Below are 72,089 nucleotides of genomic sequence, written 5' to 3' on the forward strand. Positions count from 1 at the left end.
GATATGACCAAGATTTTTTGGATTTATAATTTAATATCAATAGTGATTTGACTAGGGTTATTGCCACTATTCGCAAATGCCTCTATTTTAGGGGTCACGTTTAATTTTTTCCCTTCAACATTTTAAGCGAAAAATATCTCTAACATTGAAATATCAAATAATTTTTTGGGGACATAAATTTATATATTTTATAGTATAATTTCTATAAACTATGTCATACTGCATAACTTTAATCATTGTTTATGAGGAAGATTTTAGTGGCAGATTTTTGATATGATTAATGCATTTAGGTTGTCGAGTGTATCCTGAGGATTCTAAATAAGGACCGGTGATTTCATCATAATCTCCAAGGTAATAGATCGATATAGGCACGACAAGATTATGGGTAAAGAAATCCCCAACGAGTAAACTTATGTAAAGGAAATTGAAGATTTTAGTAAGAACGTGCGCATAAAATTGAGTTAGTCCTTTGAAATTGATGGTTATAGATGGATTTGAGGTGTCATGTCGATGGCAAGGTTGACTTGTGGTGATGGCAAGGGCTACTGAGCATGATGGTAACAAGAGTTCATGATAAATTGTACTTGTGATGCAACTATATGATAAGAATTTTTGGTTAAATAGAGATTTGGTATGGCAATAACAACTTGTGAGTATCTAAGATTGTGGTTTGCTACTATTTGGTGAGTAGCATGGTCGTATAGAAAGTTATAGAATGTGCTGAAACACCCCTCAAATAGAATTGAAAGGAGCTAGAGTCATAAATGGAAAGAATTAGTGGGATGTAGTTTAACCTTCGGAAGGAAGCGAGATCAAGGATAGTTACTCTGATTGCAAGGCAATAGATGTATCTTTAGAGAGAGTGGATAATTGAATTAAGGAACACATGGTTCCATCTGTTTTGCTCTGGTTATGATGATAGTGTTACGTGTCATTTACATAGGTTAAAAACGGGTGTATAAGATTTGAGAAAGAAGTCTACAGGCGTTCGACTTGAGTGTGGTGATAAGTTTTTTTTTGTGGTTTTGAGTTTGATAACTAGTACAGTTGGGTTTCTAACAAAGAATATAGTAAGGTTGATGGAGATGCGATCAATAATAAGATAAGATACGTGAATTCATAAAGATCTCCAAGATATGAGTTAATGTTGAAAGATAAGGAAATTAGGTGATACAGTTGGAATACGAACTCAAGTTTATTTTTTTCTCATTGTGAGTCTACGTTCGTGGTACTATATTTTGTCAAGGTATGGATTGAGGAGGTAAGAAATGATCAATTCTATCGGGTATTAAGCATTTAGAAGGATTGTGTGCATGGCTTGGATTGTAAATTTGATTACTTTTGATTGTTAAAGGACCTAAGGAAGGATTTCACTTAAAGTTTTGGCTTATAGGTTGAGATAAAATATCATGGGTTGTTGGTCAAAGGATAAGATTAGTAAACGAGTTAGTGAAAGGAACAAAAGTCTGATGTATTAAAGAGTTCAAGGTATTTGAAATTTGCGTCTTGGAAAGAATCTAAGAAAGTGAAGGAATAGGATATCTCGTATAGAGCGCTGGTTCGAAGTTGAAGGTTGTATAATTATCGCCTTTGAGTTCAAATATAACCATGTAATGTGAACTAGTTTAGCACAGATTTACTAGGAGTTTGTCAGTAACTTTTACAAAGTTTGGATTTTGATTCGAGTGACAAACAGTGATGTGTGGAAGATGCTATATTTTTATGTTGGTTTGGATTGTTTGAATTATGGTAGATGACTTATTGGGACGCTATGGTATGGACTTAAAGTTCTACATAGTTATTGAGAATTTTGAGGAGATTGAAACTACTCTATTGATGGGAATATACAGACTATTATGGTGCGTTACAGAGACACTTGATGGTAAATAAAGGTTTTGTGCTAATAGTATACAAAATTATTGGGATAACCAAGAATTTTTCTAAATTTTGGCACGAGGTATATGATGATTTGATTCAGATTATTCTTACAGAGGCTCACAATTAGAGGTACTCTATACATCCTGGTGCAACCAAGATGTATCATCATCTAAGATAACATTATTGATGGAGTAGAATGAAGCGCGACATTGCTGATTTTGTTGCTCATTGTCTAAATTATCAGCAGGTAAAATATGAGCACCAGAGGCCTAGAGGGACACTTCAGAGAACGTCCACTCCTGAATAGGAGTGGAAAAGGATTGCAATAGATTTTGTGGTTGGTCTTCTAAAGACATTGGGTAAGTTTGATTCGATATGGGTAATTGTTAACAGGTTAACTAAGTCTGCACATTTTATCACAGTTAAGGTGACTTATAATGCAGAAAAGTTAGGCCTATATTTGCGAGATTATTCAATTGAATGGAGTTTCGATTTCCATCATATCAGATAGAGGTATGCAATTTACTTCTAACTTTTGGAGGACCTTGCAGGCTGAGTTAGGTATTAGATTGGATATTAGTACCGTATTTCATCCTCAGACTGATAGACAATCTGAGCAGACAATTCAGGTGCTAGAGGATATGCTTCGTGCATGCGTGATAGATTTTGGTGGTTATTGGGATCAGTTCTTACATTTGGCAGAGTTTTTGTACAATAATAGCTATCACTCGAGTATTTATATGGCTTCATTTGAGGCATTGTATGGGAGGAGATGTAGGTCTCTCATTGGTTGATTTGATGCATTTGAGGTGAGACCTTAGGAAACTAATCTTTTGAGGGAATCATTAGAGAAGGTGAAATTCATTCATGAGAAGCTTCTAGCAGCTCAGAACAGGTAGAAGGAGTATGCAGACCGAAAGGTCAGGGACATAGAATTTATGGAGGGGAGCAAGTGTTGTTGAAATTTCCACTCATGAAGGGTGTGGTGAGGTTTGATAAGCGTGGTAAGCTCAGTCCGAGGTGTATTGGACCATTTGAAGTTCTTAAGCGTGTTGGAGAGGTGTCCTATGAATTGGATTTACCTCCAGGTTTGTTTGGAGTGCACCAGTGTTTTATGTGTCTATGCTAAACAAATATCATGGTGATGGAAATTATATTATTCGCTGAAATTTGGTCTTACTTAATGAGAATTTGGCCTATGAGGAGGATCCTGTAGCTATTCTAGACAAGAAGATTCACAAGTTGAGGTCAAGGGAGATTGCGTCTGTGAAGGTCCAGTGGAGGAATCGTCCTATTAAAGAGTCCACTTGGGAGATTGAAGCTACTATGTGTAAAAGATATCCATGTTTGTTTGTCGAGTTAGGTATCTTTTTTTCTACCCTCTCTCTTCTTTTGACCATTCGGGGATGAACGATAGGTAAATTGGTATCTGTTGTAATGACCTGTTAGGTCGTTTGAGTATTAGAGCTTTTTATTTCATAAAAAACTCATTCCGTATTTTTTTATGAATATTTTGGACTATTCGATAATTACGATTATTTAGTTGAGGGGTAACTTCAATAATTAATTTAATTGGTGGACTAAATGGTTAATTTATTTAATAACCTATACCACTTTATTTATTAAATAAGAGTTAGTAGGTTTTTATATTACTGGACATAACTTCCGTTTCAAGACAAAAAGAAAAACAAAATAAATTACAAAGGTGTTCGGCGACAACAAAAGCGCAGACTGAATTGCATCAGGTAAATCCTAATCATGTCTAGTATATATGTGATGAATTTGTACTATATATATATATATTTTTTTTTTGGTAGGGAAACATTAAGATTTGAGATTCCTAGCAATGTCTGCTTAGTAAATTGATGGGTATGTTATGGTTGTTGTTGAGAATTGTTTAAAAGGTTAGTGGTAAGTGGTGTATCATTGGATAATGATGAGAAACAATAAGTTATGAGATTTAGGACGGCTGATGATGAGTTAATAATTGTGGGGATTAGATTAAAATAAAGTTGCAAATAGTAGGCTTTAATTTGTGTTCGCAGTTACCAGTTTCATGAATTAGTGGATTTAAATTTTTTTAAGATTTATTTGATTGTCCCAACTATGATTCCAAATTTGATATATTGGTATAGGTAACTAAATATTTGGATATTGTATTATATGAATACCATTAGATTTATGATATTTAGAGGAATTAGAACTTAATCCTAGACTTGAAATTTAGAAAATAGACTTGATATATTAATGGGAGTCAAGATAGGAACTTGATTATAGTAATATGGGTGCCTATGAACTCGTTTCCTTACGAATATTATATATTTGATAGATTGAAAACGTTTTGAGGCATTGAAGAAAGAAAAACATTGGTCAATTAGCTTGCTTGACTTCGATTCTTCGGTGGAGGTAGGTTATGGTTTATTTTCTATCATAGATAGACTCTTAATAACAATTGATAGTCATTGAGTAATGTGTGAAATTTACTATGCATTTGATTGTTGTGGTTTGAATGATATATATATATATGTTGTTGTTATTGGTCTGTAATCCCGAGATCGTAAAATCCATAATCTTAAACTTGCCCTAACAAAAGTGATGCCTTGAATAAAGAAGGCTTGATGAAATATTATTAATGAAGTGGAATGTGATAATAAAGAATAATAAATTAATTCTATATTTGGATCGGGTGTCACGAGCCGACATGATATATTATTGGATCAGGTGTCACATTCCAATACGATATTATTGGATCGGGTGTCACGTTCCGATGTGATATTATTCGATCGGGTGCCACGTTACGATACGATAAATATATTTGGATCGGGTGTCATGAGTCGACACGATATATTTAGATCGGGTGTCACGAGCTGTTAAAATTATTGAATCGGGTGTCATATTTCGATACGATATTATTGGTTCGGGTGTCACGTTTTGACACGATAATATTAAAGAATAACATATTAAAATGAATTAATACTACCCAATCTCAAATAACTCGTTTCCCAAAAGACCGTGGTGTGGAGGCCTGAGCCCTCATGTATACTCTTAATATTGTTGACTGATTATGTAATTGTGCATTGTGTTGTCACCTGATCTTGATCTTGTTGGTTACCACCTGTTAAGTGCTATGGTTGATTTCCCACTATTACTTTATGCATATTAATTTTTATTTCGAGTCGGCCGATGATACCTACTCAGTACATGTTGTCCTGTACTGATCCTTATTTGTACTTTTCTTTGTTTTATTTTGTGGAATGCAGCGAGTGTTCCATCGACTTCGATTCGACCTCAGCTCTACCCTGTCTCCGGTATATCAGATTTTAGAGTGAGCTATCCTCCTAGCTCGTATTGGATTCTCTTAGTCATAGCAGATTTTGGAGAACGTTACGTAATAGACTTTAGTGACTTTTGTTATTTCTTACTTTAATAAGGTTTTAGCTTCCACATTATTGTCGTGTTTTATAAGTTGAATCGTTAGTGTAAGTTGAGGTTTGTATAATTGGTTCTCCCATCTAGAAGGTTAAGTGTTGGTGCCACTCATGACTTATTTTGGATCGTGACAAAGTCGCATTTCAATAAATGTGATGTAGGCAACTTATTCTTAAATAAATATTAATAGTTGATTCTAAGGTCCGAATCCATAGGTCACCTTTGAATGAATGTAAATATAAGTTGAAAATTTATTATATAGAAGAAGCATTTTTGTGATCCCGTTTTGGCAAGAAAAATATGTGACAATTGATTGCAGTTTTTTTTATTTTTTTATTTTAGTGAAAGATAATATACGTTATCTCCACTTGACCTATAAGTCAAGGTTTGAGTCATATTGAAATTAGATATGATGCTGATATCAAAACATTCTTTCTACGAGAGATGATACTATTTCCTAAATCCTGCACGAACGATCAGAAACTCTTCGCTGAATATGACTCATAACCGGTACCGATGGAATGAGGTATTCCAATTGAGATTCCCGCGAGATATTTCGACGAATTAGTGCACCAAGTGTCCAAGTCCTTTCATAGTGACAACACAAGCAATTTTTGTTACTCCATATTGTCATTGCTGTTCTGTAAGTAATTAGTTTATTTGATAACTTGTCTCATCAAATTGAACCATCTAATAATTGATGTAATTAATTGACAACAACTACATAAGAGTTCATTAAAAAAAATAAAAATACATCCAAATTAACTATGGATAATTTTACCATTGAAATCTCTAAATTTAGCACCATTTATTGGATGCATACCTAAATTATTTTTTGTTCTAATTACCATATACACTGATAAAGTTTATTTATTCTAATTATGTAATGTTTTTTCTTGCCTTAACATAATAAAAAAATTGCACTGGAGAAGGGTTCCACCCATTATCTAAATTCGAAGTCAAGGCCTTGTTTGCATCAGAGACACATAAATATCTATAATTTATTTTAAATTATAATTTTTCTTTTTTAAACTTTGTACACAATAAAATAACACTACATAAATTAGAAGTTTAGAACAAATGAAATACTAAAAAGGACGGCATTCCATAATCACAAAATTACTAGAGATTTTGTACAATATCCCCTGATTTTCTATTTGAAAGAGTAAATTGGACAGACAAGGAAAATCATTGAGAAGATACCTCAATTTGATTATTATTATTATTATCATTATTATTATTATTATTATTATTATTTATTTCACACTTAATATTTATATTTCGATATAATCAAATTTAAAATCACGCTAAAAAATCTCATATTGAATGGTGGAGGATAAAACATTTCCTAATAAAATCCCATATTTAAGCTCGAATATAAGATCTTTGATCAAGAATGAAAGATTATTTATAACTCACGACCTTCTTAATTTGAATCACCAATTATAGAAAACCAATAAAAAGCAAAATTCAACTATAATATATTTAAGAAAAAGGATCAACATTACCTCTCAATTATTAAAAATAGAGTAATTATCTTGTGTTTGATTTTGATATCAAAAATATCCTCACCGCTAGCATATTGACTCAAATATACCCCTAAAATTAACACATCCATGTGTGATTTTAAGATATTAAAAAAATACCTCTTTTGTCTTCAATATTAGTGCTATTCAAAATCGAATTGAAATAAATAATCCGAATCAAAAAAAGCTTATTGATTTATTGGTAATAGATTATTGATTTAGCGATTTCGATAATATTTTTGATTATTTTATTATGGGGTTATCGATTCTTAACTGTTTGAGATTTTTTCTTAACGGGTTAATCGATAACCCGATAGTAAATTAATAAATTATATTTATAACATTTGGTATATAAAGTCCTTGACTTAGGATTCAATTTTATACTTTTATTTTTGACTGTCTCAAACTTTCGGTTATTCTACAACATGTCATTATTTGCTTTTGAGTAAGATGCAATCTGTCAACTCATATGCATGGTCCATTTGGTTTCTCACCTTGTTTCTAAGTAATTTTTAATTATTTTTTGTATCAAATTTTAACGGTTAAATCAATAATCGAACCGATAACGATCAATAACCGATAAGACAACATCTTAATGGTTCTATAACGGTTCAGCATGTCTACAAATTAAAAACAGAGAAGTCAAACCGATAAACTTCAAAACCAAATCGAATCAACTGATAGACAACCCTACCCTATAATACTTTTTTCCTTTAGTTTGTCTTAAAAAGAATATCACCTTTTATAATTAAAAATAACTTAGCTTTATAATATATCTTTTACCTTGAAGGAAATAATATACAATCACACCAATATCAAAATGTTTAGACCACAAGTATCAAAGTCTCTTTTTATAAAAAATTTTGTAGCAAGTCAAATAATGTCACATAAATTATTTCCGTCCACGTGAAATTTTTCCCAAAGCAATGTAACAATCTAAATAAGGAAACTGTATATTACGACACCGTTTTGCTCTTTTCCAAAACCCTGTCCAAAACCCTTTCCAAATTCTTTGGAAGATCCATTAATACAGTAGAAAAAAAATCGAAACTTTGGCTGCACATATGGGTTGAAGAAGAAGAAAAACGCAGTGGGGTTTCTTCTTTGTTTATGGAGAAACCAAAAAAGATTGATTCTTTAAACATGAGTAAATTAATTGGAGGAAAAGTATGTGAGGAATTCACACCTGGATATTATGGTGTTTGTGCAATTGGAGGGATGATTAGTGCTGGAACTACTCATCTTGCTATTACCCCTCTTGATGTACTCAAAGTTAATATGCAGGTACATTTATCATCTTTTTTTTCTAAATCTAGTTAGTTAGAGATAAGAGTTCGAAAAGGTCAAATCTTTTAATGATTCTGTCATTTATGATTGAGTTGCGAAAACTTTTTGATAGGTATTCTGTATCTGAACCGAATTCTTTTTGGTTAAAGAATCACCTTTTAGTTGCTTTGGAACTATTAGGATATTCTCTAGAGGAAAAACTGAAGTGGGGTTTTTTCTAGAACCCAAAAAAGAGTGATTCTTTAAACATAAGTAGCATTAGCTTAATTGGGGGAGACCTGTGTATTTGCAATTGGAGGGATGCTTAGTGTTGGAACTACTCATCTTGCTATCACCCCTCTTGATGTTCTCAAAGGTAATATGCAGGTACATTTATCATCGTTTTTCTAACAACTAATACCCATTGATCCCAATAACAGATTGAGTTCGAAAAGGTCAAATCTTTGATGATTCTGTCATCTATGATTGAGTTGCGAAAACTTCTAGATAGGTATTCTGTATCTGAATCGATTTCTTTTTGGTTAAAGAATCACCTTTTAGTTGCTTTGGGACTATTAGGAGATTCTCTAGAAGAGTAATGAAGTGGGTGTTTTTGCAAAACCCAAAAAAGAGTGATTCTTTAAACATGAGCAGCAATAGTTTAATTGGGGGGGGGGGGGGGAGGGGGGAATGTGAAGAATTCACACCTGAGTATTATGGGGATTGTGCAATCGGAGGAATGCTTAGTGCTGGAACTACTCATCTTGCTATCACCCCTCTTGATGTACTCAAAGTTAATATGCAGGTACATTATCATCTTTTTCCTAACAACTAATACTCCTTGATCCCAATAACCGGTAGAATTTGAAAAGGGTCAAATCTTTGATGATTCCGTCATCTATGAATGAGTTGGAAAAACTTTTGGATAGGTATTCTATATCAAAACCAAATTCTTTTTGGTTAAAGAATCACCTTTTAGTTGCTTTAGGATATTCTCTAGAGGAAAAACTGAAGTGGGGTTTTTCTACAACCCAAAAAAGAGTGATTTTTTAAACACGAGTAGCAGTAGCTTAATTGAGGGAAAAGTATGTGAAGAATTCACGCCTGGGTATTATGAGGTTTGTGCAATTGGAGGGATGCTTAGTTGTGGAACTAATCAGCTTGTTATCACCACTATTGATGTACTCAAAGTCAATATGTAGGTACATTCTTCATCATTTTTCTAATAACAACTAATACCTCTTAATCCCAATTTAGTGGGTTCGAGATAGAGTTCGAAAAGGTCAAATCTTTGGTGATTCCTCACCTATGATTGAGTTGCGAAAATTTCTAGATAGGTATTTTATATCTGAACTGAATTATTTCTGGTTGAAGAATCTCTTTTTAGTTTCCCTAGAACAATTAGGAGATTCTCTATAGAAGAAATATGGGGTTCTGGTACTGGTGGCGACATGCTTGGTCCCACTTATGGTGATTTTCAATGTTTCATTTTCCCTTATTTGGATTAACCAATGCACACTCAGTATGGTGGGGATTTATCATATATAAACTAAGTTTACTGACTTGGGAACTAATAAGTAATGTGAGCAAACTCGTGTAGGCGCGGAGTTGATTACTTCTTTAACATTAGTTAACATTGCAATCATTTTGGGGCTAATGTTTTCCTGTCAATTTCATTCATTAAGATTATGCTTCATAGTTTTAAATACTTTTTGGCGTCTTTCCTGGTCATTTGTCGCTAAATTTGCATCTTTGTATAATGTTTCCTTTTCCCGGGATTTGGATGTATTACTTCTTAAGGCAGAGGAAAACAAATCTTGTTGTGCTTTTGCTAGAATTGGGTCAAAAGGAAATGTGGTGCTTCATTTCTGATTTCTTATACGCACAATACTAAGATGAAGAGTTGGCTAATGCTACTGAGTAAAGATTTTAAAAAACTGGCGTTATTTCTTTTTCTGTACTGCTTTGGATTTTCCCTTGAGTTGAGGGTCTATCGAAAACAACCTCTCTACCTTCAAGGTAGGGGTAAGGTCTGCGCACACTCTACCCTCCCCAAGCCCCACTTTGTGGGACTACATTGGGTATGTTGTTGTTGTTGTCATTTTGATGCAAAGTTGATTGATTGATTCCGTCAATCTCCTTTTGGTTGGTATAGTTTCATTATGAACTTTATTATGAATTATTATTTTAACTTGTAGGTGCACCCTATCAAGTACAGTAGCATTTCCACCTGCTTTACGACTTTGTTGAGAGAACAAGGTCCCTCAGCCTTTTGGCGAGGATGGGGTGGGAAGTTTTTCGGTTATGGTGTTCAGGGTGCTTGTAGATTTGGTCTATATGAATACTTTAAAAAAGTATACTCAAACGTACTGGTGGATCAGAACAAGAGTTTGATATTTTTCGCCAGCAGTGCATCAGCTGAAGTAATTGCTAATGTGGCTCTCTGTCCATTCGAGGCCATTAAAGTTCGTGTGCAAGCTCAGCCTCATTTTGCAAAAGGCCTTTCCGATGGTTTCCCAAGAATATATGCATCAGAAGGCCTCCATGGGTATGAATCCAACCGTGGGACTCCTTTTCTCATTTGGTGTAACATTTCTTCGTATTGACTTTCTCTACAACTCCTTTTTCTGATTTCAGGTTTTACAGGGGACTTATTCCGCTATTGGGTCGTAATATACCATGTATCTCTCAGTCTTTGACACTCTATTCAGTTTATGTAAATTTGTATATATCTTATGAAATTTTGTATATATTATATATACCCCCATGATGCAAAATGTGATACCAATGAAACAATTGTGGAGAAATAATTATATTTATAATTCAGAATTCTTCATATTAGTAATTGTAGTATTGCCCCTTTAGTTTCTTGTCCTTCAATTTCTGTTACAATCTGTTGTTCTTTGTACCTCGATTATCGTATCGCTTTGATGTAGTTTTTGTTATTATCTGTTGTTTCTTGTACTTCCGTTACTTCTTGTTCGGGACTGCTTTAAATTGTATTCTTTGAGCCAAGGGTCTATCGGAGATAACCTTTCTACTTCTGAGGTAGGGTTAACGTCTGCATAAACTCTACCCTCCCCAAATACCACTTTGTGGGATACGCTGGGTATATTGTGATTGTTGTTGTTATCAGAATTCTGTGGCCACTTACAATGTTTTTGTTATGTCTTAAGGCAGCATGATTGGCTTTTAGTTGAAATCTAGTTGAAATGCGTTGCAACACTAATACTTAAATCATTTGTGCTATACATCAAATATTACTCTACCATCTGTTATTTCTAATCTTGGTCTAGTTTAGTGGTGTATTCATAGAAGAAATTGATAATTATTAGCTGCTATGTTACTCGGGCTCTCCAAAAATATTGTCGCACCTGTGTCGGATTCTTCAAAAATACACTATATTAGGAGAATCCGACACACACCCATTGAAAATTTCGAAGAATCTGAGCAACATAGATTAGATATACTGCTACATTGTAAATGCTTTAGGGGTTTTCAGTAGAATGGTATCGATAAAATTAATGTTGGTTATTGTTTTTCCCGTTGCAGTCTCAATAGTTATGTTCTCGACCTTTGAGCATACAGTGAATTTTCTTTATAAAAAATTAATCCAGAAAAGGAGGGAAGAGTGTTCAAGAACTCAGCAGCTCAGTGTAACTTGTTTAGCTGGATATGCTGCTGGATCTGTTGGTAGTATTATCTCTAACCCTGCTGACAACATTGTTGCTTCTCTTAACAACAAGAAGGCTAGTACCCTAAAGCTGGTAAAATCTCTTAACGTTTTCCCACTCCTTAAAATAAATAAATAATATGAACACAAATGAAAAACAGGAAGTAACAACAAAAAGAAAAAGAACAAGAGATGTCTACTGCAACGATTCTTATGCTTGCTTCATTTCTAATTTTACCCTTTTTACCTTTTCAGGCTGTGAAGAGAATTGGTTTTCTTAATCTCTTTACGAGAAGTCTTCCTATTAGGATAATGCTTGTTGGACCAGTTGTGACTTTGCAGTGGTTGTTCTACGACTCCATTAAAATATTAAGTGGATTGTAAGTGCTGTTTCCATACTCATAGCTAATTGGTACATGAGATGAGATGATTCAGTTTTCCCTTTTCAACTTTCACTTTCCTAATATTGTGTGTTTTGCATGAATATTGGCATGTGATTTCTTGTTATTTGGACATGCATATGTTCAATTGAAGGCCATGAGAGTTATTAGTTGCAGATAGCTATTATTAATGTGAACTGCTTATGTTGCTTCTCATGAATTGGATTGGTTAACTCGATAAGTGATGATGATTGCTCTCACTAGGCATATGTGCACACTCAAGCACGAATAATTGACGTCGACGTTGAACTTTATCCAAATAACTTAGTGTTCGTGCAAGTGAAATAGAAGCAAAAAGAAGCAGAAAAAGTGAACAAAAGATTATAGAACTAGATTTTCATGATAAGGATACCTTCAGCATGTGATTTTGTATGCTGGATACCTAGTGGGCCCTCAACACGGCAATAGGGGGTCTGGCTGCTTTCAGGGAGGTAGCACTGGCTGCCTAGATATTCTAAAAAAGGGCAATAGCCAAATCGTTGTTCAAGTCTGATTTTTTAAAGTAGTTTCTCTATCTAAATTAATTAATTAAGTACACAAGAGCAGTAACCAAATACATTGTCCAAGTAATGGTTTTAGCCCCAATGCTTTGTGATTGAGGCGTAGAAGTAGTGTGGCCTTGCGGTGAGGTGGGGGGACACCATGAGTTCTCAAGTTCAAATCCGGCAAAAAACACTAGGTGATTTCTTCCCTTATGGTTAAGCCTTGGTGGGCAGAGTTACTCGGTACCTATGCCGGTGGGAGATACAGTCGAACCTATCTATACGGCGTCGTTTGTCCAGATATTGTATGGTTTTCATACTAAAATATTGTTATAGAGAACATATAATATAACATAACATAACACGAACAATTGATTCCAAAGAAAACTTGGCTGTGATAGTGAATTGTTATAGAGGATGACTGTTATAGGGAAGTCTGATTGTAGTCAGTACAGAGGTACCTATTGAATTAGTCAAGGTGCATGCAAGTTGGTCTGGACACCACAATCATAAGAAAAGAGAGTTAAGGTCAGTACTTTATATCACTTTGACAAGGGTCAACTGTAAATAACACCACTACCCTCCTTCAAATTCATTACTGTTATAGTTTGAACATTCAACGGTGTATGTTGAGCCTTTGAGTAGTTATTCACGATTTTTTTGGAAGAATCATTATTCCATGGAGGAATTCTTCTGTGGTGCAGATATATAGAGAATTCTGGCCTGAAAGTTTCAGTGATGGGAGACTCCATGTTTTTATTTCGCGTCAGGATAACCGGAAGCTTGGCGAGTTTTGGGTGAAGGGTTATGGTGGATGGGCAACTCCATCCATTACTTTAAGGTATTAGGTTGTATTATCAGATTCTTTCACATATATCAGTGTCAACTTTTGGTAAGCTCATTCTTACACTTGAAAATCATATGGAAGCTCCCGCGTGAGGCCAAAATTGAGTGACATTGCAGGAAGGTATTGAGTTACATGGTTGTCCTACGTGGGTTGTGTGAGAGCTTTGGAGCGGTTTATAAATGTTTTGAGCTTATTCCACCCGTCGCCTTAATATTTTGTGTTGGATGCTCTGATTCTTTCGCAAAGTCAAAGCAGACATTCACGTTAGGATAGAGGGAATACATTATCTAGGTCGTCTCTCATAGTAAGAAAATCCACTAGGATACTTATTTTGCTTCTTCTTCTGAATTTTCCTGTCACTGTCATTCTCTGCTTCTTTGTAGCAGGTAAGAATATGTCAAAATCTTTGAGAAATAATGTGTTGGCCATTATCTACGTTGCTATGATTGTCCTTGAATCAGTAGAACACAATCGTATTTTCTTTGCCTTTCATATTGTCTCTCAAATGCTTGTCTAGTTGTCGTGATGTTTTACATGTATATTTTGTAGGCCAACCAGTGGACATGTAATCAAAATTATAGAGGAAGATGAAAAGGCTCAAAGTCATTCAACATGAATATAATGAGCACACGACTACTAGCAAATAAGGTGAACTAACGACCCTCTTACTGTTTTTCGGAAATGCTTCATCATTTACCAATAAATAAATCGATGTACAGGCCATTTTTTATCAGCAATTACCTCTATTTGCTGATTAGTTTGTAGAGTGGAACAGATACTTCTGTTAAGCTACCTGAAGAAGGTGAATTTTGTTTTTCATGAGAAGAGAGGCTCTCTCTGTCGTTCACTAACTTATACAACGTTGCAGTAAGTTGTATCTGTGGCCCGGATAGTTACTCAATAATGGGTTTAAGAGATTCCACCAGCTAGAACCATAGTTCTGATCGTCGGGTTTTTGATGATCTGCTTTGATACCAACAAAATGTTGCTTACTGTTTTTGAGTATATGCCAGTTTGCGGTGTCTGACAAATTTTGATTTTCCAGTTTCTCGTGGCGGAGCCAAAATTTTGATATGCATGATGAACTCATCTGATTTATATGATTTCAAAGTTCCTCAAATGAGCACCTTATTATTTACTTATTGCTTTCATATTAGAAACCATTTTGTGAAGATCTTGCATAAATGCATTTTGCTCCTGTAGCTTCTTGCCCTTTTATTTTTGTTAGTATTTGTTGTTTCTTGTCTCTAGATTTTTCGTATTCTTTTCTTGTTGTTTTCATTCTGTTACTATTTGTTGTTTTTTGTACTTTTGTTACTTTTTTTTCGAGGTTGTTTTGCATTGTTTTTTTTTGAACCAAGAGTCTATATGAAAGCACCTCTCTACCTCTAAGGTAGGGTTAAGGTCTGCTTACACTCGATCGTTCCCACTCGATCCACTGACACAAGTTCTTCCAAGGAGTTTCAACTCTACTTTTTATGTGTAAAATTCGCAAATAACCACTTTTCAGCCTCTATTATTGAAAAATGATTCTTGTCATAGAGTTTCAAATTTTGGTGGTCTTCGTTATAACGACTATTTCTTGGGGAAACAACTAGAAAGATTATGCCATAGGTGAAGTGCCAAAGCCAAATTGATAAATCAATTAATGTGAACGCATTATTTCTCCCTTGACCCTAAAGTAGTCGAAAGAAGTTGCATCTTGCACGAACTGGTAAAATTATTGCCATGTGATTGATTAAAATGTCATGAGTTTGAACTGTGAAAAGAATAGTCTGTTGCAAAAATGTATGGTCACCTTTGTGGTCCGGTCCTTCTTGAAATTTTATGCATAGTAAAAACTTAGTGCACCCAAAATTTTCCCATATACACATGTCATGCATATGGCCCAAAAATACACGAGATGATCAAGAAAATGCAGCGATGTTCATGTGTCGGATCGACTTTTCATTGGCCGAGCATGCAAAGAAGTCTATTTTCCTTTCGGGAGGGAAACTTGAACCTACGACTCTTTTACTACTACAATAACATCAACTAGATGACACTATTGAAACTATCTTTTAAAAATTCGTTTTTTTTTACTACAATTTTAATAAGAGATAAAGTTCCTTTAGCCCCTCTAATATTGATAAGTGCTAATTTTGGTCTGCATTATAAATATCTTGCAAAATACATTTGATCCTCATTTTGTCGCATTATTTGTTCTTTTTTATTTTTTTTAAAAAATATTTTCTTATTCAAGTGTATCTATCTTGTACGTGCAATTCCACTTTATATTATTCAAGATATTTTTAACTATCTAATGCCGGATTTTTTAGAGCCAAAAATCGCAAGGTCAATTTCTTTAAAAAATAAATAAATTTGAAGAGTATAATTAAAAAAAAATAATCAAAGTCTTAAACTAGTAGTAGAAATGTATCTTATCACGGTAAAAAATTTAAAAAGAATCCAACCTTCGATGATCGGTATTCTTTTTAAAAAATAAAAATAAAAAATCAACCTCCAAAGATCGATTTTGAAAGTTTGTTTTCATTTTTTTAATAGTATTTTAATTATCATATATATTGTATGCTTGACTATCAATATAAGCTAAATATTAGTCATGAGCATGACATATGTAGTGCTCCATTAAAATGACATATTTAGGTTGTTTTGAAAAAAAAAAAAACATATCAATTTTGATTTGTCTTCTTACTATATAGCACATTTAAAATGACTTCAAATGTGATTATGAGAATATCTAATTGGAATGAAGATAATATAAACCACATATTGCTTTTTGATGAGAAAAATCATATCAATTAAGATTTGGCTAGTTATTTTAAATCACATGATGACAATAATGATATTCACATGTTTTCACCTACAAAATAGTTTGGTTTGCTTGAAATGGCAATAAGAAACAAATATATATACATCACTAGAGGAGTCGTATAAGGCGAAAACTCCAATTTTTTTTGTTTAATCCTTATCATCATCATATAAACTATGTCATTAAATTGTTCTGAAGCTTAGTCCTCATTTATTTTCATAAAGATTAAGATGTTTGAATCTGAATTATCATATGAATATTAAGATCTAGATGTCTAGATTTGAATACTCATCTGAATATTAAGATGTGGTGTTTATATTTGAACGCTGACTGATTAAGATTATTTATTTTCACTTAATGGAGATATGAATCATAATCATTCAGGTTCATTTCATTAACTGTGTTTAGTTTTTAGATCTCAATCTTAATCATCCAGATTGAACCCATTAAGTCCATTTGTTTCTTTTTTAAAAATAGCCTATTAATGTATCTGAAACAGATCTGAACGAATCAGATTTGTATGAGAGTCTTAACAATATTTAGACTTTTTTAATACGCTTAAAAATAATCACTCGTCGCTTCTTTTTCTCTTTGCGCGACTTTGCTCCCTCTCGCTACAAACTTTCTTCCTTTCTTTTCTCAACCAATTATGCCAATTGTTTCCACTTGAACTGATAATTTTCATAATTTTTACAAGTATTTTTTTATATTAACATTTTTTTTTGGGTTTATTGATGTTTGTCAAGAACTCTTTTTGCAATAATATTTTTGGGTCAATACACCCAAAAATATTAGTACACCAAGAGTTCTCGACAAACATCAATACACCCCCAAAAAATTATTAATATAAAAAAAATACTTGTAAAAGTTATGAAAACTTACCAGTTCAAGAGGAAACAATTGGTGTTTGGTTGAGAAAAGAGAGGAAGAAGTTTGTAGCGAGAGAGAGCGAAGCAGCGCAAAGAGAAGCGACGAGTGATTATTTTAAAGCTATTAAATAAGTCTTGATATTGTTAAGCTCTTTTATAGATCTATTTGTTAAGATCTTTTCATATTCATTAAGAGACTATTTTTAAAAAGAAACAAATGAAATTAATAGGCTAAATCTGAATGATTAGGATTCAGATCTAAAAATCAAAATGCACAACCTCCATTAACTGCAAACAAATAAGGTGCTTATACTCACTTTTTTAAGTAGTGACAATTGTGTTTTTGCTCCCTTAGTTACTAATAATGTAATGACCCGTTAGGTCATTTTGAGAACTAGTCTTTTATCTTTCATAAAAGATTCATTTCGTAAATTTTAAATGAAAATTTTGAACTATTCATTTAACTACGATTTTTTTAATTAATGAATAATTTAAAATAATTAATTTAGTTGGTGGTTAATGGCCAAGCCCATATATAATATAATTTAAATTAATACCCTATATAATTTTAGATTATATTTTTAAAACAAAAAAAATATTATAACCTCTTGAGAAGAACATCTCAACTTTGGCACAACCCGAAGCAGCGGTCGATCTGCAACTAGATAAGTACTAAGTATGCCTTAAATAATTCATTGTGTATATGCATTAAAGTTATATTATTATTATTATTATTATTATTTTATTATTATGATAATTAGTTGTCAAAGTGAAAAGAGAGATTTTCGATGTTGCCACCTTAATTCTACAACTTCAATTATAAGAAGTGTATTTGGACTTTGACCAATCATTATGTAATGATGGCCACATGATGGGTTAAGTAAATCATGTTAATGAATTGAGGATTTTGGTTAGATTTTTATATAATATTTCGTAGTTAAAGTTTAGTGATTATGGCTCTAATTTTTGGTTTCACAATTTTCTTATAGTTATCAAATTATGATTCAAGTTTTGATATATTGGTTTATGTAATTAAATATTAGGTGTAGGGCTGTACAGAGCAAACTGATAAACCGCACCAAACCGACAAACCGAACCAAATCGGAAAAAAAACCCGATTAGTCGTTTGGTTTGACTTGGTTTGGTGTTTGGAAAAAAAAACCCGACCATTATAGGGTTGGTTTGGTTTTAACTAAAAAAAATCAAACCAAACCCAAACCGATCCGATTATAGATATACTATTTTAAAATTATATTATACATAAAAATATTTATTAAAATATAATTTATAAATATTTTTTAAAATTTTTTCATAATTTTTGTTTTCTTTCTTACATTTAGATTTGGACTTGAGAAGCCCATCTAAATAATATACAAAAAAAACCATCTTATAAAGTTATATTATAAAGTTAAAACTCCAAACAGTGTTCTGTCTCCATCTTATATGTTGATATTTTGTACTAGAACTCTTTTTAAGAAGCACTGCTCTGTGTTTTTTATTAGATACTATGAAAAATCTGAGAAACTCAAAAAAACCTGAAAAACTCAAAAAAAAACCAAAAAATCCGAAAAACCCGAAAAACCCGAGAAAAATTGATATCGAAAAACCCGACTTTTATTGGTTTGGTTTGGTTTATAGATTTAATAATCCGACACAAATGATTTGGTTTGTAAAAAATCCGAACTAACACGGTCCATGTACACCCTTAATTAGGAGTATTGTGTTATATGAATTCCGTTAAATTTATGATATTGAATAAATTGGAACCTAAACCTAGGCTTGAATTTAAAAAAAATATGAGAATTGACATGTTAATTGGCATCAAGATTGGAAATCAGATTATAGATTTGAGTGAGCTTTTGATATTCGTGGATTGTATTATTATTATTATACAAAGAGTAGAGTTGGGCTGATTTTGTGCAGGTTGTAGTTAAGGAGATTCGGTTGGGATGACATGAGTACTTGTAATCTATTGAGCTTTGCTTAGTTTAGTTGTCCACTTGCTGAATACTGTGTTGTTTGGTACTTACCCCTCGCTTCTACACTTGTGTAGGTTGTGAATCTAGATCTGCTTGATCTCATAGTGTTTCATACCACATCTGAGGCTATCATTTCGAGTGTTGAGGTAGTTGTTACATCCATCTAGCGGACTTCTCTTACTCTTTTATTATGTTTTAGTCCTATTCTAGAGACAGAGACATTATGACTGTATTTTTTTTCGTATTTCGATAATGTATTAGTGGCTTGTACACGTGACAACCAATCTTGGGTGGTTGAGTTTATTTTACATGTTTTTGATTAAGTTAAAGTTCGATTCATTTCATTTTCTTCCGCATTTACTTTCCGTTGTGTATTAGGCTGACTTGTCTCGGTGGATTGAAATGAGTGTCATCACACCCACATTCGGATCGTAACAAGTAAATTCTAATTTTGATGATTCTTATATTATTTATCTAAACACATCTCACATTTAATTAACTAAACAGTGTATTTTTGGCTTCTTTATAAAGATCACATGACACTTGATTAGACTATATTTAGAATTATATTATCCTGAAATATGAAGTAATAATAATAGTGAAAATCAACCACATAATATCAACCACATATTTGATATTACTCTTAACATATCAATTAATTACATTCGGCTTTATTATTTCAAATCACATTATGACATTAATTTCACATGTTAATCAACAAAAAAATGGTTGATTAGCATGAAATGACAATAATCAAATAGATATTTATTGAGTTAAGACTACTTATTGGAGAAAAATATGTGTCCATAAATATTTGCTCAATCCTTATCATCACTATAAAAACTAGGTTGTTAAAATTGTTTTGAAGCTTAGGGTGTGTTTGGTAAGAAGGAAAAAGTTTTTCATAAAAAAGAATTCTTGAAAACGAAATATATTTATTACTTATTGTCTAGTGCTTGGTAAGTAGGCAATTTCTTTTATTTACCTCGAGCATTTATATGTAATCTTTCATTGAAAGGAACCAACAAAGAAAAGAAAAATAGGTTATGATCATCAACAACAATATTATGTGTATTTGAGAGATTGTTCAACAAAATTCTATTGGATGGGGAGTGGGGTGGGTGTTCGTCAATGGATTTGGGGGTGAGGAAGGTAAGGAGACAATGAATTTGAAATGCCACTTATAAAACTTATTTTTTCTATTTTTTGTTAGAAACGTCACATTTTTCATTTTTAAAAAACTTATTTTCCCGAATAAAATATTTTCCAAAATACATTAACCATCCAAATAAGAAAAATGTTACAATTTTTTTTATACCTTCTGTATTATTATTATTAGAAATACCTTATTCCAATCATTGAGACCATATTTGTATACTGAAAAATTATATATATATATATATATAATTGATAATAAACCGTTGATGTTTTTAGGTAAAAAATTAATAAGTTATTCTTTAGATAAAATAACCAAAATACCCTTAATAGGACAAATTACCTTCTACAATAAGTAAATATGATATGATGGTAGAGGCGTAGCTAATGCATAACTTACAACTTTGATCGAACTCAATATTTTTTATCAAAATTTTGTATTTGTCTTAAAAAATTCAATGAATATGTATAAAATATTAATTTAGAACTCAGTAACTCAAAAAGATATATTTTTAAATAAAAAATCTTTAGTCGCTACCTGATATTTCAACTTGATAAAGGCTCAATTTCCTACTTTGTAATCCCCTTCTCCACTTTCCTTTAATTCCTTACCCCCTATATAATAATTGAGAAAAATCTAAAACATATTTTTATATACAAATTTCACCTCTATATGATAATATAATTTCTTTTACACCAACAATATATACTATATAAAATTTATTATTTTATATAATAAGAGGATAGCCGCCATATGCATGCATTGCAATTTGCATGCATTCCTCATGGAAATAAATAGTCTCCTTTGACACTCATATGAGTATTAAATATTAATTAATGACTTTAAGCATACTCAATCAACTTTCTAACCGTACGATATTCGATATCTATTTATCTAATTTATTTTGATTTGTAGAATTAGAAAATTCTCTCTATTAAAGATTTATCTTTTTTTAACTTTAAATTCGAGCTTTTTAATTAATGGTAGAGATTGGCGGGCGATATATATAGACCTAATGATTTTAACCAAATTTGATATTTGTGTCTAAAAATTTACTTAATATATAGAAAAATTGATCGGACAGTTGTTATTGGCCATGTAACAAGTATGTGTGGCTTGTTTAGTAATGAGTAGAGTGAGACAAATATTTTTTCTGAGAAATTGATATAAATAGTCGTCAATCAAAATAATAGTCACTAAATTTAAGAGGACTTATAGAGTATATGTTTGGAAAGAAAAAAATGACTACTAAAGTAATTATAGTTTTAATTTTTTCTTCATCATCATCATTTTCATCTTAATCAGTTCATCATTAATATTACTAGTATTAGAATTTACGCGATGCCCGAATAGTATTAGAAATTATTAATCATATCAAATTGTGATTTGACTTATTTTTGAGCATGTAGATGTAGATTATTGAAATATTATTCATAAAAGCAGACTTTGAAATTTACAATAAGTTAGAAAAAGGATTAGTGGAAATCTTAACTAACATATTCATTCCGTTAAGTTAAGGAAACCAATATTTTAACTAAATTGCGTAAACTTCAAATGTATAATAGTATATTGGAATGTGGAACAAGCTGTCTTGAAAATTAGGGGTGGTTTAATAACATTAACATCTTATATGTAATGACCCGTTAGGTCATTTTGAGAACGAGTCTTCTTCCCTTCATAAAAGACTCATTCCGTACATTTAAATTGTAAATTTTAGACTATTCGATAACTTCATTTAATTAATTGATGGGTGATTTTAAATAATTAATTTAATTGATGGGATAAAGTGTTAATTTATTTAATATCCTATACCACTTTTCTTATATTTAATAAATTAGGTTAGTAGGATTTGTCATTTTAGTACATAATTAATTTAGAAAAGAAAAAGAAGGGAATAAATAATAATAATAATAATAATAATAATAATAATAAATTATATATATATACACACAATCTGATGGCATTAAGCCATCAGATGTGCGGCGGCAAACAAGAAAAAAAAAACCCGCAGAAACAAGAAAAAAAATATGGAGGAAGAAAGAAAAGAAAGGGGAAAAGAAAAATAAAGGAGAAGAGAAAAATAGGGATTTTCATTCCAAAACGTCAAGGTAATTATTCTCATCCTTTCCATTAAATTTTCATGTGATTATGAATATATTTTTAGGGTATATTGGTGGAGAAACAATGTTGAAATAAGAAAATATGACCCTAGGGTTCTTCATATAAAATCTTGATTTGGGGGTCGAATAACGATCCGTTTTAGCTGAAATTTGACATGTGAGTTTATTTTATCATGAGTGAACATAATCGGAAAGAAAATTTCAGATTTGACTTCAATGACATAGAATGAGTTAGTTTCCGAATTTTGATATATTGAGATAGATAATTAAATATTAAGTATATTATATTTTATGAATTCCATTAAATTTATTATATTGGGCAAATTAGAACCTAACCCTAGGCTTGAAATTCATAAAATATGGGAGTTGACATATTAAGTGGCATCAAGATTAGGAACGTGATTATAGATTTGTGTGAGTTTTTGGGTCTAGGCTAGACATATGGTAATAAGGGTGTTGTTAGTTTCGAAAATCTTATTGTGATTATTCATTTGACTAGATTACGTTGATTTGGAGGCCCAACGAAAAGGGAAAGCTCAAGTCCCAGAGTGACTGCTTGATTAATTAAGGCAAGTGAATTTCTAAACCTCAGTTTAAGCTTGTAGATGCTTGTATTTCCGTGTTATGTGTACTAGGGAGTAATGAAAATTAGACTGGGTTATTGACTATATGATTGACCTTAAAAATGGAGATGAGGGGTAGAAAATTGTGATCTAATGACATGTATTGGTGGAATTGATATGTTGTGATTATGGATTTATTTTGGGCATGTGAAGTGACTATGTTGATGTGAGATAGGAAAAATTATGGTTGTTGTCATATTATTATCGTGAATTATATGAACATGAATTGATTGCATTGGTTCTGACATATTGTGTTGAGATTGAAAATGATATAAAATAAAAGGGGTCGGGCCACACGCTCCGTGGCAGGTATATGAAACAAAGGGGTCGGGCAACACGCTCCGTGGCAAGTATTATGAAATAAAGGGGTCGGACCACACGCTCCGTGGCATGATATATATGTTGAGGGGATGGGCCACACGTTCCGTGGCAGGTTACATGGACAGAAATGTCCCCCATGGGTTCTGGACTGTGATTCAGCGGATGTGTACCGATAGGACATACATGCATCATTTCATTGCATTGCATTGCACCTTTCTGACATTTGTGAATTTGTGTTTACCCCTTTATTGCTCTGTATATGCTGAACTTGACTGGAGATGATTCATTAATGAGGTTATTGATGAGTATTCGTGGACTATGTTGCTGTTGTTATTGTACAAGTATAGAGTTGGACTGGTTTTATGCAGGTTGTAGTTAAGGAGGTTCGGTTGGGAGGACAGGAGTACTTGTGTCTATCAAGTTTGGCTTAGTTTTAGTTATTCACTTGCTGAGTACCGTGTTATTTGGTACTCACCCCTTGCTTCTACACTTGTGTAGGTTATGAGCCCGGACCTTCTTGATCTCTTAGTGTTCTCTACCACGTCTGAGGCTATCATCTCGAGTGTTGAGGTAGCTGTTACATCCATCTAGCGGACACTTCTTACTCTTTTATTATGTTTTAGTCCTATTCTAGAGACAAAGACATTGTGACTGTATTCTCTTTCGTACTTCGGTAAGGTATTAGTGGCTTGTACACGTGACAACCAGTCTTGGAAGATTTTGAGATTATTTATTTATTTTTGACTAAGTTAAACCTTTCTTTATCTCAATTACTTCCGCATTTACTTTCCGTTGAGTTTTAGGCTAACTTATCTCGGTGGGTTGAGATGAGTGCCATCACACCTGGATTCGGGTCGTGACATTATAATTATAGGTTACTAATCTTATTTATTATAGAAGATTATTGGTATTTATTTATAGATAATAAAAAATAAAATAAAGAAAACTATTTTATTCTTAAAGTTAGGTGGCTGTATGATTCTTCGACTTGGTAATAAGAATTCGTTATGAAATATCCTTTTAGTCGGCTTTCTCTTCTTAAGAACTTTCAATCGATAGGCTTTGTAGTGGAACTGCCTTGTAAGCTAGGATATTGCATGCATAGTTACACTTGGCTTACTTAGAAACTCTACACACAAATTGACCAATCGTTAAGAAAAATACTGAATATATACATATAACAAATTTTAAATTCTCAATGACTTTTTGATCGATAGGCTTTATAGTGGAACTGCCTTGTAAGTGAGGATATTACATATATAATTGCACTTGTCTTAGAAACTCTACACACAAATTGACTAGTCGTTAAGGAAAATACTAAATATGTACATATAACAAATTTTAAATTCAGAACTTATAAATTTTATGTCTTAAATCTGCCTCTAAAGTTAGCGTAGCCACTAATTGGTGGGATTTTTTTTTCCTGTTTCGATATATATGCATATTGAGCCCGACTAAATTCAGATTCACACATTGCAGGGCCCATTTTTGATGGCGACGCTTCCCATAATTTTTTTTTCATTCTCAAAAGCTTAAACTTGAGACGTCTAATTAAGAATGAAGAAATCTCAACTATCCAACACCACAACCCACATTGACATATATCTTTTTTACTATTATTAAAATGAAAGTTGCAAGTAGTCCATTCTTGAAATTGTGGTGGGGGGGGGGGGGGGTAAGGAAGGGAGGGAGAAAGTGATTTCCCAATAATAATTTCAATTGTGTACACAACTTAAGAGAGTCAATGCTTGAGTGCCCATTTCTTCGTTTTGGCTGCCTCTTTTATCCTATAAAACCCATTAAATAATAAAAATACATGTGCCAGCCTTCAAGTTTTATTGTTTATTACTTTCTCCGTCCAACTATAGTTTATTATTGACTTTATATATGAATTACGAAACAATAAATGATAGAGATAATTTTAATTTCAAAAGTGAAATATATTATATTCACGTATATAAAAATAGTGACATATATTGTATCTGCTTAATAAATGTATCAATGCATATATCTATACGAATAATAATTATATCTACATGCATTTGCTATAAAATCTCAAATAATCACTATATTATGTATTTTTTAAAACTATCACTATAAATAATAATTAGAGGATTGATTAGCTAAGGTACGAATTCTTTTCAATTATTATGTATGCAAGAAAAATAACGGACCAAAGGAGTAAAATTTGATAACAATAGTTTGTTATGAAATAACAATAGAAGATATAGTCAAAAAAGCGAGAGAGAGAGGTAAATTTTATTTTTATTTCAATTGATGTATAAATGAACTGAATTAACTTTTTTATTTATAAAAGGACAGAAGTTATTATGTAAGTTACTCGCAAGTTATTTGCTTGATTGCATATTGGATATTTATAATAGGCATAGTACATATTATATTCTTTAACTTGGCTTTAACTACATTTATGTTCTTCAATTTTGAATGTGCAAAACTATGTATTTAAACTTATATAGAATTGAACAAGTAGACATACACATTAGGACGCCATGTGGAATGTCACATAAAACGTAAATTGCCACATAAATAAAATGTCAAGTATGATGTGTGTGTCTAGCTATTCAACTCTATACAAATTTATGTGTTTATTTATGCACATCAAAAATTAAAGGGCATAAATATCAGCCCAAATTAAAAAAATATATTTATGTATTATGCGATCATAATATGATGTATTTATAACAATATCCATATTTGTGTCTACTCTCACATTCCAATTTAAGAGTCAACTTAACTAAACCAAGCCTTTTGATTTTTCCGTATAGGGGGTGTCAAATAGGAGAATTTGCATTGATATTGAACAAAATAAAATGAGCTGAATTAATAAATAATTAGGCTAAAAATCAACTCAAAAATTACTTAGTGCTAAATTAATTAGTTTAAAATTAGTTGTGTCATGATGCCGCCAACTTGACCCATTTTTTTTTTTTGAATGGTCTATATTAATAAAATTTTATACATATGCTAAAATTAATATTAATTATGCTATTTAAGAAAGGATGTAAAAATAAGGAAAGGATGTAAAAGTCATGCCATATATGTCATTAAACTCTATTAATATATTGCACAAGGTAAATATCTCAAAAATAATAAAATGATTTTTCAATGCTATATAAAGACGCGAACCTTAAGTATAATTTTATAAATAAAATCTAAAAAAGATAATAAATTGATTTTACCTCTATCATTATAAGATGGAGAGTTTGTAATGATAGCAATAAAAGTAACTTTTTTTTTTACATAAAAATATAGATCTAATTACTTTTTATTTGTTAAAATAAATACTTTTTTGTTTGTAGAAAAAACTTTTTTTTTTTGCTCACACAAAAAAAACAAAATTTAGTAAAAAAATATTAAATAAGGAGTGGCCATTAAAGCCGATGTTTTTCTATAAATACCATTTCCGCACAATCGGTTTATAACTCACAATACTTCTCACATTCCTCCATTTTCCTCTGTAAATTCCGGCGACCGGAAAATTTTCACGATGGACGTTCGCCGGCGACCTGTAAAAACCCTTTACCCTTCCGACGACATTTCTTCCGGCGAACCCCTCAAACCCCACAATCAAGATTCCTCTGTTAAAGCTTCAGATGCAATTCCGTTACCATTTTATCTTACAAATGGTTTGTTCTTCATCATGTTTTTCTCCGTTATGTATTTTCTTCTACGCAGATGGCGTGAGAAAACCCGTAATGGAATTCCACTCCACGTGCTTAACTTTTCGGAATTAGTTGCTATGGTTTCTTTGATCGCTTCGTTTATTTATCTGTTGGGGTTCTTTGGTATTGGGTTTGTTCATTCTTTCGTTTCTAAGGGAAATAATGATTCTTGGGAAGTTGAAGATGAAAATTCAGAACAATTTATGGGCAACACTATAACCCCACCACCTGTTCGACGAAATGTTCCAATGAAATCTTTACCGGTTGCTGAAAAAACTGTTCAGACAATCACACCATCGTCGTCAGAGGATGACGAGGTGATGATAAAATCGGTGGTGGAAGGGAGAATACCGTCGTATTCATTGGAATCTAAGTTGGGTGACTGTAAAAGAGCTGCTTTTATTCGTAAAGAGGCGTTACAAAGGACCACAGGGAAGTCATTAGAAGGGTTACCATTAGAGGGATTTGATTATGAATCAATTCTTGGACAGTGTTGTGAGATGCCAATTGGGTATATTCAAATACCAGTGGGAATAGCTGGACCATTGTTGCTTAATGGGAAAGAGTTTTCTGTGCCAATGTCAACCACAGAAGGATGTTTAGTAGCTAGTACTAACAGGGGTTGTAAAGCCATTTATGTTTCCGGTGGTGCTACGAGTGTTTTATTCAGAGATGGGATGACTAGAGCTCCTGTAGTCAGGTTTGGCAGTGCCAAGAGAGCTGCAGAGTTGAAGTTCTTCATCGAGGATCCAATGAATTTTGAGACGCTATCCGTTGTTTTCAATAAGTGAGTGTTCTTCTTCAAGTTTTGTTTTTTTAATATGCTTATACTCATTTTACTGCATTCATCTTTCACTATGAGGTTAATAGAATCATAGTAATCCCTTAAATTTGATTTATATACTACGCTAGTTATTGAAAATGTATTAAACTATAGTTAAAAAGTAGTAATTATGTTAGAATTATCATCATATCAAAGTCCAGGAGTTGAATAGATTTATAAATGTGAATTCTTGAAAATGGTATAAATTAAAATGTATATACTCCCTCCGTTTCAGTTTGTTTGTGTTGTTTTCCTTTTTACTGCATTTAAAAAAGAACATTTCTTTCCCTATTCTTTTGGCAACTCTTTAATTCTAAGGCATTTTGGTACATTCAACATATCTTTAGTTCATGAAATTCAAAAGTTATCTTTTTTTTCTTAAACTCTGTGTTAGTCAAAACTAGACAAACAAATCAAAACGAGGGAGTAGTATTTTGCTTTGTAGTCATGGGCGGAGTTACCCTTGCCCGAGGTTGTGTGTTCTACTCCTGCTAGCAGCATTTATTTTTTTACTATATATTTTGACACCCCTTGACGAATTTTCTGGCTTCGCCACTGTTTGTAGTTGATGAAAGTCACCATGAAATTTTTCAAACAGTATGGTAGATGAGAACGTCTGGATCTTTCCTTCTTTCTTCTATTGTTGACTCATATTTCAGACATCTTTTCTTAATGCGTTTTCCTTTTGACAATCCCTTGATGTTGATGTGTTCAGTGAATCAATCCATTTCTGTTTCTTCTTTTAACAATGTCTTTTTCCCTCTCTAGAACTTCCATCGCTGTCTTTATGATTTTATTAGATTTGTCTGTTTCCTCAATATCTGTTATTTTCATTAATTTCCTTGGATAAATCTTTATTTTTTTAGTAATCAGCATGTCATCCAATATTATGTTTACTAGCTGTATAACTTTTGTCTTTTCTTTGGACGTTACAGATCAAGCAGATTTGCCAGATTACAGAATATTCAATGTGCAATAGCTGGAAAGAATCTATACATGAGGTTTAGCTGTAGCACTGGTGATGCAATGGGAATGAACATGGTTTCCAAAGGTGTACAAAATGTTCTTGATTACCTTCAGAATGAGTACCCCGACATGGACATCATTGGCATATCTGGTACTCCACCTAAATTTTTCTTAAAAAAAAACTTTTCTTTTTTTGATACACCACGTACTCAACTACCTGCTCGAGAATACTGCTATGAAATATATTAACTTCATAAATGGGACCTAATTTGAGCAGTGTGATTTCCATCTCGAATTATATCTGGAGACACTTATTAATTGGAATTGTCTGAACTATGACAGGGAACTATTGTTCGGACAAGAAACCAGCAGCAGTTAATTGGATTGAGGGAAGAGGAAAGTCGGTAGTTTGTGAGGCAATCATTAAGGAAGAGGTGGTGAAGAAAGTTCTGAAAACTGAGGTTGCTGCTCTAGTTGAGCTGAACATGCTTAAAAACCTTACTGGCTCCGCCATGGCTGGTGCACTAGGTGGCTTCAACGCCCATGCCAGCAATATTGTCTCAGCTGTATATTTAGCCACTGGCCAGGACCCGGCTCAAAATATTGAGAGCTCTCACTGCATCACTATGATGGAGGCTGTAAATGATGGCAAGGACCTCCATATTTCTGTCACCATGCCTTCAATTGAGGTATGCATTTAACGTTAACACTTTATTCTTGATCATTCTTATATTCTTGGTACACCATCTTTCCAGCCCCACGCTTTTACATGTGAGGATTTTAACGATATCATTTAATGCGTTTTAAAACGACTATGCCTCAAATCCTAAGTAAGTTACGGTTGTCTATATGAGTCCTTGTTGACTCACTAGTAGTCTTAGTATTTCTCGTATAGTTTCTTGTCTTTGTATTATCATAGTATTTTGTCGTAGTTACTGTTCCTTTTATTCATAATGCTTTGTCATGCTTTCCATAGGATTTTGTCATGATTTCTTTACCTTTGTTATTTCATTTTTGATATGCTTTTATCGAAAACCACCTCTTTTACCTCTGAGGTTGGGGTAACGTTTGTGTACACTTTACCTACATTGGATATGTCATTGTTGTTGTTACTACTAAAGTGTTTTTGGGGAGGCGTGAGTTTCTTCGTTGTACTTATTAATGTGATTTTTCAGGTGGGTACAGTAGGAGGAGGAACTCAACTGGCATCTCAATCAGCTTGCTTGAACTTATTAGGAGTGAAAGGTGCCAACAGAGAGGCTCCAGGGTCAAATGCAAGGCTCTTAGCCACAATAGTAGCCGGTTCGGTTCTTGCCGGTGAGCTATCTCTCATGTCAGCTATCTCAGCTGGGCAACTTGTTAAGAGCCACATGAAATACAATAGATCATGCAAAGATGTCACAAAGGAATCCTCCTAATATGCAAGAAAGAAGACAGCTAATTTTCCCCAACTTAATGTATGAAATTGTACAGATTATATTAATACCAAGAAGCAACTTTCTTTGAAATAAAAGGAATATATTACCAAATTTAGGAATAATATTTTCATATTATTAGAGACAAGGTGATCTGTATGCTGTGTTGTATATCCATGCGAAGGTGGTAGATAAGTTATTAATATACAATTTTTTTTATTTAAAGATATGTGAAGAGATAGCACATTACAATTATTTGTGCTCTCATTTTTGGTATTTCTGTTATTATTTATTACTTACTGTACTTTGATTACTCTATTTTATCTGCGACACTTTCGTTATTTATTTTCCTATATCGCTTTGAATTTCTTAACCTTATCTGACCCTTTTTTATGCTTTTTTTGAGCCGAGGGTCTCTCGGAAACAACCGTCTTACCTTGGTAAGGTCTGCATACACTCTACCCTCCCCAAACCCTACATTGTGGGATTTTACTGGGTTGTTGTTGTTGTTGTAAAGATATGTGGGGAGAAGGTAGTTGGTATTAAGCGTGGCAGCGATACCGAAATCGAGACAACCGGACCGGTATCTATTGAAACCGGCCATGAAAATGGTGGTTCCGTCCAGAACCGGACCGGTACTAACCGGTAATTCCTATAATGGCCATCCCGGTATGGTACATATCGGGACGGACCGGATCAGTATTTCGGAATTTAACGTTTTTTTTAATTAGTTAAATTAACTTAATTAATGATTAAAAAAATTCTAAAATACATTATTAATTTAATATTTCTTTCAAAATACATTTTTAAAAGGTTAAATTTCAAATTTTAAACTTTAAAAATTTAAAATTTTCAAAGTTTAAATTTCGAAGTTTAAACTTTTAAAGTTTAAAATTTGAAATTTAAATTTTGAAAATTTTAAAAGTTTAAAATTCAAATTTCGTACTTTTAAAGTTTAAATTTCAAATTTGAAAATAGAAGTTCAAACTTTTAAAGTTTGAAATATTTGAAAATTAAAATACATGAAAAATATTTGAATTAAATTGAAGACAATAATTAAAAAAAATTAAAGCGTATAACCTATTATTTTATTTATAAAAAAGTAATTAGTACAATTTATATTACAATTTACAAATATTAGAAGAGTACCTAATCAACGTAGCCACCTTCTAGGAAGGGTTCTGTTTTAATTAGGCCTTGAATTATCTAATATTTATACTCTCCAAAATAGTCTCGACTTAACTCTTCTAACATTTCTCTAGTTACTTGTTCCGGAAGTGGTTGTATAGCTTGTTCCTCCAATGTATCAATTTCGTCTTCACTTGAATCTGCCAAAATATTGCCAACGTCATATTCAAATTGGGCAGGTAGTGCCGGACGCCCAAAATTTCTACGCTTCGTATTAATCCAATCCCTAAATAATACGGATATCTCTAAGTTGTCAGATGCTTACGAATACCTGTGCTCTCCTATTTGAAATCTGGCTGCACTAAAAGCTCCCTCCGAAGCTACTGAAGATGTTTGAATAGCAAACAAATCTCGAACAACCCGTTGAAGCTTTGAAAATACCTTGTCGCGGTTCCTCCACCAATTCAAAAGAAGTTTGAATCCGCATATCATCAATATTATCTTCAGAATATTTACACTTAGATGTTTGGGATTCTTCTTCGCATACAACTTTATTTAAAATAGTAGAATTATACAAGTCATATAATTTTCTAGCTTCAGTTTTAATACTATATTTAACCGTGAATAAACTTCATCATCTTTAATACCTAAATTTAAATAATTTTTTTCAACCATTAGTGATGCACCAACTTCTTTGTATGTTAGATTTAATAAACAAGCAGTTAAATAAATTTGAGGAATAAGATTTTTAATTTTTTTTCCAATCATCTTAGCAATAGAATCTTTAAATTTTTTTTATTTCAATAATCATAAAATTTAGTCGAAATTACACAAAAAATTGGTAAAACGGAACAAATAGTAGGGTAATAAAGTCCAAAAATTTATTTTGTAGCTAAGAAAAAAACTTTTAAAAACTCCACAAGTTCTTTTACGTCATCCAGTTTGCTTCTAAAAGTCTATAATTCATATCTGCGTTATGAACATTCGAAACAATTTGCAAAGGTTTTCTATATTCATAAGCTATCTTAAATATTTTATATAAAGAATTTCACCTAGTAGCAATAATTTTTGGAATTTTTCTATATGGGAGATTAAATTCATGGCACCTATTTTCAAATTCTTTACGTCTAAATTTTACTTGACATTTAAAAAAAATGACATGCCGCTTCACATTTAATGCAACCATTATTATACATTGCTATACCATCTCTAACAATTAAATTATATATATGTGCAACACATCTAATATGAAAACCATCATCATAAATAGCGCTAAGTACACCTTTCAAAATATCACTAGCAAATGTATTATTAGAAGCATTGTCTAAAGTGACACTCATTATTTTATTAGTTATTCCAAAAAAAATTGTAATTCCTAAAATAGTTTGAGCAATATAAGCACTGGTTTTTGAAACTTTACAACTTTTGTAACCCAAAATACGTTTTTATAAATTTAAATTTCCATCAATCCAATGACCGATAATTGTAAAATAATCATTACCATTTACACTACGGCCCATATCAGAAGTTATAACTATTCTACAAGTATTATAATTAAATAAACAACGAAGATAATGAAAATGTTGGCCTTGATAATCAAAAATGGCCTTTTCAATAGTTTTTCTTGAAAAACCATTAAACGATGGATTATACACTAATCTAATATAATGAATAAAATCAGGATTTTCACCAAAACTAAAAAGCAATCCAGTAACAACAATCATTTTAACCAATTCTTCTAGATCTCTTTCTCAACTATATGATCGATGTGTACTAAAGCCAGAAACATTAAAAGAGTTTACTGTCGATTGTACCATGTTAGAGCCTCCTACTCCTACAGATGCATCAGGAAGGGGCGTACCATTTTTTATTGCATTCGCTATCGCGTTAGCTTTCAAAAATTCTCTTTTACAACAACCCATCAAATGATTTCGTAAATGCCCTGTACCACCAACCTTTCTCGCAGTTTTATGGTTCATGACATGTTTACATTTATTACAAATTTTTTTAGTTTTATCTTCACTTTGAGCCATAAATTTTCAAACAACAGATATTTTTATTTTACGTTCAGGAGGCTTAGCTCTACTAGTAGCCGTAGGTGGCTCAATTTTATCATCATCAAAAGTATCATTATCTACATTATCATCATCATCATCATCTAGTGATTCATCAAAATAATCATATCTTCTATCTAAATATTCATGGTCTGATTGAGTATTACTATCAATATCAAAACAAGTATCATTTACATGTGTATAATCATCCGTATTAATACGTAATGGTGGTTGTCTTGTTTTAGATTTAGAAGAACTACCACATCTTCGCCTACATGCCCCCCGAAATCAAATTGGTTTTTTTCTTGAGGAAGGTCCATTCATGGATTGAAGAAACTACTTATGGGAAGCGGGTGGAGGCAGAGGCAGCGCCTCAGAAAAAAGTAATTTGCATTTCTTCATTATTATTTCTTGCTTGAGATAAAAAAAAAGCCGAACTCTCTTTGTTTTAGGATCAGAAAGGTCGGGGGGTTGAAGTTTATATCTAGTCGAAAAAGTGATAAGAAGATCGGTTTAGCTATAGCCCAGTCAATTGTTGGAGGCAAAAATTTCCGATTAAAACATTAGCAACACTACCCAAAATTATTTTTTTACCTTTTCTTGAAATATTTTTGTCTTCGAAATCCATATTAAAATTTTACAAATATGCAAATTAAATAAAATACAAAAATTAAACACAAACAAATAAATAAGCAAATTAGTGAAGACTATTTAAGTGAACTATTAAAATTTTACAACTATGCAAATTAAATATATTACATAAATTAAACACAAACAAATAAATAAGCAAATTAATAAAGACTAAATAGATGAAAATTATAAGTTGGAATGAATGTACCAAACGTCTGCATAAAAGCAGACGTAAAAGCCGAAAATTGTAAGTTGGAATGAATCTTGAAGCTTGAAGATGCTCCAAAATTTTAATCCACCAAAATTCTCCAACTAATAGAATCTATTAAGTAATAACACTATAGAGAGTATTTTAGAACTTTGAAAGAGTTGAGAGTTGAGAGTTGAGAGTTGAGAGAGTAGAAATGAGTGTGTAAAAATTGAGAAGGGGTGGGGTATTTTTATAGTTAAAAAATAGAACCTAAATGCTATTTTTATAAACTTTAGGATATAAAAAACAATGGGGGGTAGGGGGTGATTTGGAGGGCTGGGGGCTGTTCTGCCGTTGGGGTGGGCCCATCCAACGGCTAGAACAACAGCTATATTATTAATTTTCTTAAAAAATATCTGGCGTAAATGGAATGGACCGGATCGATATCGATACAAATCGGACCGGGACAGACCGGTAACCCCTAACCCCTCCGTCCCATTACCTATCTCGTACCCCCTACCTCGTACCCCTACCGACACATACCGGACCGAATTAGAATTGAAGCCAGATCGAGACGAACCGGTACCGATAAGTGTCGGTTCCGTCGCCAGCCTTGGTTGGTATCATCAAGTTTCAATTGGTGTCAAGGTGGATGACCTTTTGTATTATCTTTTTGTGTATTTGTTAATTTGTCATAAGATTGTAATTTAGGGCCAAAGGGGCATCTCAAGATTGGTATTGTCTTGATCTACACAAAAAGTGTTGTATTTTTTAAAAATCCTTTTATGGTATGTGATATTAAAAAAATATACTCCCCTATCTCAATTTATGTGATATCATTCAAATTTTGAGAGTCAAATAGTTTAAGTTTGATCATGATTTTGGGCATGGAAAAATCAAGTTTTTCGAAATAAAATTTATATATTTGGAGACTACGTTAAAGATACTATAAGTCACAATAATTGATAATTTAAAATAATTAAAAGATGAATGAAAACATTATGGTCAAAGATGTACTTGTTTGAATCTCAAAATCCGAAAAGTGACACATAAATTAAGACGGGGGGAGTAGTATTTATTTGAATTTGTTATTGTATTTAGTGAAGTGTTTGTGGTCTCATTTTTCGCACTTATCATAGCTTACTAGGACTGTTTGAATGAACACCTTTAAATAATGGTAGAGTCAGAATTTTCACAAAATAAATAAAAAATATAAAGAATTAAAATATATAAAAGATTTAAGAGACTCAATATATATATTCTGCCGACCAACATGCATGAGTTGACAAAATCATATAGGATTTTTTTTGGATTTTTCATTAAATGTTTCAGTTCGCTCGGTTGTCTCTTGCCTGCCAATGGATTCAGTAGTAGTTTGAAACGTTGCCCTATTCAGAAATCTTTAGATCTATGCGTATTTTCAATTCTCCAAAGCATTTCATTGATTACTACACCCTTCCTCGTCTCTGGGTGCCTATGTATCCACCACAAGCCTTTCCTTATATGAACTTTGCCCTTCGCTTTTAAGGTTATTCCATCTTAAGGTGCTGCTAAATGGATGGATCTCCGGTGTTTGGTACCGTATTGGAGTCCGACTAAATTTAAATTCACGTCGAAAGGTCTCACTAGGGGTAAAACGCTCCTTAACAAAGGCAACTCCGTAATTCAGGTGGACTAGAATCTGAAACCTCGGGTTAAGGATGAAAGAGTACTTACCAGTCCACTGCCCTTGTTGATTCTTAGGATTTGATATTAATGATATCTACATCGAAAGAATACGAATAATTATTTATTCAATTTATGTGACACTTTTTATTTATGTTGAAGTTAAATTAAATTAAATCAGTTCAATATTTTAAAATTAAAATTGAAATATTCAAATATTACATAAAAATATATTATAAAAAGAAATTATTTTCATATCAATATGATTTAAAAAATAGTTTAAAATATTAATCAAATTTCACCCTACATTTCAAAAAGGCAAAAGTAGGGGATATATTTTTGGATAATAAATTAAGAGAGTTTCTTCCTAGGTATATAACTTTTGATGTGTCTGATAACTGGTAAAGCCCGAAGGCTGTTCCCGTCCCTGTCGGGGGAGATGCCAACCATCTCTCCTTTCTACGATAATGGTCTTAGGCTAAGTTATGAAGTAATATAAATGCACAAAACTTCACTGAACTGGCGATGTGGGAAAATTAACAAGATTTGGCAATTTCACTTCCAAATGTCTTTTAGCATCTTCAAGCAATAAAGGCTAAACGTATTGATGGGCCGGGTCAGGAAAAATTCAACCCGGATGATTCAAGGTCCGGGTTGGTTACCAGGTCGGGGGGATTGGTTCCAATCAGACTAAGTCAACTCAGGTTTATTTAGGCTTGTGTGGGGCCGAGATCTGCCAGATTAGGTCGGTCTGATTAATTGTTTCTGTATTTGATGAGACTTTACTGAGCTTTCGATTCTGGTCCACCAGTACCCCAAAAAGACTCGTGCAAGTCCGGATTATTATATAACCCAACCCAACCCTACCCTACCTTGTCCCTTCTACGTGGGCCATTCTGGTCTGGGCCGATCGGGTTTTGGCTCAGCCCGTTAGACACCCTTAAATTAAAGACTCACCATATTGGAGGGTTATCAAAGATGGGAACTAGCTACTATTTTACAGACCTATTCACAACTGTAAAATTTGTCAAAGGCATAGATTTATGTTTTGTTTGCTGCAAAAGTGGGATTCTCCTGGTCTTTCATCATGCCAAAGAAATATAGTGCCATTTTCACGAAGTTACAGTGTAACTTTTCAGTTGTAATGGATAGATGCGGATTCAGAATTTGAAGTTTATGAATTTTTATAACAATGTCAAGTTAATACTTCCTCCGTTTCACAATCAAATATTTATAGATATTTAATGAATTTCTTAATACATATACATAATTTGAACAAAAGTTATTGTATTCATGTAAACCTATATGTACTGTAGATCCACCCCTAGTAATAGGTCCTAGGGATGGAGCTTTACCCATTTTGTTTGTTATTGTGCACATCTTTGAAGTGCTTATGTGTAAAGTACAGAGTTTATTCGAAATCATATTTCAAAAGTATAATGTGCTCAATATATCTTAGAAATTATTAAAGTAGAACGTATCAAGTTTAAATTCGCCTCTAAAAAGTATTAACGCTTTCCATATAGGCTCACTTTTAAGCCGTTCAAAATCAAACACCATTTAATCTTGATTACAAAATTACATCTCTTCAAAGCATGAAAAACTAATCACATGATAGAACTGCAATAAAGCAAATGCTAGTAATTGTATCCATCAAATTCATCCAAAAATTAGGTACCAGGGATGGTCCTATGGCTTGTAAATCGTTGCAAAATAGTTTCTTCTCATCGATAAATTCATGATAAAAACAATTTATTTGAACAGATACGGAATTTCAGTAAATACTGATTCTTTCGTGGCAAGGCTGCCATGCTATCAATCACTCTTTCCTTCTTGGGCACCAATTTCTTGCAAATAATGCTCTGCATCCAAGGCTGCCATGCATCCTGTAAAACAAGTTTTTTCAAAGAAATCACTTTCTAACTTTGCAAGTGCACCAATCTTAAGACAATTCCAAATAGGATATTAACACACACATACAGAAATTCTATTAGAATTGCAAATGACAATCAATACACCATATATGATCTCACCAGCACTGACATTGTCACAAACTGACACTAGATCTGAAATTTTCATAAACTTGAAAAACCTCATATATCAAGATTGACAACATATCTCATGCAGCTTACCCCTTGAAAACTACTCTCTTCAAAGCATGTGTCAAAGTACTGGTTAATACAGGGAGATGAGAAACATGCTTTGTCTAATGTTTGGGAGATAAATCTTTGACTTAAATCCAGCTCGAGATCAGTAAAATAATGGAGATTCTAGTGAAAAATATTGTACATTCTCCACCAAATCAAAATAGTAAAGTGACTCATTGTGTCATAAAGAACAACGGCCACCTATGATACCCAACAAGAACGTACCCAGTGAAATCCCACAAGTGGGGTCTGGGGAGGGTAGGATGTACACAGACCTTACCACTACCTCATGGAGATAGAGAGGTTGTTTCCGAAAGACCCTCGGCCACCTATGATGCCCATAGCATATAAATGTTAACAGTTCAAGATTTGGTTAACGTAGCACTCTTTACAGTATAATAAGGTGCCAACAAAACAAATGCACTGCTTGACATTTGTTCACTTGGCATAGAAACCTCCTATAAGTAGAATGATATCAGAAGATCATAGAATCAAATGGTTGGTACAGGAGTTTGACGATGATGCTTAGACAAATGGGAGGTCACAATTTAGATTTCAGAAAGTGCAGAACTGTTAGGAAAGGTGTAAAACCAATTTATTTTAATATTTGAGTTGTATAATTTGGACTGGGAGAAATGATTAAAGGTTCCACTTTAGATGGGAAGAAAATTTTCTTTTCCATGGGACAACTATGACAGGAGATTATAGTAGCACTAGCCAAAACAAGAAATCAGGAGACAAAAAATAAATTGTTGGAAAAATATATATTGGTCGATCATTATATTGTTGTCCATGCTAGAATTAAAAAAAAGAAAAGGAAAAGTCCGGTGCTCAAAGCATCCTATATCACGGTCCAAGGAAGGGACGCACCACAAGGGATGTGATGGTCCAGGGAAGGGACGCACCACAAGGGATGTGATGTATTGTAGGCAGCTTAAACCGATACAATCATCCTTGGTCGATTCCATGAGACGAACCCGTGCCCTATGGGTCATATGGAGACAACTTTACCATGGTCCATGCTAGTATACTAAAAAAAAATTGGCAATCAACTTCCTATCAAATACTTTCACCTCCAGAAACTCTCAAACTATAGGGAATTGAAACAATTTTCCAGAGAACTATTGCTTATAGATATATCATATCTCAATGTACTACACTATTCCCTTGAGTTGAAAAATATTTTATCTATTCATGAAGTTTCTTTCTGCTCAAGCAATCCCTACAAGATACCATCATAATGGACTACAGAAAATATCTTTTTGATTAAAATCAAGGGCTACAAATTTATTGTTTAATAAGGGTTGTTTCTCCATTTCTCTTTAATTGGAGGTGATTTTCACTAATTTTCCAGTAAAATCTTGGGCAAAAGTTAAACCATCATCAAGTGACCTTGCAAAAAAAAAATAATCTCTTCCACAACTACTTCCTGAGAACATACTATTCCTTATTTTGATGAAGAACATGCTATTCCTTATTAACAATGCATAAAAAAAGTAGCTGGTTATAATAGGAGCAGCACGATGCTTCATTTCCTCTTAATCAATTTCCATATGTATTCATTATTTATTTCTGGTTACTCTTATGTGATACATTTCTTCTCATTCTCTCTTAAATGGCATTGAGGAGTTCCATTTACTAAGCTATAAACAGGACAGATCTTTCACCCGATCAACATTTTGAACCGCTACACTACCTTTTGTTAAATAGAAACCTCGCTTCTTTTCGTACATCTATGATGCCTCCTGGAAGTCAGCATCGATACTTGACGCTACTAATTGAATAGTTTGTGAGAATTTCCTTTTTTCAAACTTCGATAAACTAACCCTCATTCAATAGAGCCACCCAACCTTCTCTAAAAGGTAAGAAATAGGGGATACGATCAACAAAAAGGCAGGCCGCTACTGCTGTAGCTGCAATGAGGAGTTTTTCCTCTGAAAGCTCTTTCTTAATCTGATAGGAAGTGCTTCCTTATTCTCAGCACCAATCAAAGCCGCGTATCATAATCCTTGTAATACTTGTTATTGAAGCAGCGTACTTTTTTTAAAAAATTGATGCTTTACTTCCAGCTCAGAAAAAATAAGGGTCAAATTGCTAACATTAGTTCATTATTTCCTAGAAGGACATAATATTATTCAATCCCTAACAGTTAATTAACTAATCGAGAATCACCAAACTAGAGTAACTAAAATAAAACAAAGCAATAATTCAACTTCAAAATATTGGATTTTGGATTATTTTTATGACTGTCACAACCATGTATGGGCAAATAGCCCGAGATTTACATGGGCTTTGATTGAGGCTTAGTGTTCTTGTCAAAAAAGGGGGATTCTTCAGCACTGTTATAATTTCACCTCTATGACATTCATCAAACACAATCAATAGAGAAGTTGTAGCCATGATCAATGAAGCAAACTAACAAAGAGTAAAAAATGAAGCAAACTAACAAAGAGTAAAAAATGAAGCAAACTAACAAAGAGTAAAAAGCAAAGTAAATTAGGATAACTACCTGAACCAGCAGCAGTAATGGCTTGCCGGTACTTCTTATCTTGCACATCACCAGCAGCAAATACACCTCTAACGCTAGTCTTTGTCGTCCCTGGCACGGTTGCAACATACCTCTCACCATCCAACTGCAGTTGTCCATCCAAAAATTTGGTAGCAGGTTCATGCCCAATGGCGAAAAACAAACCCGAAACCTTCAAATCTGATACCTCTCCAGTAACCACATTTTCCACCTTTAATCCACCCAAAGTCTTCTCCCCATATGCCTCCACCACTGCAGAATTCCAAATCGCCTCAATCTTCGGGTTACTCAATGCCCTGTTTCGCATAATCTTCGAAGCCCTAAATTCATCTCTTCTATGAATTATATACACTTTTGAACCATATTTTGTCAGAAATGTAGCTTCTTCCATTGCAGAATCTCCACCACCGATCACCGCCAAAGGCTTGTTACGGAAGATCGGAGCTGCGCCGTCACACACTGCACAAGCCGAGATCCCGCGATTCCAGAAGCCTTTAACGCCGTCGCCGGATCCAGGGAATTCAAGCCGCTTAGCAACAGCACCAGTAGCAATAATAACAGCATCTGCTAGTACAGTCCTTTCATCGGACATTACCTTGAAAGGACTAGCAGAGAAATCAACGTTATTTACAGTTTCAGTGAAGATCTGTGTACCGAATCGGACAGATTGAGCACGGCACCGGTCCATGAGTTCACCACCGGCGAGTCCTTCCGGGAAACCGGGGAAGTTCTCGACCTCGGAGGTGGTCGTGAGTTGTCCACCTGGCGCGATATCATTGGCCATCCATCCTTCAAAAAGGATCGGTTTTAGCTCGGCGCGTGCTGCGTAAATGGCGGCGGTGTGAGCCGCCGGTCCACTTCCGATGATGCAAACTTTGGTCTTCTGTATGTCCGCCATAGAGGATGTATTAATGAGATACGGTGGTTGTGATTGGTGGTTGGTGGCGGCGGCGGCGGCGACGGCGGAGAGTTTTATATTGTTTTGGGGCTTTGCCAAATGGATCTTTATGACATGTGGCAAATAGTTACGGGTCAGAACTTTGTTTTAAATGGGCCGGATTTTGGTGGATTCAGTTTTTTCACTTTTTCATTCTTGGGCGAGTTTAGCACCAAATTCAAATCACTATAAAAACAAAAAATAAATACGTAATTTTCTTTTATTCAAATTGAAAGAGAGCATTGTTAGATTTTGAGGGTCAAAATTTGTGGTTCATGGATTGCTCATATGTACCGACTCAATTCGATCCGTTTTCGTTTGTTCTCGGAAAAGAAGATAAGGAATTTTTTTTTTCTTAATTCAAAAATATGGAGGGAACAGTTAATTTTTTTAACCGATAATTTTTTTTTTAATTCAAAAATATGGGGGGAACAGTTAATTTTTTTAACCGATTAATAAAAGAACATCCTTTAAGAAGGGATATTTTTTTTCTTCCTAAGAAGAAAAGTGACAAAAAATAAAACAGAAAAAAATCGAAAGAAGAACTATCTTTCTTCACTTAACAATAACACCAAAAGGGCATCTAGTTTGTAATAAACTAAGTCTTTATTTTCTAGTGATTCAAGGAAGACACTTGGAGCAACACTTCCCGATTTGTAATTTCAATCCGCTGCAATAAGAAGGTACATGAATCTTGTACTGTACCTACATGAATATTACATTGGTATCAGAGCTGGATTTAATTGCTCTATATTTTAAAAAAAATAATTCATGAAATGATGAATATCTTACCTGCTAGAAGTCGGATCTAGTAATAGATCTGAACTTCTTCAACTATTTGAGAAATCTAATATGAAAATGCTCCTTCAAAAGAAAGAGATTGAAACGAGTTGAGTTTGTGTATTTTTTTCTTCTTTCTCGTTTTTTATTTTTTTTAAGGGGAGGAAAAAAATTGGTTGAATGAAAATAGAGAAGATGAAGTGAAAAAGAAGAGTGTCTGTAGTGGGAAAGTTTTTCTTTATAGAGAAGTGGTTTTAAAAGGGATCTCTTTTTCATTTTTTTGGATATATTTGGTATGTTTTTGTGGTGAAAGCTAGTGTAATTAATTTATTTCTTTAAAAATGATCATTTTTATACTAACTTTATAGGTAAAGTGCACAACATGTCTTTTGAGAAAAAAGGAATCATATGGCTTTACTAAAGTTACTAAAAAGTTTGACTCCTTTTTTCTTCCTTTATAGATTAGCGTACAAGTTTGTATTCTTGAGAAGAAAAAGACAAGTGTCATACAATATTGTGTACTGCCTTTTTATTTTTGGTTGATAGTTTTATAAAAAAAATTAATATAATTTTTTCTAGTAATTTGACATATTATTTTATATGTTATAGTACACAAGCAAATAATGATATATTTCTTTTTGCAGATAAAGAAATGTAGTACTACAAGTACAAATTATTATTAGGTCTGTGATTTTTCTTGTTTAAGAGGAGGAAAATAGTGCTTTCACTTTTTTAATGGTTCATGTTAATTATAATTTAGTTATGTGTATTAAATTGATCCGAATAAATTTGTTTAGCCTTATGTTTCTTAAATAGTTTTTTTGAATCTTCTATATGTAGTAGTGACATTTGTTGTCACATTGAATTGTACAACCATTTTAATTGTTTCCTTATTCTTATTTCAGATATGGCTGAACAGGAACAAACTCGAATTACTCCAAATGAGAGTTCTCGAAGTCGAGCAAAAAGACAATGTTGAAGAGTACGTCGTCGTAGGACATGGTTCCGAGGGCGTAAGATCATACGGATCAGTGTTTCAAGGGTGAAACAAAATCTGTTAAGAAATCAAAGGGCTATTCGAAGGGAAAGAGAGAAGAAACTAACAGAGTTCAAGTCTTTTAAGATGTCCCATAATATTTCTGTTGCTAACTTTATTCAATTATTTGAATTAAAGCGTTTAGAACTGAAAAATTAAGTAGAACTCTAGGATTGAAAAACTTTGGCTATACTAATAGATTCTTTTCGTGAACCATGGGGCGAGAGACTAATGAAAGTATATCACAAGATTTGGCCAAGCGAACCTTTTAGGGTGTATATACGTTATCTCAAATTCAAATGGAGGGGACTTTATTTCAATTGAATTGTAACTTGCATTAATTTGTTTATTTCAATATATGAATTATGTTGTTTCTCTCTTTTATATGAAAATATTTATCATTTATCTATTTAAATGTGATGAGACTTAATTGAATGTCATCATTAAAACACTCACTAAAAAATTAATTATTTTTTATTCTTGATTAAATATTTAATCTGTGGATGATGATTGGAAATTTAGTGACCATTTTGATTCTACGTTAAATATGAAGTCAATTATGAAAATTGAATTATTTGAGTGAGTATATAAATTTTATGTATATATTGTTTAAAGTAATCATGATGAGTAAGAACTTGCTGAAATTGTCTCTCATTAACAGAAATGACATCTAAAAGTATCATTGCTGACTTGAACAAAGGTGAAAAACTAAATGGTGAAAATTACATATCTAAAATCGTAAAATATGGTATGTGCTGGAAGAGCAAAATGCTCTTGAAGGTATAAATCATATTTTAAGTCAACCAGAAGAAGGTAATACTGCTCAACATAGGAGAGATCTTGAAGCTTATAAAGCTTGGAAAAAGACTGATTCCACTACACGTGGAATAATTGTTAGCTCTGTTGTTGATGCCCTCATTCATGAATGTGAGAAATTTCTTAATGCTCGTGCAATGTGGGCACACTTACAAGGAACATATAGGGGTACTTTTGTGACCCGCCTTAGACAACTCACTATCAAGTTTGACATTTTCAAAAAAACGTCATGATCAAAGCATCAAGAAACACCTTAGGGTGATGTCAAACATGATAGCACTACTCAAAAGTGCTAGTCATGTTCTCTCGAATGAGCAACAGGTTCAGGCAGTGATCTGGTCTCTTCCCAATAGTTGAGAACATTTGAAGGTTAATTTGACCCATAATGAAAACATCAAAACTTTTTCTGATGTTGCTCGACATGTTGAACTTGAAGACGAGCGGCTTGGTGTTGCTAAAGCTTCTTCTAATGCCTTTGTGGCTGAATCTAGTGGTACGAAGTCTTCAGGCTTCAAGCGCAAGAAAAATTGAAAAAAGAAAGGAAAGGGTAAGAAGACCGAAGAAGGACCCTTTAAGAAAAAGAACAAATCAAATTCCAAGAAGGGAAAACAATTTTTCAAGAAGAGAGACAAGAGCAAAAAAAAGTTCTACAATTGCCAAGTTCTAGGGCATTTTGCTCGTGAATGTACCGAGCCGAAAAAGATAGCATTTCTAAATGCATCTCTAACTGCTACATATGTTTCAAGCACTTCTTTCTAACTGAATCTTATCCTATGTGGATTGTAGACTCAGAATTCACCGATCATGTGAGTCGAGATTAAGAAACATTTATGGAGTTTCATCGAGTTTCACCTCGATCAAGGTGGATATATGTAGGAAATAATACAAGACTTGAAATCAAAGGGATTGACACTCGCAAAGTAGACTTGCACGGTGGTCGATCTTTGATGTTGCATGATTTCTTATATGCTCCAGAGATTCAACGAAACTTAGTATCTGTATCTGTTCTTTTACATATTGGTTTTGATTTATTTTTTAGTCGTAATAATGTTCGAATAGCTCTAGAAAATGTCTTTTATGATTTTGGACTTCTTTATGATCGTTTTAGATTGTAATTCTTCAACTTATGACTATTATGTTGACCGTTGTGTAATGACATGTTATTCTAGTAATAATGATATTGATGTTATTACATGGTGTTATGCCCTATTTTTAACCGAGATTAGATATAAAGCACAACATATGAACTCTAAAAAAGATTAATTATTGTATGGAGTCGCCACCTAATTTATTTAGGAAAATAAGGAAAAACCTATTTGATGCATGACCTGTATGACTCACGTTTCAATCTGCGAAAAATCAGTTTAGATTCTAGGTAAGGGTTTACATTATTCCAAAGGGAAGGTGTTAGGCATCCTTCGAAATCCACAAAATGTGGTACCCAACTAGACTTAATTCATCAAAAAGGGAGGAGATAAAATTATTATTTGCAAGTATAACAAACATATATATAAAAATATATACACTAAAATTGTATAAGAATATATGTATAAAAAAAAGTATGTACTAAGTAAGTAAAGTATATTATCACCAATTATGTGTAGAAAAATATGAGAAAGGTATATGTATATAAAAAAGGTAGTTTTTATGCAATATTAAAAAAATAGCCCTTTATTCATATGAACAAAGAACTCTTTTATCATATGAAAAGAAAAATAATTTCGAATATCATTTGCAGAAAATATCTCCGAATACATGTACAGACACTTGGTAAAATATTAATAATGAATAAATTATTATCAAAATAATTTTAAAATATGTGTGTATAGAATTCTATTTTATAGTAAGCTCAGAGGCGTAACTGTAATAAGTGTTACATCCCTATTAGAACGTCATGGGGATCCGTAAAAAATCAATTCAATTGTTCAAAAGAGATTTTAAAAGAAAATAGTTTAATTTAAGGAGTCACCATAATTTTAGGATAATTAGAAACCATTCAATTATTTAAAAATGTCTACAAATTCAATGGATCTTAAGTAAGGGGTTCAAGTTATTTCAAAGGGAAGGTATCAGCATCCTTCGAAATCCACAACTGCAGGTCCCAGCTAAACTCAGCTTTTAAATTGAGGAGATGAAAATATTGCGCAAATATGTAATAAAATATACATAAAGAATAAATTAAAATAATAATATAAGAAATGACCTAATGTTTGCCTAACGTCAATAATATACACAATAATAAATTAAACATATTATTCGAACTTAATTCGAATAGCTTTCTCAGGAAGCAATTCTGAGTACCTGTAAAAGACTTAATAGAAGTGTTAGTAAGAAATAAATATGATGATGATAATAATAATAATAATAATAATAATAATAATAATAATAATAATAATAATAAAATCCGTCTTATAAACATGGAAGGTCTTGGAAATCGACGGTAATTTCTTCATCGACCTATTAGGTGTAATCTCTATTTAATATGATGAATTACAATAATAATTAAAAATAATAAAATTATTTCAATAAAATGGCGTGAAAGCCATGACAACCAATAATTGATGAAACAATCGACATAATAGAGACAACATATAAGATATTTAAAAAGTGAAATAATAATAGCGTAATTAATAATATAATAAAAAATACACTAGATAAAAGATGTAAAATTCAAACCAACAACAATAATTCAACAAAAAAAATAGTAACATAAACAAAATAACAAAAGAAAAGAAAAAAAACTAGTGAATATTTACATCATCAAGCACCAACACCCACAAAAATAAAGGTACAATATGACAAAAAAAATAAGTGAGAAGATTTTATCAATTAACTTAAACACATGATAATATAAAAAATAAAATAGTAATACTAAAGTTAATGACAAGTGAATCAACCCAGCTTTAGTATATCCTACATAGTCAAAAAGAATAAAAACAATAATATCAACATCCATTAAATAAGAAATCATGTATTAAAGAAAATAAATTATTACTAATCATCAATTATAATCCTTTGATGAATAAATATAGTCAAAACAAATGAAGTTAAACTATTAGCAAAAGTAGTCAAACAAAGTTAAAAATAGATACAAGATAACTATAAATAAATAAAGTATACACTAATCATCAATTATAATCCACCAACAAACAAAAGTGATGAATAAATATAGTCAAAATAAATGAAGTTAAACTATTAATAAAAGTAGTCAAACAAAAACAAAATAATAATTTTCACTCAACAAACAATAGATATCACTAATAGAGAGATAGAATGGAGACAACAACAATAAAGTAAAAAAATAATAGAAACAAATCACAATAATTATATCTATCATCAAACAAAGTAGATTAAAACTATCATATCTTTTAAAACAATCAATTAAAATAATCAAAAGCAAATATATATGACAATAAATGTCACTAATAAAAGATATGATGGAGACAACAACAATAAAGTAAAAAAATAATAGAAACAAATCACAATAATTATATCTATCATAAAATAAAGTAGATCTATAAACAAAAAAAGAGTAAAAAACAACAATGAAAAAAACAAAAACAAAGGAGAGATAGAGTTGTTACTTGTTAGTTTCTTACCGGATTTACCATCGCGATAGCTAGTTGTTGTTTCCCGAAGATGGAGCCACTCCGGAGGTTATTGATTTAACACTATTGGACTTTGTTTTAGCTTGCAAAATATAACGTAAAATATAAACTTAAACTAAAATTTTCATCTTTTTTTTTAATGGGAGGCCTCGAAAATCGACGAAAAGATTTTTTTATTGGCCAATTACAATTTGAACTATATATAAATTTGAAGTAATATTTCATATTATCACTTAAGGCTATACAACAACAACAACAATAACAAACAACAACACTTAAGGCTATCAAAACAGTAAATCCGACCAAAAATGTACCTCATGTTGTACCTAAAATTTGAAACTCCAAACGGCAAAACTGGACTTTATGTCCTTCATGAAAGTTGTAGATATATGTCTTAATCTCTCAAAAAGAAAATAATCATCACAAAATACATTTTTTACAAAAAGATATGATCAAAATACTGGCGGTTGTACATGCTGGAATTTTAAATAAAAAATCTGGACAAAACTTGTCCTATGTTGCGTCGTATATTTCAACCCAATAACAGCAGATCTAGGCTCCAACATAAACATAAAAGTTGTAGGTACGTGTTTCATCTTTCCAAAACATATTTATTTACTAAAAACAAAGATCTATACAATGAGATACGTCAAAATTACTAACAGCTATGCAGTTTCAAAAAATCGAATTTGATTTACTTACCACAAGGGAGGAGTTGCTTTGTTCTAGATGAAAGGACAAGCTTCTTTTGAGACTTTTTGAGGGAGAAAAAGAGAAGATAATGGAGAAAGTGGTGTATTTTTTAGAAAGAAAAAGAGAAGAGAATGGAGAGAGTGGTGTGTTTGTGAGGGAGGAAAAAAGAAGATAATAGAGAGAGTAGTATGTGTTAGTCTTCTTTTGAAAGAAGAAAAAAAAACAAGATTGTCTTCCTTTTAATTTATGTAGGATTAGTCAAAAGGAGATGGATGATTGGAATCAATATTCTAAATTAATAACCAATGAAGTAAATAATAATATTATTTATATAATAATAACAATAATAAAATTTTAAATATTATACCAAATGTAAGCTCAAACATACAATAAATAAAAATTTAAAAAATACACATTTAATTAAATAGCAATCGAAAAATGGGTTATAGATCGGTCAAAATTGGATATCAACACTAATTTACGAAATAATTAATTAAAATAAAATCTTTTTGAGATTATTTTTGAATAATGATAAAAAGTAATAAATTATATAAATAATTATATATAACTATATATATCATTCAAAAATTATAAAATGACAAAGTTATTTTAAAGTATTTAAAATATTTATTTTTTTGGATTTTTAAAAGATTAATTATTTCAAATTGTTTAAAATTGGAGAAGCTCGATGATTAATTTGCATTGTGGAGGATCGATGTCAACATGGATAAGAATCCTATTATTTACGAAACTAAGAATGTTTATTCATAAATTATTAAAAAAAATGAGAAAACAAATTCATGAAAATGCTAAAAATAAGGATAATTATAAATAAATAAATAAAATAATTAAAACTAAAAAAAATGTGTAAAACAAAATATTATATTTTGTGTTCTTTAACGATCAAGTAGCCTGAAGACGTTAATTTTGAATACAGAGAGCCAAAATTGGATGTCAACACATGGCATGCAAGATTAGGTCACATAGTGCAAGATCGAATGAATAGGTTGGCAAAAGAAAGTGCAATTAGGTCCTTTCTCCAAAATTGATATGCCAACTTGTGAAAATTGTCTTGCTGAAAAGATTACATGTAAACCATTTGAAAAGGCTAAAAAAGATGAAATACCACTTCAATTAATCCATTCTGATATTTGTGGTCTAATGAATGTGAGGGAAAGGTCTAGTGCCACATACTTCATTATATTTATTGATGATTTCACGCGCTTTGGTTATGTTTATTTAATTTCTCATAAATCTGAAGAAATTGAGTGCTTTAAAAGATATATGAATGAAGTTGAAAACTAATTAGATAAAAGAATAAAGATTTTAAGAACTGATCGAGGTCGTGAATATTTGTCAAAATAATTTGAAGAACTATGTACTGAAAAAAGACATTATTAGATAGTTAACTACTCCTTATACACCTCAGCAAAATGGTATAGCTGAGAGAAGGAATAGAACATTGTTGGATATGACAAAATCAATGATGATGCAAGTAAATTTATCTATCTCTTTCTAGGGAGATGCATTATTAACTGCGGCGTACATATTGAATAAAGTGCCTTCTAAATTAATACCTTCCACTCCTTATGAACTTTGGACTATTCATAAAACAAATCTGAATGATCTATGACCTTGGGGTTGTGCTGCATATATTAAAGATTGTTTTGATGAGTTTGGTAAACTAAGTCCGAAAGAAAAGAAATGTATCTTTCTAAAATACTCAGAACGCTCTAAAGGGTATGTGCTCATTGATGAATTGGAAGATGGAAGTATTACTGAAATTGAATCACGAGATGTCAGATTTTTTAAAAATAATTTTACCAAAAAGGGTGATATAAATGAAGGAGAGCCTCTCTACGAAATGTTGAATTCAGAAGATCAGATAATGTCGTCGGACATACTTGATAGGACAATTGATCAAGAAATAATGCATGGTCCTAGTGGGAGTTTTGAATCCCAAAATTTTATAAAGGAATCTGAACTTCAATTACGTAAGAGTACAAGAAAAAGAGTACCTAAACGATCTTATGAAATTGAGGATTATATTTTCTTGGTATCTCCGACAGAATTAGATAAACCTAATTATGTGACTGGAGCTTTATCGAGCCCTAAAAAAGATGAATGATTAAAAGTGATGAAGGAAGAATTAGAGTCCATGAAAATCAACAAAGTTTGGAATCTAATTGACCTTCCTTAAGGACATAGAGTTAGTGGGAATAAATGGATTCTCAAAGTTAAACGTAAGTCGGATGGGTCAATAGAAAGACACAAAGCACGATTGGTAGCAAAATGTTTTACTTAAGAAGCTGGAATAAATTATGAGAAAACTTTTTTTACCAGTTGTGAAGTTTACCTCTATACGATTACTTTTGGCTATTGTTGCACATTTAGATCTAGAATTGCACCAAATGAATGTGAAGACCGCTTTTTTCAATGGAGAACTTAACGAGAAAATCTACATGAAACAACCTGTGAATTTCATTGTTAAAGGCCAAAAGAAGAAAGTTCGTAAATTAAAAAGATCAATTTATGACTTAAAGCAGTCTTCAAGGCAGTGGTATCTAAGCTTTCATAAGGAGATGATTTCATTTGATTTCACCATGATCGATGAATACCATTGCATCTATGTAAAGAAGTCCAATGGAATGTTTGTAATTCTTTTTCTTTACATGGATGATATACTATTAGTCGGAAATAATTTAGAGTATGTAAAAACTGTTAAGTCATGGCTTTCAAAGTCATTTGACATGAAAGATATGGTTGAAACAGACTATATATTGGGTGTTAAGATCCAAAGAGATCGTTTCAAGAAATTCTTGAGTTTATCTCAACAAACATACATAAAGAAAATAGTGGAATGCTTTCGAATAAATAGTTGTAAACTTATGGATGGTCTTGTAGTAAGAGGTGAAACTTTAAGCGTAGAAATGTGTCCAAAGACTGAAAAAGAAAAGAAAGACATGTCTCGAGTTCTATATTCGAGTACTGTCGGGAGTTTGATGTATGCTATGATGTGTACTCGTCCAAACATTTGTTATGCCGTGGGTCTGGTTACTAGGTATCAGTCCAATCCTGAAAGAAATCATTGAAAAACAGTGAAGAGAATATTTTGATATCTAAAGGGAACTGTAGATTATTCACTATGCTATAGTGGATTTGATTTACTCTTGAGAGGTTACATAGATGCAGATTGGGCTGGTGATCGGAATGATAGAAAATCAGCCTCTGATTATGCTTTCTTATTTAATGGTGATGCTATTTCATGGAAAAGTAAGAAACAAACTTGCACAACTCTTTCAACCATGAAATCTAAATTTGTAGCTTGTGCATATGCAGTATATAAAGTTGTTTGGTTAAAGAGATTTTTTGAGAATTTAAATATTGCAAAGAATTCTAAGGGTCCCATAATTTTAAATTGCGACAGTCAGGTGGCTATAGCATAGACGAAGGATCCTAAGTATCACAGCAAAATCAAACACATTGACATCAAGTATAACTTTGTGAGAGATATAGTAGCAAGTGGAGAAATAAATTTATAATGCATTCCTACTTGTGAAATAATAGCTGATCCTTTTACAAAAGCGATATCTAGAGACTTGATTGAGAAACATGTTAAGGCTCTAGATTTGCATAGGATATGATGATATTTATGTATTGTAAAACAACACTATTGTTATAATATTCTCATCAATATAAACTATTGAATTTATATTCATATTTTATATACATATGATAATATTATTAGAAATAAAATATGTTAGACAAGTCGCGAGATTGGCTCTCTCACACGAGCAATCACCTCTTACATTAGATAATGTGAAGAGATGTTTATCACCACCATGATATGACTTGTTTTATAAGCCAGACAAAAGTCTCTCTAAGAAGATGAGTTTGAGGATCTTTGAAGAGAGAAACTCGGGCTAGACATTTAGAGATGTGTAGACCGTCTGTACGATGTTGGACAATTGAAAGAATGAGACACATGCACTAATATAGGGTAAAAATATCGTAGCACGTGTTTCATACCACATGTGTTAAGTGATCAATGGGTTAATAAAAGAATGTTCCCTGTTTCTTCATTTTGTGAGACCCGAAAATGTTAAATTAACTTTTCATTGCAATACCTTTTGACCTTTTACTGTTTCTTGAAGTTTCGCTCGGTGTTGCTACTTTAGCATGTCACTAATAGCCATGAATGATTTCGGTAATGAAGTGCATGTCTAGGAAAGCAGTTGATTTGTAACAGATAGATTCGAGTACAGAGGAAAGACAATTAAATTAAAAAATAATGTAACCTGTATACACAAGCCAACTATTACACTAACCATATAGGTATCGAGTGTAATTGTGTATATAAAGTTACACATGAACTCGAGTTCACCTCTATAAGAGTATGAGAGATCAGATATGTAACTACTGAAGTAGTAAATGAAGTCTGGAGTATTGTGAGTTAAAAAAAACTCATATTTGTAGCGAATTCTTTCCATATATGATTGAAATCCTATATGGAGCTTGTAAAACCTTGTATGTAAAGCTCTTCATGCTCGCAGGTCGCACAAACTATTTGCCATATGAATTGAGTGTATTGTTAATGTCATGTCACGCCCCGGGAGGGTACCCTAGACGTAACCGGCACTCAGAAACCATTTCTGGCTCCCAAGCGAACCACATAGTCAGATCACACATCCGTTCATTCATTCATTCAGCGGAAAGTTTAAAAATAAAGAGTAATTTAGCGGGCAACTCAAATAACCCATCCAACTCAAAGAATAAAGGCCATGGGCCGACAGATCAACTAAAATATTTGTCATTTAAAAATAGTTTGACAAGAAATACTCAAGGATAGAAATACTCAATCGACTCATCACTATCTAGTCTATGAAGCCTCTATCACTACTATCTAATTGGTGCCAATGACATGTTCATGGCTACCTCAACTCAAAATGAAAAAGGCTAACTCGATGCAAGAATACACAAACGGTGTCCTCCGAATGTAGAAGAGGACTCACCAATACGCTGAGTGCAAATAGATCCCCAATGATGCTCCTATTAACGATCTCATAAACCTGTCTCTACATCATGAAACGATGCAGGCCAAATGGCGTCAGTACGTGGAATGTACTGGTATGTAAAATGGCAGAATGAAACATACCTCAAGAAGGAATAACATCGGTCCACATATCTCAATTCAGAAAGATGAGAGAGACTCAACAAGGCGTCATAAGTCTAAAGTAATAATACATTTTTAGACAAAGACCAATCATATACCATACAGTCCAATCCAATCATACACAATACAGTTCAATCAAATCATTTACTCCGCAAATCTTCATTTTAGTCCTATGTTCAAATTATAGAAACAAAGGGACATTCTTAACTATCCAATTCATCATTTTCATTCCAATCACTACATATATACACAAAACCATCCACCTCAACTCAACACAAATTATGACCAAAGAAATCTCATCTTGGGTTCATGTGAATGAAACATGAATCCATACTCTCAACAAAACTCAACTCAATAATATCGTCAACATCTATATACAAAGATACATTTATAATCAATAATATGAAAGATAACTATTTAGTAACTCAAATCATTAAAAACATCAATCAACCAATAATATCAAAAAAACATTCTATAGTTTAGGAAAACTTTCAAGAAAACCTTCTTAGAAGGTTCAACTCTTTCACAACTCCTATTCAACACATTTATGGGCATATGGAAGAACTAAATCCATATTTTAGGTTAGCCTTACATACCTTGTTTGAAGACTTTGAAGAAAACCTTGTGGTTGGGTCTTCAATGGAGGACTCAAATCTTGAAGCTCTTGGGCTCCTTTTGTTGGAAATGGAGAAGAAGAAGAAAAGAGAGAGAAGCTAGGGCTTTTTAGAGAGAGGGTGAGGCTGCAAAATGTGTTCCCAAAAGACCAAGGGCAACATATATATAATTTGGGTAAGTTCCCAGATTGCCCCTCTTCAAAAGTTCTGAAAATAGGCTAAAAATGCACCTGGCGCGATAGTGGCGCGTCGCGCCATTGCAGCGCCAAGCCAATTACGCCTAAAACCTGCACACCTTGCAGTGGCGCGCCGCACCAGGGACCAAACTACTGAGGCATGTTCCTAGCGCGATTGTGGCGCATCACGCCACTACGGCGCCAAGCCCAGATTTCCAGTAGTTGAACCTCAGGCCTGAAAATGAAATTCCTGCCATGCTAGTTCGTCTTAGGATCGTCGTATCTTTCGACTCCGAACTCCAAAATTCACATTCTTGGTAGCGTTGGAAATAAGACTCGACGAACTTTAATTTTGTAGGTCGTGGGCCACCCAGTTCTTTATATTCTAGGAGATATGGTCGTTTGAAGTTGACCCTTATACTAACTCATCCGAAAACTTAATCGATTGGAGTTCTTTGGATTCCACTTGGTGTTAGAGATCCCTCATGACCCCTAAACACATCTAATACACTTCAAATACTTAGGAATTAATCCTAACTCATGTGTAAAATTACAAGTCCTCCGGTCCAAGTCTACACTCACGTGAAGAAATAATTAAATCTTAGCGAAAAATTTTGGGGGGTGTTACATGTCATGCTGGTTTGGGTCTTGTCCACCATGTGCGAAGTGGGAGATGTTAGATTTTGAGGATCAAAATTCGTGGATCATGGATCGCCCATGTGTACCGACCCAACCCGACTTTTCATTTGTTCTCAGAAAAGAAGACAAGGAAAAACAGTTTTTTCTTTAATTCAAAAATATAGGGGGGAACAGTTAATTTTTTTACTGATTAATGAAAGAGCACCCTTTAAGAATGGATATTTCTTGTTCTTCTTAAGAAGAGAAGTGACGAAAAACAAAACAGAGAAAAATATAAAGAATAACTATCTTTCTTCACTTAACAATAACACCAAAAGGGCATCTAGTTTGTGACAAACTAAGTATTTGTTTCCTAGTGATTCAAGGAAGACACTTGGAGCAACATTTCCCGGTTCGTAATTTCAATCCGCTGCAACAATAAGGTATATGAATCTTGTATTGTACCTACGTGAATATTACAAGCATGAAAGCTCGTTTCTTTATATATTAAATATCGGCCCCAATCAAGGACAGAACTAGCTTAAAGATCATATTCTTTGAATTCCATTCGTTAAAAAAAAAAATTCTACGATGTGAATAAACTTGAAAAAAGTTCAATTATATCTATTCCGACAAAAAAATCATTGAAAAGGCTCTCGTCCAAGAAGTTTTCAATTGATTTTCTATTAAAAATTCTAATGATCGATTTTTGATAAACATGTTAATCGAAAATTGATTAATTTCTAATAGTAATTCAATCTCCTTAATATAAGACTAAATTATAATAAAAATGATAGGGTCCAAAAAACAAAATTAGACTATAAATTCGAATTCCAAACATGACATTTTGAGTAGGAATGGTCCTTGATGTGAATTCATAATGTGAAAAGGGCTACTTTTTTTGTTTTCTCTTTGGAATAAAGGATAGATGGTAAGTAGTATTTTACTAGTACTATTTTTGGTTCTCTCAAATTATCTATCGTGTTTCTCTTTAATGCGTTTTAAAATAAATTATTTATTTTATTTTATTTTTATTTATATTTTAAGATATAATTTTTTTTATTAATTTTTTTTTTATATTGAAGTACTTGTAATTCCTTAAGAACAATTACTATTAAGGATAATGATAAACAATTTGAGATAAATATTTTTTTAAAATCACGATAAATAATTTGAGAGAACATTATTTGAGAAAAATTAAGCTGAAGTTGTTAAGGAGGGTGAAATGATTAGTCTGCATATTCCAATGTTGACAATTTAAATTTTCTTGTTAATTTGTCATGAGTTCACATTTGCATACTTTATGCAAAGTTTGATCATTAATGATTGGAACGAAACTAGTGTTATAGTTACAGATTCGATACAATATGAATTCTAAGATGGACGTGTGGTCATACAAGATTAAATAAGATTAAGAAAGATTATATTCGATAACAGATGAGCTAACACATACTGAGAATAAAATGTGAGAAGGTCGTTTGAGATGGTTTGAACATATTGTCATGTGATCGACCTACGAAAGCATCGATTCATAGGAATAAACCTATAATATGTGAAAATGTTAAAAGGGGACGGGACAGGCCTAAATCATATTGAATGGAGTTGTTGAATGGAATGATCTCATACTCCTTATAATGTTTGGATCAAGACCTATTTGATAGCACAAATCCTTAGTAGCAATGCAGATTTAGCTAAATTTAAAGTACAATAAAAAAAAGATCCATATAGATAATATCTACGAAAACTAAGTTTTAAACTCGTTAGACAACTTCTATTAATATAATTATTATTATCTATATAATTTAACTTAATTTTTACTTTTATTCATAAATTACATGAGCTTAAATAAAAGAAATATGAATTCATGAGATGACTCCAATTTATTTGAGACAGAGACTTTATTATTATATTAAGTAAACATTTTAATGAAATGATTAAAGATAAAGAGACTTTAATCCCAACAATTGACTAATTAAAGCAAATGTGATTATCATCATGGAGACATAACTTGTGAGCTTTCCAAAGTTTGAAAAATAGGATGGCCCTTACTCCAATATATCAATTTTTCAAACCCCCAAAATGTTCCCAACAATACAACTTTTAACCAACTTTTATTGATTTTAGTTATGGTCAAAATAATGGACTTTTGTTAGGTGGCCACATAATCTTTTGAATTTTCACCTATACCTACTATGAACCTTTTTTCAAAAATAAGATAATTTATCTGTTATATAAAATTATCCACCAATATTTATCATAAAGATTTATTTGTAATTATTTTATGAGTAGTTATTTATATAAACCCTTTATTTGTCTCAATATAAATATCATTTTGAGTATTCAAAACAAAAATTAATATAATTTTTTAGCTATACCATCATACTTTATCTTTCTAGTAGTATTTCATTTTCAGGTGACATTTACTAAATAAGAATACTTTAGTAAAGTGCACATTATTTTTATTAAATTTTTAATGAGCATGATTTTTATTAAAATGACACTTATTTTAAAACGGAAGGAGTATATATTTTACAATATTAATACATAACGCCAAAATAAATATAAAAAACGCAATTAGTGCTAGTACACAAGAACAAGTGCTACGCTTTCCGTCCCTATGAACTTTGATAGTATTTTAAGATGTATCTTTCATCATATAAGAAAATTATAATTTATAATATTTTTTGTATAATTTTTGAATATTTAAATTTTAGTTTTGAAATATCAAATTAATTTTATTGGATCGAAGGGAGTAAGATCTTACTATACTATATAACAAAATTTGTCCTATTTTCATTGTAACTTTGTTCCTTTTTTCCTTGAAAGGTCCACCACATTTCCAATCATTCAACAAGAGGAAACACAAGGACAGACAGAAGTGTATCCAATGTACAAACAAAAACATCAAGAAGAAAAAGACAAACAAAACACACAAAAATAGTTCTATCTCAAATCTCATGACCAGGCAATTTTCACCTGAATTAAATCTAAGGTACTATATGATCAAACAACCCAAAAAAAAAATTTAAAAAATACAACATTACATAGGGAAAATACAGAAATCAAGATGGAAATAAATACTAATCTTAACATTTACAATGATTGGGACGAAACTTACTTGTCTGATTTATTCGAATTCTCGTAAAATTCATTAGAGGGAAAAATATTTCCTTAGGAGAGTTTTTTCAATTTTTAGGATTCGAATTCGAGACCGTTCATTAAACTTGCCATCATTTCCATCTTCAAGTTTTTGGAAAATTTTTTATATTCAGAACTCGAATATGAGATCTCTTATTAGACTTGTGATCTTTTCAACTTTCAACCTTCTGGCAATTTCTCCATTTTCAAAACTCGAATATGAGACTTTCTTGTTAGACTTGCAATCGTTTCAACCGTCTGAAAATTTCTCCTTATCCTCAGAAGTCGAACTCGAGACCTCTGTATTAGTCATTCCGATCTTTTCAAGTTTCATGGTTTTCCTCAATTGAAAGAGAATTCCTCTTGATAAAATCCAAACAATCAGCAATAGCTTCAGCATAAAATGAATTGGAACGTGTAAAAGACTTCAATTTATAATCATTTCTATTCCCATACATACCATAATCAACTTTTTTCTTCACCAAATTCTTCTCATATCTCTCTTTTCTTCCACTAAAATTCTTCTTCAACAATTTCATTGATTTCTTCAAAATCTTGAAAAAATTCAACAACTTCACTTGTAGTCTTTGAACTGAAAATTTTCTTGAATTCAACTTAATTCCATAGCACTTTTTTCTTCCAATTATTACTCTATTGTAACCCATATGACCCATGATTTTAATTTAATTTTTTTCAATTGATGAATTGGGGTTTTGATGGAATTTTGTTATATATAAGTGTGGAAATTGAATCAAGAAAAGAAATGATTTCAAGTTGGTGAGTGGAAAGGGGAAATAACTTGGAAAAATGTGGTGTAGACTTTTTGATAATTTAATAGTCTAAACGCGGATTTATAAGACTTAGAAAAAGCCTTAGATACTCTAAACAAAAAAGACTTATATCAATTAAGCATCTGAATATATAATAAAATGTTTAGAAGTTTGAATAAAGACTTGTCTTAATAAAATATCTAAATATATAATAAAGCTTTTGAGAACTTAAATGATAAACTTATTTTAATTAAATATCTAAATATATAATAAAATGTTTCAAGAAAATTTATTTTAATTGAGCATCTGAACATATAATAAAGTGTTTAAGACATTCGAACGAAGTCTTATTTTGATTGAGCATATGAATATATAATAATGTAGTTAGAAATTCGAAGATTTTTTTAATTGAGCATCTAAAAAATATTACATTTTTTTCACTTTAAATTTATTTAAAAACATTTGAATGCGTTTTCAAGTGTCCATTACCTACATAAGTTAAATTCCTTAAAATTTGTCGCCTTCCTTTAATTTTGTAATCCCTCCGTACCATATTAAATGGGCATCTTACCAAAAATATTTCTCATATTACTTGATTATTTACTAAATTAAGATAGACTTAATTAATTTTTTCTCATTTTACCCTTACAATTAATATGCTTTGGAAGTTTAAACAAATTTTGAAGATCCAATTTTTTTTTTTTCAAGAGGCTAATTAATATGAGCAAAGGGCAAAATAATAAAGTTAATCAATCTATTAATGATTTCTTAATTACTGTGTAAAATGCAAAGTGTCCATCTAATATGGAATGGATGAAGTATGTATTTGCCTCAATAAGCCGTAAAACCTCATACCTTTTCAATTGAGGTTGATGTATATACTTAAATGAGATGACATGTTTACATGGTTAATTCTTTCTTTTTTTTCAAAATTTAAATCGAAAGTGTTTGATAAGATAATTTGTTTTAATTAAGTATCTGAACATATAAAAAAAATCCTATTAGATATTTTCAATTTAAATTTTAAAAAAACATTTGGGCGAACCTCAATAAAATTTGATGGCAAAAATAAAAATTAAATTTATCATTAAATGGGAGAGCAAAAGTGGGATTATTTTATATCTAAGAATTGAGAATAATCAAGAGAGACTATGGAGACAAATGATAGAAAAATAGGGGAAGTTTTTATATTTCACAAACCAAAGTGACTGGATTAGTTGTGAGATTAGATAGATAAGTATAATAAATTACATTAACAAATTGATAATCACAAAATCTGTCATGCAATAAATTAGATTAACAAGCAGATTACTACATTCTGTCATGCACTATAAACAAGGTCAATGAATTAATTAACATGTAAGATTTTAATTAGTTTTTAAGCCTAAAGTCTATCAAAATTTGTTTAATTATTAATTGCCTTCCTCAAAATTAAGTGGTCTACTTTTCTTTTCATCAACAGATTAGCTGTCAGTTAGTTAATTATGTACTCCCTTAATTTTATAAAATAGTTATCTGAAATTATTTTTTGTTTTAGAAATTTAAAATAAAATCAACTTTTTTCTTATTTTTGTTTTTAGTAGTTACTCCCTTTAATCTAAAATAATTGATGTTTTAGGTTTGCAGACATGAATTAAAAAAAGCACTTACTCCTTATAAGAAATAAGAGGTTTTATCTAAAATATCCTTAATTATGATTTTCTTTCCTTTTTATGTTGTTGTATACATCATTAAATTTATACATTAGAAATATATCAAAGGCAAATTCAAGAGAAAAAAATTCAATACCTTCTTGATTTTATGAAACATCGATTAGTTTGGACCAACTTTAAAAGTCGAAACATCAATTATTTTGGACCAAAGGAGTATTGTTATGTAAAACTATGTACTAACATCTTAATTACGAGTGATGTTATGATTGTTCAAATATCAATGTAATGTAAAATAGTTAAAAATGCTTTCTAATTCATATTTCTCAAGAGTTGTATAATAGAAATATCACAACAAATAATTTGAGATCGAACAAGTATTTCATAAGAATGTCTACAAACTCTATATCGATTACATTATTGTTTACATCCACTATACATATATTTATTAGTAGCAAAAAAATAAAATAAAATTGGACGGTCGTAACAGCAGTTTTCCACTCAATTAAAAATATTTTTTTAAAATTTAGTAAGTGAAAGTCCAAAGAATATTTTAGAGCTAATTGAAGATGACTTTTTTTGGATTAATGTTTATAAATTTTCAAGGTCGACTCTTAATTTTGTTTAATATTATTCAGTTGTCCTATATATTGGTAATTTATTAAATAATAAATAAATATTATTCTAAGATTGTTTATACAATTTATGTAAACATTATAGAAATGGGAGTGAAAATATCAAAGAACATAGAAAATGGGTGATAATTAATTGTTGACAAGGAACCCTGATTCTAACAGACCATGAAAAAGAAGAAGCAATTTTATTTATGGAAAAATGAATTATCTATTACAAAGAATAATGAGTTGTCCTCTATTTATATTTACAAATATAAACTACAAGTGGGTTGGGTCAACATTAAATAAAAGTTGAGAGAATAAGCTCAAGTCAAAAACGTTTTCATCTTCAACTCCTAACTTCAAAAACGTCAAATAAAGTGAAAAAATATTTATAATAAAATATAACAACTCATATATTGAATCTAATATACGATATTATGTGATTAACTATTTTGAGATATTATTCATTTAGAGCAAATTTGATAATATGTTTGAAATAAATTAGTTGAATTGGGCGTGTTTTCTAATTTTTAAAAATTACAAGGTATAAATCATATTTTTTTAAAAATACATTCAAATTTTAAATATTCCTTTATAAAAAATATATGGCTAAACAGTACTTCCACTCCAATTTCAATTTGAAAATTCCCAGTCTTTAGTATTATCTTAATTACTTAATGTTTGAGAACAAGCTGGTGGGAAGTCCACTTATCAATAAATAAACTAGACTCACATACGTAATGTTCGTTATGTGACTCACATAATAAAATTTTTCGTGTTTTTATAAATAGATGATGATAGTTTAGAAAGAAAAATAAAACAAACTTGCGAAAATATGATAAATCAAATGTGTTTTTTGAATAACTTAAAATATATATAGGGTGAAGGGCGAAAAATACTCATAACTTATTGGAAATGACTCAAAAATACATCTCTTCCAACTTTTGGTCAAAGAATACTGCTAACCTATTGAAAATGACTCAAAAATGCCTTTTTTTCACCTTTTGGTCTAAAAGGAGATAAGTGTTAAAAACATACCTAAACTATCCCATTTTTTGAGTTTCATAGCTAAACTATTGGGAGTGTGAGTTTCATACCTAAACTATCACTTATTAGTTTGAGAAACACACCTCTCTCTTTTATTCCACACTCATCATGGTGTATGTACTACACTTTCTCTTTTATTTAGAAAAAAATTCTTACATCACACTCCACATTGTAATGGCCCATTAGATCGTTTTGAGAACTGAAGCTTTTTATTTCATAAAAAACTCATCCCGTAAAGTTTTAATGAGTATTTTGGACTATTTGATAACCATAGTTATTTAATTGAGGGGTAAATTTAAATAATCAATTAATTAATGGGATAAAGTGATAATTTATTTAATGTCCTATACCACTTGTTCAATACATATAAAAATATATTAATAGGATTTAGCTTTTATTTATTTATTAATTCATGATTAGTTGCCCTAATTAATTAGAAAAGAGAAAAGAAGAGAGGACGATTACCTGCTACGGCGTGGAATCAGATTTGCTGCAGGTAAGCATTCCATAATACAATTGAAAACTTGTCTCTTTCTGTTGAAAGATTTCAACTAGGGAGGGAGATGATGCAATCATCACATGATATGGTTAATGTTCATTGGGCCAAAAAGAAAGAAAAAAAAAGGGGGAAAGAAGACAAAGTGTTACTTCCTGTTGCATAATTGTATATAAGAAGTCTCAATTTTGTTTTATTTTCCTTGCAAACCTGCAACTGATCGAGTTTATGTTGTCCGTTAATATTTCTTTTTGTAACCGTAGGGGCAAAACATGAGGTGCACTTATAATATGCCCGTTAGTTTCTTAGAACTCCGTGAGTGTTTCATAGTTAATTTGGTTTTGACATGCTGGTATATATTGAAATAGTAGGGATATTATATTATACGAATATCATTAAATTTATGTTATTTGGAGGAATTAAGACTTAACCCTTGCTTAAGATTTAGGAATATGAGACTTGAGATATTAGCTGGTATCAAAATTTAGAAAATTAATTATAGATTCGAGTAAGTTTTTGGGTCTAGGCTAGACATATAGCAATATGGATGTTGATAGACTCGTTTACTTACGAATACTATATACTTGATAGATTGGAAAAGCGAGGCATCGAAGAAAGGAAAATCACCGGTGAATTAACTTGCTTGACTTCGATTCTTCGATTGAGGTAGGTTATGGTTTTTTTTATTCTATATCATGGATGGACTCTTAATAGTGATTGATATTCATTGAGTAATGTGTGAAGTTTACTATGCATTTAATTATTGTGGTTTGGATGGTTGATATGTTGTTGTGATTGGTCTAAAATCCCGAGGCCATGAAATCCATAATCTTGAATTTGTCCTATAAAAAAATGGTGCCTTGAATAAAGAAGGCTTGATGAAATATTGTTAATGAAGTGGAATGTAATCATAAAGAATGATAAATTAATTATATTTGGATCGGGTGTCATGTTCCGACACGGTATATTTGGATCGGGTGTCACGTTCCGACATGATATATTTGGATCGGATGTCACGTTCCGGCATGGTATATTTGGATCGGGTGTCACGTTCCGGCACGGTAATATTAAAGGGAAATAAATTAAAATTTCTTAATACTACTACCCAATCTCCAAAAACTCATATTTCAAAAGAGTGTGATGTGGAGGCTTGAGTCCTCACGTGTGATCTTGATATTGTTGACTGGTTATGTAATTGTTCATTGGTTGCCACCTGTTAAGTGTTGTTGTTGATTTTCCACTATTATTTTATGTATATTGATTTCTATGCCGATGATACCTACTCAGTACATGTTGTCCTGTACTGACCCCTACTTGTATCTTTCTTTGTTTTATTTTGTGGAGTGCAGCGAGTCTTCCATCGACTTCGACTCGACCTCAGCTCTAGTACGTCTCAAGTTCATCGGATTTAAGGGTGAGCAATCATCCTAGCTCGTGATGGATTCTCTTAGTCATGACATGATATCCTTAATTTTTGGACACGAACTATGTCACTTATTTTATTTTAGTGTTTGACATTCTAGACTTAGTATTTTAGAATTATATGTTCTTGATGTGATGACTTTCAGATTTTGGGGAACGTTATGTAGTAAACTCTTGTGGATTGTTATTTCTTACTTTATAAGTTTGAGCTTCCGCGTTATTGTTATACTTTACAAGTTGGGGTTCACATCGTTGGTTCTTCCGCGTAGGAGGTTAAGTGTGGGTGCCACTCACGGCCCATTTTGGGTCGTGACACACATGGACAAAACATTCCCCCTTGACAAAAATTAAATAAATTATTAAAAGTTAAAATTAAAGATTCTAAAAAATAATTATAAAATAAAATATAAAATATTTTTCTTGGCACACTCCACCACTTTCTCTCACCATAACCCCCTCCCCCCCCCCCCAATTTATTTCTTTTATAAAAGTTTTTTAAAAAAAATTCTCACTGCATCCCCCCCTTTCAAATAATAATTTAGGTATTATTTTAATTTTTTTAAAAGTTTTTTTACTCCACCCCACTTAACCCTCCGCTATTAAAACAATTCTCATTTTGTGTTAAATATATACATATGACTTTAGAAAAGTATTTTTTACTTGCCGCAAGACATTTCTTAAAATATATTTTTTTATTTTTTATTATATTTGGTACGCAAGTAGAAAAAAAAATCTTTCTAAAATATATATGTATATATCTAACTCAAAATGAGAAAAATGTAAAAAAAAAAAAAAAAAATTAAGAGCGGAGGGTTAGATGGAGTGGATATGATTTTATTTATTTTTAAAAAATAAAATAATAGCATTATTTTTAGGAATGAGTGGGGGAGGGGGTGAAGTATGAATTTTTTAAAAGATATTTTACATAAGAAATTTTTGAAAGTAAAAGGATGGAGATTTTTTTTTTTGGGGGGGGGGGGGAGTGGGGGGAGGAGGTGGTGGAGTGGGTGAGAAAAATATTTTAAATTTTATTTTTTGAAACAATAATTTCATTGTAAAAAAATATTTTTTGGGATAAAACTACTTTAGTCTTTGACTTTTAATTAATATTAATAGTTTATTTAATTTTTGTCAAGGTATAATATTTTATCCATATGGAATGTCATGTGGCAAGGTTTTTGCGAAAAATAGAGAGAGTAGAAAGAGTGAATTACACACACTACTAAGGTGTATTTCTCAAACTAATAAGTGATAGTTAAGGTATGAAATTCACACTTCCAATAGTTTAGGTGTGAAACTCAAAAAAAGAAGATATTTTAGGGGTGTTTTTGACATTTATTTCATCTAAAAATACCCTTCATTTTTGTTTTTGGCTCAAAAATATCACTTTGTAGCGACTTGTCCCCTTCATTAGAATTAGTTCAATGGGGAAGGATTTTGGGCCAGAAAACTTTAGGTAGTAACTTCGAAAAAATGTAGCTTAGGCTAGACTTGGACGAATTCTAAGTCAGGTGAAGTTTAGGGTGACCTGGTGAATAGTGGGAGATCGAATCTTCGATTTATTTGGATAAGCTGACAGCCAAGACGATACAGAACATTTATGGCTTACTGGCTAACCGCTTGATCTTACCAGTACACCGTTGTTTTTGTATACTGATATTACTCTTGCTCTGCCTTTTGTTGAGTACAGGGCATATTCAGCCGATTGTGGAGAGATCTCGCCTAGACGAGTAGAAATCTTGTTCAAGTCCAAGGGTGAGCTATTCTGTCATGCTGCCGGGAACTTTCTCATTTGTCTTAGTCCTTTGTTCGGGACTCAGATATTCAGACAACTATTTTAGTATTATGACTTCTTTTGGGGAGTGTTTCCCCTTCTTATATTAACATTTGGTTAGAGTTTTGGTACGGATGACTTTCAGTTCCTAAGATGTGTTTACTTCTGCATATTTTTGGGTTGATAACTAGTTGTTTTCTGAGTTTATAGGAACTCAACATTTATTCTTGTCTTATACCTGTCTTGCATCTTAAAAACTTGGGATACTTTGTGATCATTGTTGTTAGGCTGTTTAGAGTGGTTCTCCCACCATCCCACCGAAGGGTTAGTGTGGGAGTCAGTCATGGCGGGTCGGGATCATGACAAAGTTGGTATCAGAGCCTAGGTTTATTGATATCGTCGTACCAAAATGAGTCTAGTAGAGTCTTGTGGAGCGATACGTAGACGTATGCACTTTTCTTCGAGAAGCTACATCATTTTAGGAAAAAGTTTTGTTATCTTCTTTCCTTCGTGCTATAACTTGATTCCAATTGGTATCTGACAATCCAAATTGGTATCTAACCTCTTTAACTTTCTTATCCGCAGATGGTTAACACACGCTATAACGGTGTACGGCCCATAGCTCCAGTAGAGCCAGAGGAAGAGCTCGATGTTTGAGGGAGAGGCCGGGGTAGAGGTAAGAGAGGGAGACGCGGCAATGGCTGAGGGAGAGCAACATCTGCTAGAGTAGAGGTTATGATTGAGGAGTTTCCGGTAGGCGAGGCCACCCCTCCTGCTCCCCAGAATGAGTTAGAGGAAGATGTAGAGGTTGAAGAGGAAGTGGGGAATGCTGAACAGGAGGAGGACACCCAGACTAGGAATGCTGGTATTCCCCCTCTGGACCCCATACTAATTGAGTAGATCATGGTTTTCTTGAGTGTGTTGGCTGGCACAAGAGCCATTCCCACCATGCCTGCAACAACAGCTCTTGTTGCTCGTCCATTTGCTGCTGCAGCTCCACTAGCAGATGAGGTGGTAGTCATAGATGCCTTCTTCAGAGCACTAATGGCCCTGTGATGACTGGTCCTGAGCATCTCACCATGTTTCTCAAACTCAAACCTCCAGTCTTCTATGGCACTAAAAATGAAGATACTTATGAGTTTAATTGCTACGAGAGATTGCACAGGCTGGGTATAGTGCACCAACATGGAGTAGAGTTTGTGACATTTCAGCTGCAGGGTGAGGCTAAGCAGTGGTGGAGGGCTTATGTAGAGTGTCGTTCGCCTGTGTTGCCCCCACTCACTTGGGTTTTTTTCCATGCTCTGTTCCTAGAAAAGTATATGCCCCATACTTTGAGGAAAGAAAGAAAGATAAGTTTATGGCCCTTAAGTAGGAAGGGTTATTAGTGGCTGATTATGAGGCCAAGTTTCATGCATTATCCAGGTATGCTACTCAGTTGGTCACTATAGAGGAGGAGAGGATCAGGTTGTTCATGAAGGGGTTGAACCCCGAGTTGCAGGTACTTTCCGTCCATATAACTTCATCAGGCAGGAGTTTCAATAAAGTCACGGACTTTGTTAAGAAGGTTGAAGGTGTAAGAAGAGATGGACAAGCCAAAACTTTGGCTAAAAATCCCAAGAGCATAGGAAATTTCCAGGGATACTATTTCATAGGGTCAAGAAGGTCGGTGATTGCAGCCCGGCCAATTAAGTCAACGTTGCTCACTTCTACTGGCAATTGTTCAGGTACTCCACAACCCATCCAGCCCATGAGGGCTAGGAAACATCATTTCCAAGTAGCCGCCGTCTTTTGATTGAAGCTATTTTAATTGTGGAGAGCCGAGACATATACGGAGGGAGTGCCCTTACCCCCGCAGGACAGTTTCAGTACACCAGCAGGCCAGAGCAGTGGTCTCAGTGGCTGGGGGGAGAAATGGTAGAGGACGTTCATAGGTTAGGCGAGGAGGAAATTTGAGAGGCCGTGGGGGCCGAGGAAATAGTAGTGTAGGTCGAGAAACAGCCCAGATAGGCAGAGAGGTAGTCCATCAGGATGATCGGGCTCCATTTTATGCATTCCCGAACAAGACCGAGGCATAAGCGTCTGACACAGTTATCACATGTATTATTTTTATCTATGACCGGATGGATACTATTTTATTTGATCTGGGTTCCACTTATTCTTATGTGTCTGTGAAATATGCCTTAGATTTTAATGCACTGTGTGATATATTAAATGCCTCTGTTCATATTTCTACCACTATTGGAGAGTCAGTCATAGTCACTCATGTGTATCATGCTTGTTCTGTTATGTTTATGAGATACCGGACTTAGGTTGACTTAGTGATCTTAGACATGACAGATTTTGATGTGATCTTAGGCATGACTTGGTTGTCCTCCTATTTTGCTATACTTAATTGCAATGCAAAAACTGTGGCTCTAGAGAACCCGGGAAGGAAAAGGTTAAAATGGGAAAAGGTGTATAAACTTAAGCCAGCTAAGGTCATATCCTTTCTCTAGGCTATAAAAATGGTAGGGAAAGTTTGTTTGGATTATTTAGCCCATATCCGGAATGTGGATATAGAGTCTCCTACTATTGAGTCTATTCCGACAGTGTGTAAATTTTTGAAAGTTTTCTCTTCAGACTTGCCTGGTATGCTCCTGACTGAGATATATATTTTTACATTGAATTAGAGCCGGGTACTCATCCAACTCCAACAGAGTTGAGAGAACTTAAGGATCAGATTCAGGAGCTTCTTGACAAGGGGTTCATTCGTTCTAGTGCTTTTCCTTGGGGTGCTCTAGTGTTGTTTTCAAGAAAAAAAATGGTAGTATGAGAATGTGCATTGACTATCGACAACTGAATATGGTTACCATCAGAAATAAATACCCTTTGTCTCTTATTGATGATCTTTTTGATCAATTCCAAGGTACGCCAGTTTTCTCAAAGATTGATCTCATGTACGGGTGTCATCAATTGAAAATTAGGCCTAAGGATGTACCAAGATAGCTTTTAAAACTAGGTACGGGCACTATATATTTTTGGTAATGTCTTTTGGGTTGACTAATGCACCTGCATCTTTTATTAGTTTGATGAATGAGGTTTTCAAACCGTTCCTAGATTCATTTATGATAGTATTTATAGACGATATATTGGTATATTCAAAAAGTGAATTAAAACACGCAGACCATCTCTGAATTGTCTTAGGTGTTTTAGGAAGACAAAGGTTGTATGCAAAATTGTCTAAGTGTCAATTCTGGCTGCCTTCAATTGCCTTTTTAGGCCATGTTGTTTCAAAGAAAGGGGTAATGGTAGATCCGCAAAAGATTGACGCAGTTAAGAATTGGGCTCGGCCTAGTTTTCTGACCAAGGTTAGAAGTTTTTTGGGATGACCAATTACTATCGTCGGTTAGTGAAGAACTTTACTTTTATTGCTACTTACTTTATCATGCTGACTAAAATAGAGGTGTCATTCGAGTGGATTAGCAAGTGTGAAGAGAGCTTCTAAAAGCTTAAGACTCTTCGGACCGCAACACTATTTCGGTTTGGGTGCTGTGTTGATACAGGATAAAAATATTGTAGCATATGCTTTGTGACAGTTGAAGGTGCATGAAAGGAACTACCTGACTCATGACTTAGAGTTGTCAACGGTAGTGTTTGCTTTAAAAATCTGGAGGCATTATTTATATGGCATAAAGTGTGAGGTGTTTACTGAACACCACATCTTGCATCATGTGTTCACGCAAAAAGACTTGAATTTGAGACAACGAAGTTTGATGGAGTTGCTCAAAGATTATGATGTTACTATCTAGTATCATCCAAGTAAGGCTAATATGGTGGCAGACGCATTGAGCCATAAATCGGTTAGCATGGTCAATCTAGCTTGTTTGGGAGCCCTTAAGAGGCCCCTGGCTAGAGAAATTCATGTCTTGGAGGCCAGGTTCATGAGGCTAGGCATCTCAAAGAAAGGTGGAACAATGTCCGGAGTTGATTTAAGGCCCAACTTTTATAAAAGAGATTAAGGCCAAGCAGTTAGAAGATGTTAACTTAAATGAGATTAGAGGACAAGTGTTGATGGGCAAGGCCCAAGACTCAACACTTAATGCAGGTGGGGTGTTTTACTTTAGGGTAAGGATTTGTGTCACGCACTTGGAGGGTACCCTAGACGTGGACGACACTCGAAGAACATTGTTGGTCCCCAAGTGAACCACTTGGTCCAATCACACATTCATTAAATCTCATTCTATCAGCGGAAGATTCAAATCACAAGAATATTACTCATAAATAAGGCCAAAGGCCAACCATCTATCTAATCAACAACTAATAGGAATGAAACTAGTTAAAACAAAAAAAATCAACACTCTAGTCTATGAAGCCTCTATCGACAATCTAAGAGGTGCTAATGACAGGTTCGTGGCTACCACAAATCAAATAAAGGAAAACTAACTCAAAGCTGAAAAGATAACTTCGGTATCCTCTGGAACATAAATGACTCACCAACTAGATGAAAGTGAATAGATCCTTAATGAATCACCAGTTGATGATCTCTAGTACCTGTCTCTGCATCATGAATGATGCAGGCCAAATGGCGTCAGTACGTAAAATGTACGAGTATGTAAAATGGCAGAATGAAACATGTATCAGGGTAGGATCAAATTAACTCAGAATCTCAACTCAGAAGATGGAATAACTAAATCAAGATGTCATATGTTTAAACAAGAATATGATTTAGACAAGACCAATTATATACAACCCAATTCAATCTATTCCAATCAAACTCAAACTACTATCAAGACTATTATGAGAGTTTTTCTTATTCGACAACTATCACTTATTAGCCAGTGATAGTACAACAAGCCAACGTTGTTGCTATGTCCATTCATACCTTGCCAGGGTAAGAACGAATCAACAATCATGGATCTGTAACCAATCAAGTTCTATCATATCAGGACAGTAGTTTGGAAAACATCCGACTTTAACGACTCAATTCTCTCCTATGTTTGGCGACGTAGTTATTAGGTTCGAGTTATTACTTACTCTTACCTAATTCGGTGCTCGATACTCCTCTCAAAACTCAATGCTCACAAAACTCTATCCAATCAGTTCAATCTAGTCATATCAACAAGTCTCATGTGGATCCTTATCAATTTATCAATTTTATCACAGTCAAACATCTCAACCAATCATACTATCTAATCAGTCCCAATCACATCTTTTAAGATTAGTAGATATACTTTTATGACAACAATAAGTTATGTTCCTATTTTATGCCATTCACATTCATAGCTATCCCAATTTATGCTTTTCGTCTAATTAATAAATATGCATAATCATTTATAATCAATATATGTAGTTATACTTTATGAAATAGAATATGAAAAGTAATTGTTCAAGAATTAAAGTCATGAATATCATCAACCAATTAATAGTATGTAAAAATATTTTAGGGTTTAGGAAAATTTCAAGAAAACATTTAAGGAAGGTTCAAGTCTTTCACAATTCTATCAAACACGTCTATGGGGCACATGAAAGAACATAAATCCATATATTAATTAGCCTTACATACTTTAGAGTAGATCTTGAAGAAATTTTGATGTTAGGTCCTAAATGCAGAGTTTGAATCCTTAAGTTTGAGAGCAATTTTGTTGGAGATGATTTGAGAGAGAGGAGGATGAAGTTTGGAGGTTTTGAGGACGCTAAAGGCTGCAAAATTGCCCTGAAAATGCATTCAAGATCGTATATATATAATAGGGAATAGTCCAAATTGCCCTTACTAAAATCTGGAAAAATTGGCCAAGTCCGCGACAGGTCCGCGTCGAAGACTTGTCGCGCACCTCTCTGGTCGACTGGGCATAACATTTTATTCCAAACTCTAAAAAATATAATCTTTGTGGAGTTGGAAATAAGACTCAAAGACCTTTAATTTGATAGGTTATAGGCCACCTAATTCATTATATTCTAGGAGATATGGTTGTTTAAAGTTGACCCTTATACGAACTTATACAAAAATTTTGCCGATAGAAATTCTTTGGACTTGGATTGGTATTAGAGATCTCTTATGACCCTAAAACACATCTAATACACTTCAAATACTTAGAAA

General features: G+C 32.6%; 3 protein-coding genes and 1 non-coding gene across 6 annotated transcripts; 2 read left to right on the plus strand and 2 right to left on the minus strand.

Moving 5' to 3' along the window:
• Nucleotides 1–7,813: 7,813 nt before the first annotated feature.
• LOC129895078 (mitochondrial phosphate carrier protein 1, mitochondrial-like) lies at nucleotides 7,814–19,442 on the plus strand. Of its 3 annotated transcripts, none has more exons than XM_055970717.1 (7): nucleotides 7,814–8,117; nucleotides 10,298–10,647; nucleotides 10,737–10,780; nucleotides 11,652–11,866; nucleotides 12,028–12,152; nucleotides 14,091–14,189; nucleotides 19,276–19,442. In XM_055970717.1, exons 1-6 carry the CDS (start codon nucleotides 7,944–7,946, stop codon nucleotides 14,155–14,157), a joined length of 975 nt encoding a protein of 324 aa, XP_055826692.1. In that variant the 5' UTR covers nucleotides 7,814–7,943; the 3' UTR covers nucleotides 14,158–14,189; nucleotides 19,276–19,442. The 3 variants fall into 3 exon arrangements, with proteins under 3 accessions (XP_055826692.1, XP_055826691.1, XP_055826693.1); XM_055970716.1 differs by lacking the exon at nucleotides 19,276–19,442 and adding an exon at nucleotides 14,261–14,759; XM_055970718.1 differs by lacking the exons at nucleotides 7,814–8,117; nucleotides 19,276–19,442 and adding exons at nucleotides 8,829–8,904; nucleotides 14,261–14,759.
• Nucleotides 19,443–26,854: 7,412 nt separating this feature from the next.
• LOC129895646 (3-hydroxy-3-methylglutaryl-coenzyme A reductase 3) lies at nucleotides 26,855–30,649 on the plus strand. Its single transcript, XM_055971377.1, has 4 exons — nucleotides 26,855–27,891; nucleotides 28,863–29,044; nucleotides 29,236–29,582; nucleotides 30,069–30,649. Exons 1-4 carry the CDS (start codon nucleotides 26,930–26,932, stop codon nucleotides 30,309–30,311), a joined length of 1,734 nt encoding a protein of 577 aa, XP_055827352.1. The 5' UTR covers nucleotides 26,855–26,929; the 3' UTR covers nucleotides 30,312–30,649.
• A 5,669-nt stretch (nucleotides 30,650–36,318) lies between these two features.
• Nucleotides 36,319–36,444, minus strand: LOC129898094 (U6atac minor spliceosomal RNA). Its single transcript, XR_008769011.1, has one exon. It is a non-coding gene; the product is annotated as a U6atac minor spliceosomal RNA (small nuclear RNA).
• A 1,030-nt stretch (nucleotides 36,445–37,474) lies between these two features.
• Nucleotides 37,475–41,730, minus strand: LOC129895719 (thioredoxin reductase 2-like). Its single transcript, XM_055971471.1, has 2 exons — nucleotides 40,632–41,730; nucleotides 37,475–37,861 (listed from the first exon to the last, which is right to left on the minus strand). The coding sequence occupies exons 1-2, from the start codon at nucleotides 41,545–41,547 to the stop codon at nucleotides 37,791–37,793; spliced, it is 987 nt and encodes a 328-aa protein (XP_055827446.1). The 5' UTR covers nucleotides 41,548–41,730; the 3' UTR covers nucleotides 37,475–37,790.
• Between the last annotated feature and the right edge of the window lie 30,359 nt (nucleotides 41,731–72,089).

Source organism: Solanum dulcamara, chromosome 7 (genome assembly GCF_947179165.1).
Source record: "Solanum dulcamara chromosome 7, daSolDulc1.2, whole genome shotgun sequence".
Classification (NCBI taxonomy): Eukaryota; Viridiplantae; Streptophyta; class Magnoliopsida; order Solanales; family Solanaceae; genus Solanum; species Solanum dulcamara.

Excerpts from the sequence above, each read along its gene's own strand:
- LOC129895078 (XM_055970717.1), top strand. The coding sequence starts at position 7,944 with ATGGAGAAACCAAAAAAGATTGATTCTTTAAACATGAGTAAATTAATT. Across the intron at positions 10,648-10,736 it reads GCATCAGAAGGCCTCCATGG|GTTTTACAGGGGACTTATTC; the intron begins GTATGAATCCAA and ends TTCTGATTTCAG. Across the intron at positions 10,781-11,651 it reads ATTGGGTCGTAATATACCAT|TCTCAATAGTTATGTTCTCG; the intron begins GTATCTCTCAGT and ends TTCCCGTTGCAG.
- LOC129895646 (XM_055971377.1), top strand. The coding sequence starts at position 26,930 with ATGGACGTTCGCCGGCGACCTGTAAAAACCCTTTACCCTTCCGACGAC. Across the intron at positions 27,892-28,862 it reads CTATCCGTTGTTTTCAATAA|ATCAAGCAGATTTGCCAGAT; the intron begins GTGAGTGTTCTT and ends TGGACGTTACAG. Across the intron at positions 29,045-29,235 it reads GGACATCATTGGCATATCTG|GGAACTATTGTTCGGACAAG; the intron begins GTACTCCACCTA and ends GAACTATGACAG.
- LOC129895719 (XM_055971471.1), bottom strand. The coding sequence starts at position 41,547 with ATGGCGGACATACAGAAGACCAAAGTTTGCATCATCGGAAGTGGACCG. Across the intron at positions 37,862-40,631 it reads CATTACTGCTGCTGGTTCAG|GATGCATGGCAGCCTTGGAT; the intron begins GTAGTTATCCTA and ends CTTGTTTTACAG.